Source organism: Melospiza melodia, unplaced genomic scaffold (assembly GCF_035770615.1).
Source record: "Melospiza melodia melodia isolate bMelMel2 unplaced genomic scaffold, bMelMel2.pri scaffold_227, whole genome shotgun sequence".
In the NCBI taxonomy this organism is placed as follows: Eukaryota; Metazoa; Chordata; class Aves; order Passeriformes; family Passerellidae; genus Melospiza; species Melospiza melodia.
The window spans coordinates 26,244-96,548 of record NW_026948556.1 but is presented as its reverse complement, the minus strand read 5'-3'; the positions used below and the strand labels follow the sequence as shown (position 1 = coordinate 96,548).

At 47.4% G+C, this 70,305-nt stretch overlaps 2 long non-coding RNA genes across 6 annotated transcripts; both read left to right on the top strand.

Moving 5' to 3' along the window:
• The first annotated feature begins 35,182 nt into the window (after positions 1-35,182).
• LOC134433608 (uncharacterized) lies at positions 35,183-39,434 on the top strand. 4 transcript variants are annotated; one of them, XR_010031668.1, is made up of 7 exons: positions 35,183-35,462; positions 35,992-36,056; positions 36,676-36,739; positions 37,429-37,504; positions 37,626-37,885; positions 38,276-38,393; positions 38,988-39,434. It is a non-coding gene; the product is annotated as an uncharacterized LOC134433608 (long non-coding RNA). The 4 variants fall into 4 exon arrangements; XR_010031667.1 differs by having other exon boundaries at positions 37,626-37,935; positions 39,166-39,434; XR_010031666.1 differs by having other exon boundaries at positions 37,626-37,935.
• Positions 39,435-53,480: 14,046 nt separating this feature from the next.
• LOC134433609 (uncharacterized) lies at positions 53,481-54,461 on the top strand. Of its 2 annotated transcripts, none has more exons than XR_010031670.1 (3): positions 53,481-53,568; positions 53,958-54,115; positions 54,237-54,461. It is a non-coding gene; the product is annotated as an uncharacterized LOC134433609 (long non-coding RNA). The 2 variants fall into 2 exon arrangements; XR_010031671.1 differs by lacking the exon at positions 53,481-53,568 and adding an exon at positions 53,600-53,685.
• Positions 54,462-70,305: the final 15,844 nt, after the last annotated feature.

Genomic DNA, 70,305 nt, shown 5'->3' with positions numbered 1-70,305 from the left:
AAGTCATTATATGTTACAATAAGTTACTCTAATTTTAATAGAGTATTGTGTATGTTTATAGATATATGAATAGAGAATATAAATGTAAATACAAGCCAAGCAAAAATACAAATATATAAGTGTATTGCAACTATATGCAGATATATAAAAAATTAATAATAAATTGTAAATGTAAAATAACATAAATTGATACAATATATAATACACGTAATACTGCATATATTTTATGAAAAATATTATAGGAAATGGATATAAAATAGATATAAATGCGGGTGTGATATATCTATCTACTTATATCTATCATTTGTTGTATATTATGATAAATATAAATATAAAAAAAATTTAGGTAGTTTAAAATAATGGATGGTTTTGTTTTTTCTTTGCCAAAGCAGGGGTTTTAGTGTAAAAATTACAAATACAAATAATATAAAGGTAGAAATATAAGTATAGAAATATATCATAAACACATTAAAGATTTATATAAAAATTAGAAATATAAGGAAAAATAAGTTGTAGCAGTAGATATGGTAAATAATTTAAAAAATAATTCCCGTATATTTTTTGAATAAGGTGCATATTATATGGAGTTATTAATATAATGCATCAACATAAACTATAAATATATATAAAATATCAACTATCTATAAGAAGGAATAAAAGCTCTGTGTCACATGCAGCAGTAGAAAATTTCAGGCTCCCAGGGAATAAATCGTTTTCTTTAAAGCATTTTCGTTTTGGAGTTTTATTTTTACTCCCGGGTAGCCTGAAAGTTTCTACTGCTGCTTTTTTATTCTGAAGGTGGAAAAGTAAACCAAGATCAGAAATAGAAGAAAGGCAAAGGGAAGGGAAGGAAAGGAAAGGAAATGAAAGGAAGCAGGAGAGCAAGGGGGAAGGGAAGTGGTGAAAAAAAAAACAGAGTGAAAAAAGTAAAAAGAGTTGGAGGAAAAAAGAGAGGGCATCCGGGAGGAGCGGTGCTGCCTCAGGTCCTTCCCCGCCCTGGGGCGAAGGACCCGTTTGATGCCCAGGAGGGACTGCAGCTCCCGGTGGCGGGGGACGGAGCCGTGGCTGTCAGCCCGAGACTACAACTCCCGGCAGGCCCTGTTGCCGGCGCGGCGTGTGACGCAGCGGCTGACGCGGCACGTGAGTGGCTGTCAGCCCGAGACTCCAACTCCCGGCAGGCCCTGCTGCCGGCGCGGCGTGTGACGCAACGGCCGACGCGGCCCGGCATTTTTCTCTAAATCGGCAGTAAATACAGCTGAGTAAAATTAGCTTGGTTTTCTTCCTTCTTTTGTAACTGAACTGTTTTTATTAAAAATTCTATTTGAATATGTAGAAAAAGTGGGGATGTCCTGTAATATATCGTAGCTTTTCTTGTTTACAGGGTGCTCAGAAAGCATGCGTCCCTTAGAGTCCCACAGAAAGGTTCTCAGTGGGCTCTCTATCAAGGTATGTATTTACAAATAAGTGATCCCTTTAGATATTTGCCTGTGTACCTTTTCCTGTAATTCAGAGCTTGCGTTCTGTGGGTTGTATGATAAAGCTGTAAAACATGTAAGAATGGTTTTGCAAGTCTGAATCGTTGAAGGCAGCAATAAGTGGATTTAGAGCCTGTTCTTGAGCAGACAAAGGGAAAAAGTGTGACTCTGATGCTGAACTTGTCATTTTTCATTTGACTTGTCTTGAATGATTTAGGAATAGAGAGAACTAGAAAAAGAGAGAAATAGAATCGATTATTGAGCAGTCCTCAAATGCTCACCATAATTCAGTGTAGAGCCAAAGGGAAGGGTGATGGAACAGAGCTCTGTGCTTTGGAAGGAAATAAATTTAAACCTGATCTCCGCACAGAGTCTCACTAACTTCTGTGGTTTTAAAATACAAAATACGTTTAGGAAGTGTTGGAAGTTAGTATTTTGGGAAAGAAACGGCAGTTCCACAGAACATTCCATTTCACAGAGGCTCTAGGAAGGATTCATGTTGTAACTGCTGTCACTGCAATCAGTTGGTGGTTCAGCCTTGAAACGTGCACTTGGCCTTCTATAAAGCGCTGTTTTGTTTGCCTTTCATTGCTATGAGTCTTGATAAATTGGAGAAGAGCCCAAGAGAAATTTTTCATCCCTTGATATAAAAGGTAGGAAGTGACTTTTTTTGGTTTGGTTCTTTTTCTTTATTATTTCCTGGAAATAAAAGTAATTAAGTATAGGTACTACTGGTTTGTTTCTTCCAGTAGCAGATGATAACAATAGCAGTAGTAATAGTAAAAATAATAATAGCAATGTAATACTACCTAAACTGTCTTTATCCATTGGACTGGCCATTTCAAATCAAAACTTCTAAACACAAATCAAACCATCATCCTTGTAGAATCTTTCACAGCAGCGGGCTAAAGATCCTGGTTTTGTTGACAGGATTTATTGGTTCTGGAAGAGCAAGAGGGAAGTACAAGCCTAACTACTTCTAGCTCACAGACCCGTCCAGTGAACCCAGCTTTGTGTTTTGGTGGGCTTTTGATGACTTTGAAATCAATTGCTCATTCCAGTAAAAAAAATTCATGTTTTTTTGAACGTGACAGCAGAAATAACTTTAAGCACCAACTTAATAATAATAGATCACCAGTTTAAGTTAAAAATTCATGCTATACTAACAAAGTTCAAAGGTAAATTATTACCTATTAGGAGATGGTATAAAGTGTATGTTCTAATGTGTAATGCAAAGATACATACATACCAGATAGTCCTTAGAGGAAACAAATTTTTTTGACTGCTGTTTGATTGTTTACCATACGATATTTGGTTTTATTTCCCAGGGATCGGTGAATTTTAACTTTGGAGTCCTCTATGCTAAGGATGCTCAGCTTACAGATGATGAAATGTTCAGTAATGGTGAGTTTTTCACGTTCTCTTTAATTGCTGTGCTGATCTGAATAAGAAAAAAACAAAAGCAAGAGGGAAAAAAAAGGATGGTTTATTATTTTTTACGCTGTTATGTTTGTTTCCTCAGTATTTGCTGCAGCTCTGCTTACCCAAGCTTTGTGTTCCTTCTGTCCCACTGGGAGTTGCCCAGTTTGGTTGCATCTGGTGAAATTCACCCTGAGACCTTACACAACTAGCTCAAACTACGTGAGAGCCATTTGCAGTTCTCTCCAGACACCTGGAGAATGGGTGACGTTTCTGAGGGTCTGGCAAGTGTACTTCTATCAAAACTCAGTCTGTGAAGTTTCTGGGGAAAACCCTTCTGTGTCCTGAAGGGTTCAAACTCCTGTGAGGATCCATTTATCAGGTGCTCACCTGGATGGTTCCAGCTCTTAAAGTGAACACTTGTACTCTTACCCTGTAGTTTACATCTATTGTATTTTTGTTATTTTGCAAGATTTTTTGTCTTTGCAAAATATTGTGCATTTCACTCTTTGGAACCTCTCAGATGGTTCTTTGGTGCAGCACCACCCCATGGGACACTTGGCTGCTGTCCTGAAGGGGATGGTCGCTAGAATTGTAAATTCTGGAGAGTTTATAAGTCTTCTGTCCCCAGGGAGGTACCATGCTTTGTTTACTTTTGTTCTGTTTGTTAGGCGCTGCTTCTCGTTGCAAGTATGAATTTCAAACTGCCCTGTTCTTATTTTAACTGTTTTCCTGGTTCTCTCCGTCCGACAGGGAAAGACTCTCATATCCTCGTCGTCGGGCTCGGTGCTGTCCAAGAAGATACAGAGACTAAAAAAATCATAAGCAGCAAAATATGACTGCAGGGAAAAGAAGCTGGAGAGAACAGAAGGTGATATTGTTATCCTTACCCTGTATTAGAAACATCCGCTGTGCTTTGATGCTGGCAGCTGCCAGGGGCTTGTTAGCTCTTTGTAGGCAGGTGTAGGTGTTCACTTGTAGGTTTTTTCTCTGGACAAGTCAATTCAAACTTTGCTAAGCTTATATATGCAAATTACTCTCTAGCACAGTCCAGCATGACATTTTTGAATGTTGTAAAAATACCATGTTACTTGGAAATTGCTAATGATGAGAAGCTTTAGGGGAAAATAAGATGTCAGTGTTGGGAGATGTGAGAAGAATTTTGAGGGGATGTTAGACTGAAATAAAGCACACTTGAAGCTGGACTGGCATGCTGGCAGATCCCCTATTAAACAGTAGTGCTGAGATTAGCCTGGGGGTTGCCCATTGTTTCTGTAGAAATAAATGTTTTCTGGTCTTCAGAAGTAAGCTGCTTTGAAAAGCTGGAAGGCGCAGCATAGTGACAATCCGTGTGCTTCGCATTAAAAATAGATTTCAGAAGGGTCCTAGGCTTTTGTCTTTTCCTAGAAGTCGATGTAATCCTGTCGAGGAGTTTTTAATTCTGTGCTGCCATGTCATCAATCAGGGCCCTGTCGTACTAATCATCATCCAGATGCAAAACAAAAAATCAGACCCCATCCCAAGCACTTAGAGCCCAGAATACGATTTCCTCAGGCTGCCATTTGTGTGCCATCGGTACTCACCATGGAAGCGAGCTGGGGATTGTTGCACCCGTTGGGAACAAACCGCTTCTTGTCACACAGAAATGGAATTGGGACGACGCCTCGGCCAGCCCCTCTCTGCCATCGTCTCCTGAATCTGCAGCAGAGCAGTTCCAGTCCATCCGGGCACGTGCAATCCAGTTCCTGATGATCTGAGCACACGGAGCAGCGCTCAGCTGCTGTGGGGGGCTCAGGGAAGGCAGTGTGTGCATTGTCATCTTCCTGAACCTACAGACAAATCAAAGTGAGAAGCCACAGGGTGGAAATCAGTTGCATATATGCTAAACAAAACTTGCAGGTTGTTTTTAAGAATTGTTTTTGCTTGTTCTTTGTTGTGCTTCTGTGCTTAGAAAACCTCCCTTTAAAATCAGTTCAGTTCATCAGTTGAACCTTTGTTTGCAGACCCTCAGTGAGCAGAATTTGTTGCAGACTCAGTGCACGCTGTCCCGGCCTCCCGGGAGTGTGAGGAGCTCATGTGTGCTACTTTTTGCTTTAGGACGCTCTGAGGTATTTATTCCTTTTGGGATACGTGATGAGAATTCCCAAGAGAGGTAGTTATAAGGTATGACATTGGGAAAAAGCCTGTGTGGTTGGAATGTTGTTGCTGTCAAAAGTTAATTTTTCCTTCATTCTTAGCCAGTAGTTAGCTTTTTGCTTTATTTTTGTGGTATCAGTATTTTATTGTTTAAAAAATTCCTTCAAAATAACTTCAGTGGTCGCCCACCAGTACCTTGTTCAGATTTGCCTATTTGCTTGTAGCTGAAATGTTCACATCTTGATTATCATTCTATTTAAGAAACTGCTGCCCAGCCAACTAATAACTGAATATCCATCTGTCTAGGACACGGGGAGAGGATTTAGGTAATGTCTTTGTTTCCAGAAAAAAGTTCCAGTGTACTTTCTAAACAGAGGAGAAGGGGGTGAAGACTCTGGGCTCTGATGCCGTTGGGGCACCCCAAGGTCCCCAGGAGAGGGAGCCCCACTGCGGTGCAGGAGCAGGTGTGTTCTCATCTAATATTGAACAAATTATAAATATGAAAATTATAAACATGAAAATATTTTTAAAATACTTAAATAAAGCAGGTTTTCTTTATTGGTCAATAGGCAGGGTTTTGATTGTAAAAATTATAAATACAAATAATATAAAGGTAGAAATCTAAGTTTAGAAATATATAATAAATACATACAGATAAATATAAAAATTAAAAATATAAGAAAAAATTAGTTGTAGCAGTAGATATTATACATAATTTAAATACTAATTTAAATCTATTTTAAAATTGTATATATATATCATAATTAATGTAATACATCCAAAGAAACGATAAATTAAAATATGAATGTATAATTATACAAAGTATAAATAAAAAATATTTCAATATCCTTTAAAAGAAGGGGTTTTTTTATATATTTGGTTAGAGACGGGGTTTTTATTTGGAATAATGGAAGTATTATAGAAGTATAAAACTAAATATAGAATTATACAGTCAATATAGAAAGATATTTATAAAAACACGAGCGAACAACGCCTCCTTCGGCCGAATGGAACGAGCTCAGCCGAACCAAGGCGAGACCGGCCGAACCTGACGGCCTCGAGCGAACCGAGGCCAGGCTTGCGAGGCTGCCTGAACCGAGCCGAGCTCAGCCGAACCGAGCCCGCTGCTCTCGTGAGCGCTAATTAGCGCGAGTGCGGTCACAGCCCAATGAGCTCCTGTGCCACGCCGCGCTCCCGATCGTGTCCGTGCGATGGCCGGGCCGCCCGCGGGACGCGGCAGCAGGAGAGCCCCGAGCCGGGCGAGTTTAACGCGAGGCGCCGCCGCTTGCCCGCCCTCAGGGAGCCGAGCTCAGCCGAACGCGCAGAGAGCGGCTCCGAGTTGGGCCGAAGCGAGCCGGGCCGCGCCGAGCGCAGAGAGCGGCTCCGAGTTCGGCCGAAGCGAGCCGAGCCGCGCCGAGCGCAGAGAGCGGCTCCGAGTTCGGCCGAAGCGAGCCGAGCCGCACCGAGCGCACGGAGAGGCTCCGAGTTCGGCCGAAGCGAGCCGAGCTGCGCCGAGCGCGGAGAGCGGCTCCGAGTTCGGCCGAAGCGAGCCGAGCCGCACCGAGCGCACGGAGAGGCTCCGAGTTCGGCCGAAGCGAGGCGAGCCGAGGCGCGCCGAGCGCAGAGAGCGGCTCCGAGTTGGGCCGAAGCGAGCCGGGCCGCGCCGAGCGCACAGAGCGGTACCGAGTTCGGCCGAAGCGAGCCGAGGTGGCCCGAGCGCAGAGAGCGGCTCCGAGTTCGGCCGAAGCGAGCCGAGCCGCGCCGAGCGCACTGAGCGGCTCCGAGTTCGGCCGAAGCGAGCCGAGCTGTGCCGAAGGGTCGAGTCTGGCCGAATGCAGATGACAGTGGCCGAGTTTAGCCGATTACAGCCGAGTTTAGCCGAGCAGCTGTGAGCCTTGAGGTGAGCGTGCATCATTGCCGGCTTGGGATTGAGTGAAATGCACTAAGGAAACCAGCTTTGGGGAGGGAGGCAGGGAAATCCTCTCCTAACGTTTACCAATTCTTCCGTCAAACTCATCACGGCAGCACAGCGTGAAGACTGAAAGTGTAAGAAGATGTGGAGAGAAACAGAGAATCTGACAGGAGCATCGAACGCACAAGTGCACGAATTTTGCTTTTTGCTTGGATGGAAACTCAGAAGTTGTAAGGAATTTGGGAAGCTTTTGTTCTAGCTAATAAAAGAAGTTAGTTTAAATTAAAAAAAAAAAAAGTGGTTTCTTTTTTCTTCACTATTATATTCTTTGCTGGTATATGGTGTGTTGTTTTATTTCTTGGTGTTATTAGCTCTGTGTAAATTGTTTTTTGAGTGAAGCTAACTTTGCATCGGTTGTTTTGTATTTGAGGTAGGATCAATTTCAATAGATTTCTTTCACAGACTTCTGATAGGTATTACTGGGATTTTGGTTTTGTTTACTGTATGCATAAACATAGAGATTTGGTAGGGCCAGCTGGGCTGCTGGAGTTTTGGGTGTGAATTTATTAGATGGCTTTTGTTAAACACAGAATAATTATGTAAGGTAACAGCAAATTACTCAATTACCCAATTTATCCAGCTATGTAACCTTACCACAAAGTTTTATATCTTGCCAGTTTTCTGTTCTTCTGCTCCAGGTAGTTGTTGCAAAAAAGAAAGTACTGCTATTCTTCTGAAGAACTTTCTTCTATAACAAGCCCTTTACTGCCCTTGAATGTGAGTCAGAGGAGCCAAACAGCTGCAGCTGCTCTGAGGGCTTGGTGGGATTGCCCCCTCCCTTTTCCTGGGTGCCATGGGAACGAGAGGCGGGGCACAATCAGGGGTTATTAACCCCAGCCGTGGCTGAGGGGCTTCATACCCTCTCTGGGATGTGCTGGGGCAAGAGCTCTCCTCATTTTAGGGAAGAGGCTCTTTCAGCTCATCTCAGCTTGTTTTCAGCAAGTGTTTCTGGGCATCTGAAGCACAGAGGCTTGGAAGATTCTGTGAAGAAAACAGCATAGAACACAGGGAATGTTTAGGTTTGTGATTTTGGGTTTTGTGTTTAGGGGTGGTAAAGTGCCTTTGTAATTTTTGGTTTTGCTCTGTTTTTTTTTTTTTTTTTTTTTTGTTGTTGGATTTTTTTTTGGTGGAAATTTTGGTTTCTTAGGTTTTCTTTTTGGGGTTTTTGGTTGGTTTTCGTTGCTTTCTTTGATTTTTTGGTGGTTTCTGTATTTTTTTTTTTATTTTTTGTGGGGATTTAGGTGTTTTGGGTTTTTTATTTTTGTTTTCTGGTTTAGTTTTTTTTTTTTTTTTTTTTTTTTTTTTTTTTTTTTTTTTTTTTTTTTTTTTTTGTTAAATTGAGGAGTGAGACTCCCTGAAATTCCAAGCTGTGTCAAGCACAACAAATTCTCAGCAGATTCATCATGTCTTCAGAGGGATCTGCCCAGTGTCCAAGATGATGTTTGAGACTCAGGCTTCTGATGAGTTGAGGATTGTGACTGGGAGAGGGAGGGTGATCAGGTATCCAGTTAGGAGTTATTGTGGAAGGGGGGAGGTTTGCAGGCAGCAGGGTGAGAAAGGGTGTTTATTTGTTTATTTGAGGGCCCTCCCACACAAGGCTGTTCAGAAGCCTAGCAGAGGCATTCCCATACAGCACACAAGATCAGCCACTGCACTCACAGCAATGCCATTTAACTTTGCCTTTCTCTTACCCAGCTGCCACCCCTAATGAAGGCCACAGCCTTGGAATCAGGATGAAGCTGGAGCCTGAGGCAGCCAGGCATACTCAGGAAAAAGCAAGTAGCTGCCTTGGTGGGATTTGGCCCACATAACTCTGGACTCACACTTTGGTTTTGGTTTTCTTTATTGTAGCTGACACCTGAGAGACACCAGCCCAGTGCCAGCAGGACCTTCCCAGGTGACGAGGTGGCCTTTCTATGCACCTGACACAGACTGACATCCCCTGATGTCTGAGAGATAAGTAGAGGGCTGTGACCCACAGAGGGGATGAAGGCATGGTGCTGGTTTGGGAACTACTGGGAGGGGTTTTTGAGTCCAATTTGGAGGTAGGGGGTGTTCATGAAGTGGCCCCTTAGGCCCCATACAAGCCACGTCTCACTTTTGATCACAGTGCTGAGGTGTGCAGGGCAGAGCAGTCCCGGTGTGTCTCGTGTCCTTTGTCTGTTGTGCATTATGTGTTGTTTGTGTATCCCATGTCTTTTACCTTAGGGGGGCCTGTCAGAAACCTTGGCATCATTGTTAGCATCTGTGATCTCTGCATTCCTTGGCCTGGCACCCAGGCCATAGAACTTTTGACTGGGGAGCTCAGACAGGCATCAGACTCTCTTCTCTCTTTGGAAGCATCCAGTCAGGTGTCTTGTCAGGTCTTGTTCTGAGCTGTCTGGACAGCTATGCCCCACCTGGATCCATTATGGTGGATTAGGACTTGTAAGAATGTGAGGGCAGGCAGAGGATTCTGACCATAGGATTCCTAGGCATCGATCTTTGCTGTTCTTGGAATAAATCATTCAGTTAGCATCTTCTTCCTCCAGGGTTCTCTGAGCCTCATCAGCTGACCGTCAGTTTGAACTCAGTCATCTCTCTTAGCATTCTCTCAGTCCTTGCAGCCATTTTCCTTGCCAAGAGATTTCTGTTCCTGTTGTGTCCCCGTTGTCTGTCCTGTCCTGTCCTGTCTGTCCTGTGTCACGGGTGTCAGCACACGTATGTGCCGGAGCTGCTCTGCCCTGCCGCACAGCCTGGTGCGATAGGAGAAGTCCCAGGGACTTGCAATGTGTAATGTGGGGTGTAGTTGGACTCTAGGTGGGATTTGTAGATGGACACAGGATATCTGGAGCTCCTCAGTTATCCTGCAACTGTTTGACTCTTGTCCTAATTTTTTCCTCAGGTTGAGATGGATTAAATCTGTGCCAGAGGGCCCCATCCCGGGTGAGGGGATTGCCCCGAGCAGGTGAGGCCCCGTGTGTCTCTGCAGCAGAAGTGTGTATGGTGACTGTGTTACAGCACTGTTCTTTGTCTTTCTTTTTAGGAAATCAATCTGGATACCAGCAGCCAAGGTGAGCAGCGGAGAGAAGTGGTTGTTATTGCTCAGCTCTCAAGCACAACAATTTTTCAGAAGATTCATCGTGTCGCAAGAGAGATCTGCCCAGTGTCAAGGATGATGTTTGAGATTGAGGCTTCAGGTGAGTTGGGGATTGTGACTGGGAGAGGGAGGGTGAGCAGGTATCCAGTTAGGAGTTCTTGGGAGGGGGTTTGCAGGCAGCAGGGTGAGAAAGGGTGTTTATTTGTTTATTTGAGGGCCCTCCCACACAAGGCTGTTCAGAAGCCTAGCAGAGGCATTCCCATGTCTTGCAGCACACAAGGTCATCCACTGCACTCACAGCAATGCCATTTAACTTTGCCTTTCTCTTACCCAGGTACCAACCCTAATGAAGGCCACAGCCTTGGAATCAGGATGAAGCTGGAGCCTGAGGGAGCCAGGCACGCTCAGGAAAGGGCAAGTAGCTGACTTGCAGGGATTTGGCCCACATAACTCTGGACTCACACTTTGGTTTTGGTTTTCTTTATTGTAGCTGACCAAGAGGCTCATAGGCGCTCACGAGGCCCTCCGAGGCAGACGCATTTCAGGTGCAAAGTGGTTCCACATCGCCGATCATCCAAAAGATAAGTTGAGGGCCCCGGCCTGGAGATGAGAGAATAGTGGGTTGGGAGTTCTTGGGGCAGATTTAGAAATTAGCAAAGGGAAAAGCATTCTTCTCCAAGTGCCTCTTAGGACAGCTAAAGGGAGAGGCTCTACTTTTGATGGCAGCTTTCAGGTGGGCAGTGCAGAACAGCTCCGGTGTGTGCCGTCTTCCCTAGTGTGTCTTTGGGGTGCCTTTTGCCCTCTTCCCTCGAGACCCTCACCACAAGCATGATGTGTCGTGTTTCATGTCCCCCTGTTTGTCACGTTCTGTGTCACGGGTGTCTGCAGGTATTTTTGCCGGAGCTGTTCTGCCCTGCTGCATGGCGTGCTTCAGTAGGACAAACCATGGGGAGTTGGAATTTGTGGCGTGGGCTGTACTTGGGCTCTAGCTGCTCTTCCTAGATTGACATAAGGTGTTCGCAGCTTTTGAGTTATCCTGGTGTTGTTTGACATATGTTCTAACTTTCTTTCAGGTGCAGATGCATTCCATGTGTGGCAGAGGGTCAGGGTTAGGAGGTGCCGGGCCTTCTTAGGAGCACTGTGAGTAGCAGAGTGGTGGGGTTTTGACCGATGCGGTGCCAAGGTCAGGCACTGATGTTTGGTTCTCTTTAATCCAGCTGTCTGAGAGACCCCAGCCCGGTGCCAGCAGGACCTTCCCAGATGACGAGGTGGCCTTTCTTTGCACCTGACACAGACTGGCATCCCCTGATGTCTGAGAGATAAGTAGAGGGCTGTGACCCACAGAGGAGATGAACGTGGGGTGCTGGGTCAGGACTCCCTGAGGTGGGGGTCTGAGTTGGCTCTGGCAATGAGGGTAGCCAAGATGTGGCCCTTAGGCCCCATAAAAGCAACATCTCCCTTTTGATCACAGTGCTGAGGTGCGCAGCAGGGCAGAGCAGTCCCGGTGTGTCTCGTGTCACTTGTCTTTTGTGTATTGTGTGTTGTCTGGATATCTCATGTCTCTTATCTTAGCCCTGTGAGGAGCCTCTCAGAAACCTTTCCTAGCATCCGTGATCTCAGTGTTCCTCGCCCTGGCACCCGTGCCATAGAACTTTTGACTGGGGAGCTCACACAGGCATCAGAAATGCATCTCTCTTTAGAAGCGTCCAGTCAGATGTCTTGTCATGTCTTGTTCTGAGCTGTACGGACAGCCATGCTGTGCAATGATCCATTATAGCAGACTAGGACTTGTAAGGATGTGAGGTTAGGGAGAGGATTCTGACTGTAGGATTCCCGAGCCACCATCTTTGCAGTTTTTGGAATAAATCATTCCGTTTGCATCTTCTTCCTCCAGGGTTCTCTGAGCCTCATCAGCTGACCGTCAGCTTCAACTCTTCTTCTTTTGCGTTCTCTCAGTCCTTGCAGCCATTTTCCTTGCTAAGAGATTTCTGTTCCTGTTGTGTCCCCAGTGTTTGTCCTGTCCTGTCCTGTCCTGTCTGTCCTGTGTCACGGGTGTCAGCACACGTATGTGCCGGAGCTGCTCTGCCCTGCCACACAGCCTGGTGCGATAGGAGAAGTCCCAGGGACTTGGAATGTGTAATGTGGGGTGTAGTTGGACTCTAGGTGGGATTTGTAGATGGACACAGGATATCTGGAGCTCCTCAGTTATCCTGCAACTGTTTGACTCTTGTCCTAATTTTTTCTTCAGATTGAGATGGATTAAATCTGTGCCAGAGGGCCCCGTCCCGGGTGAGGGGATTGCCCCGAGCAGGTGAGGCCCCATTTGTCTCTGCAGCAGAAGTGTGTATGGTGACTGTGTTACAGCACTGTTCTTTGTCTTTCTTTTTAGGACGTCAGTCAAGGTGAGCAGTGGAGAGAAGTGGTTGTTATTGCTCAGCTCTCAAGCACAACAATTTTTCAGTAGATTCATCGTGTTGCAAGAGAGATCTTCCCAGTGTCAAGGATGATGTTTGAGATTGAGGCTTCAGGTGAGTTGAGGATTGTGACTGGGAGAGGGAGGGTGATCAGGTATCCAGTTAGGAGTTCTTGGGAGGGGGTTTGCAGGCAGCAGGGTGAGAAAGGGTGTTTATTTGTTTATTTGAGCGCCCCCCCCCACAAGGCTGTTCAGAAGCCTAGCAGAGGCATTCCCATGTCTTGCAGCACACAAGGTCATCCACTGCACTCACAGCAATGCCATTTAACTTTGCCTTTCTCTTACCCAGGTGCCACCCCTAATGAAGGCCACAGCCTTGGAATCAGGATGAAGCTGGAGCCTGAGGGAGCCAGGCACGCTCAGGAAAGGGCAAGTAGCTGCCTTGGTGGGATTTGGCCCACGTAACTCTGGACTCACACTTTGGTTTTGGTTTTCTTTATTGCAGCTGACCGAGAGGCTCATAGGCCATCCCAGAGCCCTCCGAGGCAGACTCATTTCAGGTGCAGCGTGGATTCCCATCACCGATCATCCAAAAGATAAGTTGAGGGCCACGGCCTGGAGATGAGAGAATAGTGGGTTGGGAGTTCTTGGGGCAGATTTAGAAATTAGCAAAGGGAAAAGCATTCTTCTCCAAAGGCCTCTTAGGACAGCTAAAGGGAGAGGCTCTACTTTTGATGGCAGCTTTCAGGCAGGCAGTGCAGAACAGCTCCGGTGTTTGTCGTGTTGTCCGGTGTGCTGTGTTCCCTAGTGTGTCTTTGGGGTCCCTTTTGCCTTTTCCCCTCAAACCCCTCAGCACAAGCATGATGTGTCGTGTTTCATGTCCCCCTGTTTGTCACGTTCTGTTTCACGGGTGTGTGCACACATTTGTGCCGGAGCTGTTCTGCCCTGCCGCATGGCGTGCTTCAGTAGGACAAACCATGGGGAGTTGGAATTTGTAATGTGGTCTGTACTTGGGCTCTAGATGCTGTTCCTAGATTGACATAAGGTGTTTGCAGCTTGTGATTTACCCTGGTGGTGTTTGACATATGTTCTAACTTTCTTTCAGGTGCAGATGCATTCCAGGTGTGGCAGAGGGTCAGGGTTAGGAGGTGCCGGGCCTTCTTAGGAGCGTGGTGAGTAGCAGAGTGGTGGGGTTTTGGCCGATGCGGTGCCAAGGTCAGGCATTGATGTTTGGTTCTCTTTAATCTAGCTGTCTGAGAGACCCCAGCCCCGGTGCCAGTAGGACCTTCCCAGCTGACGAGGTGGCCTTTCTTTGCACCTGACAGGGACCAGCATCTCCAGATGTCTGAGAGATAAGAGGGCTGTGACCCACAGAGGGGATGAAGGCATGGTGCTGGTTTGGGAATTACTGGGAGGGGTTTTTGAGTCCAATTTGGAGTTGGGGGGTGTCCATGAAGTGGCCCCTTAGGCCCCATAAAAGCCACGTCTCACTTTTGATCCCAGTGCTGAGGTGTGCAGGGCAGAGCAGTCCCGGTGTGTCTCATGTCACTTGTCTATTGTGCATTGTGTGTTGTTTGTGTATCCTGTTTCTTTTACGTTAGCCTTTGGGGGGCCTGTCAGACACCCAGGCATCATTGTTGGCATCTGTGATCTCTGCATTCCTAGGCCTGGCACCCAGGCCATAGATGCGATTCTGACACCTGTCTGAGCTCTCCAGTCAGAAGTTCTCTCTTTGGAAGCATCCAGTCAGATGTCTTGTCAGGTCTTGTTCTGAGCTGTAGGGACAGCCATGCCCCACCTGGATCCATTTTGGTGGATTAGGACTTGAAAGAATGTGAGGGCAGGCAGAGGATTCTGACCATAGGATTCCTGGGCATCGATCTTTGCTGTTCTTGGAATAAATCCTTCAGTTAGCATCTTCTTCCTTCAGGGTTCTCTGAGCCTCATCATCTGACTGTCAGTTTGAACTCAGTCATCTCCTTTTGCATTCTCTCAGTCCTTGCAGCCATTTTCCTTGCCAAGAGATTTTTGTTCCTGTTGTGTCCCTGTTGTCTGTCCTGTCCTGTCCTGTCTGTCCTGTGTCACGGGTGTCAGCACACGTATGTGCCGGAGCTGCTCTGCCCTGCCGCATAGCCAGCTGCAATAGGAGAGGGCCCGGGGACCTGGAATGTGTAATGTGGTGTGTAGTTGGACTCTAGATGGGATTTGTAGATGGACACAGGATATATGGAGCCCCTCAGTTATCCTGCAACAGTTTGACTCTTGTCCTATTTTTTTTTTTCAGATTGAGATGGATTAAATCTGTGCCAGAGGGCCCCATCCCGTTGAGGGGGTTGCCCCGAGCAGGTGAGGCCCCATTTGTCTCTGCAGCAGAAGTGTGTATGGTGACTGTGTTACAGCACTGTTCTTTGTCTTTCTTTTAGGAAGTCAATCTGGATACCAGCAGCCAAGGTGAGCAGCGGAGAGAAGTGGTTGTTATTGCTCAGCTCTCAAGCACAACAATTTTTCAGCAGATTCATTGTGTCCCAAGAGGGATCTTCCCAGTGTCAAGGATGATGTTTGAGATTGAGGCTTCAGGTGAGTTGGGGATTGTGACTGGGAGAGGGAGGGTGAGCAGGTATCCAGTTAGGAGTTATTGGCGGGGGGTTTGCAGGCAGCAGGGTGAGTAAGGGTGTTTATTTGAGGGCCCTCCCACACAAGGCTGTTCAGAAGCCTAGCAGAGGCATTGCCATGTCTTAGAGCACACAAGGTCATCCAGTGCACTCACAGGAATGCCATTTAACTTTGCCTTACTCTAACCCAGGTGCCACCCCTAATGAAGGCCACAGCCTTGGAATCAGGATGAAGCTGGAGCCTGAGGGAGCCAGGCACGCTCAGGAAAGGGCAAGTAGCTGACTTGCAGGGATTTGGCCCACATAACTCTGGACTCATACTTTGGGTTTGGTTTTCTTTATTGCAGCTGACCGAGAGGCTCACAGGCCATCACGAGGCCCTCCAAGGCAGACTCATTTCAGGTGCAGCGTGGATTCTCATGACTGATCATCCAAAAGATAAGTCGGGGGCCACGGCCTGGAGATGGCGGAGTAGCAGGTTGGGAATCCCTGGGACAGATTTACAAATGAGCAGAGGGGAAAGCAATCTCTTCTGCAAGGGCCTCTTAGGACAGCTGAAGGGAGAGAGGCTCTGCTTTTGATGGCAGCTTTCAGGCGGGCAGTGCAGAACAGCTCCGGTGTGTGTCGTGTTCCCTGGTGTGTCTTTGGGATCCCTTTTGCCTTTTCCCCTCGAGGCCCTCACCACAAGCATGATGTGTCGTGTTTCATGTCCCCCTGTTTGTCACGTTCTGTGTCACGGGTGTCTGCAGGTATTTTTGCCGGAGCTGTTCTGCCCTGCCGCATGGCGTGCTTCAGTAGGACAAACCATGGGGAGTTGGAATTTGTGGCGTGGGCTGTACTTGGGCTCTAGATGCTGTTCCTAGATTGACATAGGGCGTTTGAAGCTTGTGAGTTATTGTGGAGGTGTTTGACATATGTTCTAACTTTCTTTCAGGTGTGCATGCAGAGGGTCAGGGTTAGGAGGTGCCGGGCCTTCTTAGGAGCACTGTGAGTAGCAGAGTGGTGGGGTTTTGACCGATGCGGTGCCAAGGTCAGGCACTGATGTTTGGTTCTCTTTAATCCAGCTGTCTGAGAGACCCCAGCCCGGTGCCAGCAGGACCTTCCCAGGTGACGAGGTGGCCTTCCTTCACACCTGACAGGGACCAGCATCCCCAGATGTCTGAGAGATAAGTAGAGGGCTGTGACCCACAGAGGAGATGAACGTGGGGTGCTTGGTCAGGACTCCCTGAGTTGGGGGTCTGAGTTGGCTCTGGCAATGAGGGTAGCCAAGATGTTGCCCCTTAGGCCCTATAAAAGCAAAGTCTCCCTTTTGATCACAGTGCTGAGGTGCGCAGCAGGGCAGAGCAGTCCCGGTGTGTCTCGTGTCACTTGTCTTTTGTGTATTGTGTGTTGTCTGGATATCTCATGTCTCTTATCTTAGCCCTGTGAGGGGCCTCTCAGAAACCTTTCCTAGTATCCGTGATCTCAGTGTTCCTCGCCCTGGCACCCGTGCCATAGAACTTTTGACTGGGGAGCTCACACAGGCATCAGAAATGCATCTCTCTTTAGAAGCATCCAGTCAGATGTCTTGTCAGGTCTTGTTCTGAGCTGTACGGACAGCCATGCTGTGCAATGATCCATTATAGCAGACTGGGACTTGTAAGGATGTGATGTTAGGGAGAGGGTTCTGACTGTAGGATTCTCGAGCATCCATCTTTGCAGTTTTTGGAATAAATCATTCCGTTTGCATCTTCTTCCTCCAGGGTTCTCTGAGCCTCATCAGCTCGCCGTCATCTTCAACTCTTCTTCTTTTGCGTTCTCTCAGTCCTTGCAGCCATTTTCCTTGCTAAGAGATTTCTGTTCCTGTTGTGTCCCCGGTGTTTGTCATGTCTTGTGTGTCCTGTGTCACGGGTGTCTGCACGCATTTGGGACGGGGCTGCTCTGCCCTGCCGCATAGCCAGCTGCAATAGGAGAGGGCCCGGGGACCTGGAATGTGTAATGTGGGGTGTAGTTGGACTCTAGATGGGTTTTGTAGATGGACTCATCATATCTGGAGCTCATCAGTTATCCTGCAACAGTTTGACTCTTGTCCTAACTTTCTTTTCAGATTGAGATGGATTAAATCTGTGCCAGAGGGCCCCATCCCAGGTGAGGGGATTGCCCCGAGCAGGTGAGGCCCCATTTGTCTCTGCAGCAGAAGTGTGTATGGTGACTGTGTTACAGCACTGTTCTTTGTCTTTCTTTTAGGAAGTCAATCTGGATACCAGCAGCCAAGGTGAGCAGCGGAGAGAAGTGGTTGTTATTGCTCAGCTCTCAAGCACAACAATTTTTCAGCAGATTCATTGTGTCCCAAGAGGGATCTTCCCAGTGTCAAGGATGATGTTTGAGATTGAGGCTTCAGGTGAGTTGGGGATTGTGACTGGGAGAGGGAGGGTGAGCAGGTATCCAGTTAGGAGTTATTGGCGGGGGGTTTGCAGGCAGCAGGGTGAGTAAGGGTGTTTATTTGAGGGCCCCCCCACACAAGGCTGTTCAGAAGCCTAGCAGAGGCATTGCCATGTCTTAGAGCACACAAGGTCATCCAGTGCACTCACAGGAATGCCATTTAACTTTGCCTTTCTCTAACCCAGGTGCCACCCCTAATGAAGGCCACAGGCTTGGAATCAGGATGAAGCTGGAGCCTGAGGGAGCCAGGCACGCTCAGGAAAGGGCAAGTAGCTGACTTGCAGGGATTTGGCCCACATAACTCTGGACTCATACTTTGGGTTTGGTTTTCTTTATTGCAGCTGACCGAGAGGCTCACAGGCCATCACGAGGCCCTCCAAGGCAGACTCATTTCAGGTGCAGCGTGGATTCTCATGACTGATCATCCAAAAGATAAGTCGGGGGCCACGGCCTGGAGATGGCGGAGTAGCAGGTTGGGAATCCCTGGGACAGATTTACAAATGAGCAGAGGGGAAAGCAATCTCTTCTGCAAGGGCCTCTTAGGACAGCTGAAGGGAGAGGCTCTGCTTTTGATGGCAGCTTTCAGGCGGGCAGTGCAGAACAGCTCCGGTGTGTGTCGTGTTCCCTGGTGTGTCTTTGGGATCCCTTTTGCCTTTTCCCCTCGAGGCCCTCACCACAAGCATGATGTGTCGTGTTTCATGTCCCCCTGTTTGTCACGTTCTGTGTCACGGGTGTCTGCAGGTATTTTTGCCGGAGCTGTTCTGCCCTGCCGCATGGCGTGCTTCAGTAGGACAAACCATGGGGAGTTGGAATTTGTGGCGTGGGCTGTACTTGGGCTCTAGATGCTGTTCCTAGATTGACATAGGGCGTTTGAAGCTTGTGAGTTATTGTGGAGGTGTTTGACATATGTTCTAACTTTCTTTCAGGTGTGCATGCAGAGGGTCAGGGTTAGGAGGTGCCGGGCCTTCTTAGGAGCACTGTGAGTAGCAGAGTGGTGGGGTTTTGACCGATGCGGTGCCAAGGTCAGGCACTGATGTTTGGTTCTCTTTAATCCAGCTGTCTGAGAGACCCCAGCCCGGTGCCAGCAGGACCTTCCCAGGTGACGAGGTGGCCTTCCTTCACACCTGACAGGGACCAGCATCCCCAGATGTCTGAGAGATAAGTAGAGGGCTGTGACCCACAGAGGAGATGAACGTGGGGTGCTTGGTCAGGACTCCCTGAGTTGGGGGTCTGAGTTGGCTCTGGCAATGAGGGTAGCCAAGATGTTGCCCCTTAGGCCCTATAAAAGCAAAGTCTCCCTTTTGATCACAGTGCTGAGGTGCGCAGCAGGGCAGAGCAGTCCCGGTGTGTCTCGTGTCACTTGTCTTTTGTGTATTGTGTGTTGTCTGGATATCTCATGTCTCTTATCTTAGCCCTGCGAGGGGCCTCTCAGAAACCTTTCCTAGTATCCGTGATCTCAGTGTTCCTCGCCCTGGCACCCGTGCCATAGAACTTTTGACTGGGGAGCTCACACAGGCATCAGAAATGCATCTCTCTTTAGAAGCATCCAGTCAGATGTCTTGTCAGGTCTTGTTCTGAGCTGTACGGACAGCCATGCTGTGCAATGATCCATTATAGCAGACTGGGACTTGTAAGGATGTGATGTTAGGGAGAGGATTCTGACTGTAGGATTCTCGAGCATCCATCTTTGCAGTTTTTGGAATAAATCATTCCGTTTGCATCTTCTTCCTCCAGGGTTCTCTGAGCCTCATCAGCTCGCCGTCATCTTCAACTCTTCTTCTTTTGCGTTCTCTCAGTCCTTGCAGCCATTTTCCTTGCTAAGAGATTTCTGTTCCTGTTGTGTCCCCGGTGTTTGTCATGTCTTGTGTGTCCTGTGTCACGGGTGTCTGCACGCATTTGGGACGGGGCTGCTCTGCACTGCCGCATAGCCAGCTGCAATAGGAGAGGGCCCGGGGACCTGGAATGTGTAATGTGGGGTGTAGTTGGACTCTAGATGGGTTTTGTAGATGGACTCATCATATCTGGAGCTCATCAGTTATCCTGCAACAGTTTGACTCTTGTCCTAACTTTCTTTTCAGATTGAGATGGATTAAATCTGTGCCAGAGGGCCCCATCCCAGGTGAGGGGATTGCCCCGAGCAGGTGAGGCCCCATTTGTCTCTGCAGCAGAAGTGTGTATGGTGACTGTGTTACAGCACTGTTCTTTGTCTTTCTTTTAGGAAGTCAATCTGGATACCAGCAGCCAAGGTGAGCAGCGGAGAGAAGTGGTTGTTATTGCTCAGCTCTCAAGCACAACAATTTTTCAGCAGATTCATTGTGTCCCAAGAGGGATCTTCCCAGTGTCAAGGATGATGTTTGAGATTGAGGCTTCAGGTGAGTTGGGGATTGTGACTGGGAGAGGGAGGGTGAGCAGGTATCCAGTTAGGAGTTATTGGCGGGGGGTTTGCAGGCAGCAGGGTGAGTAAGGGTGTTTATTTGAGGGCCCCCCCACACAAGGCTGTTCAGAAGCCTAGCAGAGGCATTGCCATGTCTTAGAGCACACAAGGTCATCCAGTGCACTCACAGGAATGCCATTTAACTTTGCCTTTCTCTAACCCAGGTGCCACCCCTAATGAAGGCCACAGCCTTGGAATCAGGATGAAGCTGGAGCCTGAGGGAGCCAGGCACGCTCAGGAAAGGGCAAGTAGCTGACTTGCAGGGATTTGGCCCACATAACTCTGGACTCATACTTTGGGTTTGGTTTTCTTTATTGCAGCTGACCGAGAGGCTCACAGGCCATCACGAGGCCCTCCAAGGCAGACTCATTTCAGGTGCAGCGTGGATTCTCATGACTGATCATCCAAAAGATAAGTCGGGGGCCACGGCCTGGAGATGGCGGAGTAGCAGGTTGGGAATCCCTGGGACAGATTTACAAATGAGCAGAGGGGAAAGCAATCTCTTCTGCAAGGGCCTCTTAGGACAGCTGAAGGGAGAGAGGCTCTGCTTTTGATGGCAGCTTTCAGGCGGGCAGTGCAGAACAGCTCCGGTGTGTGTCGTGTTCCCTGGTGTGTCTTTGGGATCCCTTTTGCCTTTTCCCCTCGAGGCCCTCACCACAAGCATGATGTGTCGTGTTTCATGTCCCCCTGTTTGTCACGTTCTGTGTCACGGGTGTCTGCAGGTATTTTTGCCGGAGCTGTTCTGCCCTGCCGCATGGCGTGCTTCAGTAGGACAAACCATGGGGAGTTGGAATTTGTGGCGTGGGCTGTACTTGGGCTCTAGATGCTGTTCCTAGATTGACATAGGGCGTTTGAAGCTTGTGAGTTATTGTGGAGGTGTTTGACATATGTTCTAACTTTCTTTCAGGTGTGCATGCAGAGGGTCAGGGTTAGGAGGTGCCGGGCCTTCTTAGGAGCACTGTGAGTAGCAGAGTGGTGGGGTTTTGACCGATGCGGTGCCAAGGTCAGGCACTGATGTTTGGTTCTCTTTAATCCAGCTGTCTGAGAGACCCCAGCCCGGTGCCAGCAGGACCTTCCCAGGTGACGAGGTGGCCTTCCTTCACACCTGACAGGGACCAGCATCCCCAGATGTCTGAGAGATAAGTAGAGGGCTGTGACCCACAGAGGAGATGAACGTGGGGTGCTTGGTCAGGACTCCCTGAGTTGGGGGTCTGAGTTGGCTCTGGCAATGAGGGTAGCCAAGATGTTGCCCCTTAGGCCCTATAAAAGCAAAGTCTCCCTTTTGATCACAGTGCTGAGGTGCGCAGCAGGGCAGAGCAGTCCCGGTGTGTCTCGTGTCACTTGTCTTTTGTGTATTGTGTGTTGTCTGGATATCTCATGTCTCTTATCTTAGCCCTGTGAGGGGCCTCTCAGAAACCTTTCCTAGTATCCGTGATCTCAGTGTTCCTCGCCCTGGCACCCGTGCCATAGAACTTTTGACTGGGGAGCTCACACAGGCATCAGAAATGCATCTCTCTTTAGAAGCATCCAGTCAGATGTCTTGTCAGGTCTTGTTCTGAGCTGTACGGACAGCCATGCTGTGCAATGATCCATTATAGCAGACTGGGACTTGTAAGGATGTGATGTTAGGGAGAGGGTTCTGACTGTAGGATTCTCGAGCATCCATCTTTGCAGTTTTTGGAATAAATCATTCCGTTTGCATCTTCTTCCTCCAGGGTTCTCTGAGCCTCATCAGCTCGCCGTCATCTTCAACTCTTCTTCTTTTGCGTTCTCTCAGTCCTTGCAGCCATTTTCCTTGCTAAGAGATTTCTATTCCTGTTGTGTCCCCGGTGTTTGTCATGTCTTGTGTGTCCTGTGTCACGGGTGTCTGCACGCATTTGGGACGGGGCTGCTCTGCCCTGCCGCATAGCCAGCTGCAATAGGAGAGGGCCCGGGGACCTGGAATGTGTAATGTGAGGTGTAGTTGGACTCTAGATGGGTTTTGTAGATGGACTCATCATATCTGGAGCTCATCAGTTATCCTGCAACAGTTTGACTCTTGTCCTAACTTTCTTTTCAGATTGAGATGGATTAAATCTGTGCCAGAGGGCCCCATCCCAGGTGAGGGGATTGCCCCGAGCAGGTGAGGCCCCATTTGTCTCTGCAGCAGAAGTGTGTATGGTGACTGTGTTACAGCACTGTTCTTTGTCTTTCTTTTAGGAAGTCAATCTGGATACCAGCAGCCAAGGTGAGCAGCGGAGAGAAGTGGTTGTTATTGCTCAGCTCTCAAGCACAACAATTTTTCAGCAGATTCATTGTGTCCCAAGAGGGATCTTCCCAGTGTCAAGGATGATGTTTGAGATTGAGGCTTCAGGTGAGTTGGGGATTGTGACTGGGAGAGGGAGGGTGAGCAGGTATCCAGTTAGGAGTTATTGGCGGGGGGTTTGCAGGCAGCAGGGTGAGTAAGGGTGTTTATTTGAGGGCCCCCCCACACAAGGCTGTTCAGAAGCCTAGCAGAGGCATTGCCATGTCTTAGAGCACACAAGGTCATCCAGTGCACTCACAGGAATGCCATTTAACTTTGCCTTTCTCTAACCCAGGTGCCACCCCTAATGAAGGCCACAGGCTTGGAATCAGGATGAAGCTGGAGCCTGAGGGAGCCAGGCACGCTCAGGAAAGGGCAAGTAGCTGACTTGCAGGGATTTGGCCCACATAACTCTGGACTCATACTTTGGGTTTGGTTTTCTTTATTGCAGCTGACCGAGAGGCTCACAGGCCATCACGAGGCCCTCCAAGGCAGACTCATTTCAGGTGCAGCGTGGATTCTCATGACTGATCATCCAAAAGATAAGTCGGGGGCCACGGCCTGGAGATGGCGGAGTAGCAGGTTGGGAATCCCTGGGACAGATTTACAAATGAGCAGAGGGGAAAGCAATCTCTTCTGCAAGGGCCTCTTAGGACAGCTGAAGGGAGAGAGGCTCTGCTTTTGATGGCAGCTTTCAGGCGGGCAGTGCAGAACAGCTCCGGTGTGTGTCGTGTTCCCTGGTGTGTCTTTGGGATCCCTTTTGCCTTTTCCCCTCGAGGCCCTCACCACAAGCATGATGTGTCGTGTTTCATGTCCCCCTGTTTGTCACGTTCTGTGTCACGGGTGTCTGCAGGTATTTTTGCCGGAGCTGTTCTGCCCTGCCGCATGGCGTGCTTCAGTAGGACAAACCATGGGGAGTTGGAATTTGTGGCGTGGGCTGTACTTGGGCTCTAGATGCTGTTCCTAGATTGACATAGGGCGTTTGAAGCTTGTGAGTTATTGTGGAGGTGTTTGACATATGTTCTAACTTTCTTTCAGGTGTGCATGCAGAGGGTCAGGGTTAGGAGGTGCCGGGCCTTCTTAGGAGCACTGTGAGTAGCAGAGTGGTGGGGTTTTGACCGATGCGGTGCCAAGGTCAGGCACTGATGTTTGGTTCTCTTTAATCCAGCTGTCTGAGAGACCCCAGCCCGGTGCCAGCAGGACCTTCCCAGGTGACGAGGTGGCCTTCCTTCACACCTGACAGGGACCAGCATCCCCAGATGTCTGAGAGATAAGTAGAGGGCTGTGACCCACAGAGGAGATGAACGTGGGGTGCTTGGTCAGGACTCCCTGAGTTGGGGGTCTGAGTTGGCTCTGGCAATGAGGGTAGCCAAGATGTTGCCCCTTAGGCCCTATAAAAGCAAAGTCTCCCTTTTGATCACAGTGCTGAGGTGCGCAGCAGGGCAGAGCAGTCCCGGTGTGTCTCGTGTCACTTGTCTTTTGTGTATTGTGTGTTGTCTGGATATCTCATGTCTCTTATCTTAGCCCTGCGAGGGGCCTCTCAGAAACCTTTCCTAGTATCCGTGATCTCAGTGTTCCTCGCCCTGGCACCCGTGCCATAGAACTTTTGACTGGGGAGCTCACACAGGCATCAGAAATGCATCTCTCTTTAGAAGCATCCAGTCAGATGTCTTGTCAGGTCTTGTTCTGAGCTGTACGGACAGCCATGCTGTGCAATGATCCATTATAGCAGACTGGGACTTGTAAGGATGTGATGTTAGGGAGAGGGTTCTGACTGTAGGATTCTCGAGCATCCATCTTTGCAGTTTTTGGAATAAATCATTCCGTTTGCATCTTCTTCCTCCAGGGTTCTCTGAGCCTCATCAGCTCGCCGTCATCTTCAACTCTTCTTCTTTTGCGTTCTCTCAGTCCTTGCAGCCATTTTCCTTGCTAAGAGATTTCTATTCCTGTTGTGTCCCCGGTGTTTGTCATGTCTTGTGTGTCCTGTGTCACGGGTGTCTGCACGCATTTGGGACGGGGCTGCTCTGCCCTGCCGCATAGCCAGCTGCAATAGGAGAGGGCCCGGGGACCTGGAATGTGTAATGTGGGGTGTAGTTGGACTCTAGATGGGTTTTGTAGATGGACTCATCATATCTGGAGCTCATCAGTTATCCTGCAACAGTTTGACTCTTGTCCTAACTTTCTTTTCAGATTGAGATGGATTAAATCTGTGCCAGAGGGCCCCATCCCAGGTGAGGGGATTGCCCCGAGCAGGTGAGGCCCCATTTGTCTCTGCAGCAGAAGTGTGTATGGTGACTGTGTTACAGCACTGTTCTTTGTCTTTCTTTTAGGAAGTCAATCTGGATACCAGCAGCCAAGGTGAGCAGCGGAGAGAAGTGGTTGTTATTGCTCAGCTCTCAAGCACAACAATTTTTCAGCAGATTCATTGTGTCCCAAGAGGGATCTTCCCAGTGTCAAGGATGATGTTTGAGATTGAGGCTTCAGGTGAGTTGGGGATTGTGACTGGGAGAGGGAGGGTGAGCAGGTATCCAGTTAGGAGTTATTGGCGGGGGGTTTGCAGGCAGCAGGGTGAGTAAGGGTGTTTATTTGAGGGCCCCCCCACACAAGGCTGTTCAGAAGCCTAGCAGAGGCATTGCCATGTCTTAGAGCACACAAGGTCATCCAGTGCACTCACAGGAATGCCATTTAACTTTGCCTTACTCTAACCCAGGTGCCACCCCTAATGAAGGCCACAGCCTTGGAATCAGGATGAAGCTGGAGCCTGAGGGAGCCAGGCACGCTCAGGAAAGGGCAAGTAGCTGACTTGCAGGGATTTGGCCCACATAACTCTGGACTCATACTTTGGGTTTGGTTTTCTTTATTGCAGCTGACCGAGAGGCTCACAGGCCATCACGAGGCCCTCCAAGGCAGACTCATTTCAGGTGCAGCGTGGATTCTCATGACTGATCATCCAAAAGATAAGTCGGGGGCCACGGCCTGGAGATGGCGGAGTAGCAGGTTGGGAATCCCTGGGACAGATTTACAAATGAGCAGAGGGGAAAGCAATCTCTTCTGCAAGGGCCTCTTAGGACAGCTGAAGGGAGAGAGGCTCTGCTTTTGATGGCAGCTTTCAGGCGGGCAGTGCAGAACAGCTCTGGTCTCTGTCGTGTTGTCCGGTGTGCCATGTTCCCTAGTGTGTCTTTGGGGTCCCTTTTGCCTTCCCACCTCAATCCCCTCAGCACAAGCATGATGTGTTGTGTTTTATGTCCCCCTGTTTGTCACGTTCTGTGTCACGGGTGTGTGCACACATTTGTGCTGGAGCTGTTCTGCCCTGCCGCATGGCCTGCTGCCGTAGTAAAAATTCCAGAAGTAGAAATCTTGACGCAGAAATATTTAATCAAATATAAAAAAATATGAATAAAAAGATATAAAAATTATGAAAAACTACTCGCATCAGATCTAATATAGAATATAAATTTAGTTTTAAATAGACATTGGTAAAGATAAATGTGTAAGTAAGCAATATACATTAAATATACATTATAAATACAAATATGAATATAAAAATTGAACATTAGGATAAAACCTATTTAAATTTTGTTTAAAATAAAGGGTTGGGGTCTTTTTTAGTCGTATTGTGTTAGAGGCAGGGTTTTTATTTTAAATAATATGAGTGTAGATATTATTGTCATATATTTCTAAATATTGAGATATACAAACAAGATATAAATATATATAAACACAAAATACAAAGAAACACAAATAACAGGAAGAGATGTAATGAAGAATACAAATAACAGTATACATAAGTATACATTTTAAATGTACATGTGAATATGGACCTGAAAAATAGAATTTTAAAAAATATTTAAATACACTTTAGAAAAAAGGGGTTCTTTTTGGCTTTAATTTGGATGGAGGTAAAGGTTTTATTTTAAATAATCCAAGTGTTACAGAAGTAAAAATCGTAACAGAAATATATACTTACTATGTAAAAATATGTATAAAAATACAAAAATACGTTTAAGTTTTAGGGATATATGCAATATGGAATAGAAATGTATTTATAAAAAGAAATGTATAAATGGACAGTGTACATCAATATACATTGTCAATAGAAATGTGAATGTTAATATGAAAAAATATTTAAAAAAAAACTTAAATATTTTTAAAATAAATTGATGTCTTTTTGTGGTTTTTTTTTTTTTTTTTTTTCTTGTGTAGTGTTTTTGTTTTGTCTTTTATCCTATTAGATTAGAGGCAGATGGTTTTTTTTCCCTCTTCCCGGTTGTTTTGGGGCATTTATTTCAGAGCAGTTTTCGGCAGGGGTCGCCCCTGTTCTTTATTGCCGCCTTCGCTTCTGCAGCCCCGAGGCGCGCTGCGCCCCCGGCTGGGGCGGGCGGCAGTGCTGCCGCCTTGTGGGCAGAGCGCGGTACTGCAGCCGTGCACCGAGAGGCCGCCAGCTTGGGAGTGGCGCGTGGCTGATGTCACGGAGTTTTGGTTGACCTTCTCAAGATGGCGGTGAAAAGGGCGGGGAAGTGGAGGACTGGGTGGGTGTAGCTGGACTGCCTGCACGGAATACCGACGTCATTGCGGCCCCGACGGATTTTTTTGTGGCGTTTCATGTGTACTCAAGACATGCTGTGGGCTCAGGGGCGCCGCGGGCAAGCGTATTTTGGCGGGTTTGTTACAGGCATCTGGGTAAATGCCTCGCTGTGCTGGGGTCCTCTCGCGTCCACTTTCCTGCCCTGAGGCAGCCGAGCCGGGCTGAATTGTTCCGAAGAGCCGAGTGTGGCCAGAAACAGCCTACTTGAACCGAAGAGCCGAGCGTGGCCGGAAACAGCCAACTTGAACCGAAGAGCCGAGCGTGGCCGGAAACAGCCAACTTGAACCGAAGAGCCGAGCGTGGCCGGAAACAGCCAACTTGAACCGAAGAGCCCAGTGCAGCCGAAAATAGCCGAGTTTACACGAAGAGCCGATGATAGACGACTGGAACCGATAGCAGACTGTAGCCGACTTGAGCCGCATTTAGACAACGTGCCGAATACGACCGAATTTAGCCGAAGAGCTGAACTGAAACGAGTTTAGACCAAGAGCCGAACCAAGCCGCATTCAGCCGAGTTTAAACAGAACTGAATGACGGCGAAGTGCTGTGCCTGCAGTGCGCCGGTGCAGACGGCAGGGGGCGCTGTATAAAGTATAAAATATCAACTATCGATAAGAAGGGATAAAAGCTCTCTGTCAAGTGCAGCAGTAGAAAATTTCAGGCTCCCAGGGAATGAATAGTTTTCTTTAAATCATTTTCGTTTAAGAGTTTTTTTTACTCCCAGGTAGCCTGAAAGTTACTACTGCTGCTTTTTTATTCTAAAGCTAGAAAGGAAAACCAAGATTAGAAATGCAGAGAGAGAAAGAGAGAGAGAAAGAAAGAAAGAAAGAAAGAAAGACAGACAAAAAAACCCAAAAACTAGAAGGGCAAGGAGAAACCTAGGAAAAAGAAAAACAAAAGAAAAAAAAACCAAAAAAAAAACCCACAGAAAAAAACCTCGGGATGGGCGAGGAAACCCCCCCCCCCCCCCCCGAAAAATCCAAGATGGGCAAGAAAAATCCCAGAAATACCACAGAAAAAAAAACAGGAAAAAAACAAAATAAAGACAAAACCAAAAATACCCATAAAACAACATCAAGGGCAAGAAAAAAACACAGAAGAAAACCTCAAGATGGGCATGAAAAAGCCCAGAAAAAAAAAAAAACAAAAAAAAACAGAAAAATATGTAAGAAAGGCAGAGGAAAAAAAAAAACACAGAAAAAAACCAAGAGGGGCAAGAAAAATCCCTGAAAACAGACCAGAGAAAAATCCCAAGATGGGTAAGAAAAAAAATCACAACAAAAAACCAAGATGGGGAAGAAAAAATCCAGAAAAGAAAAACCCAGGAAAAAAAAAAAACAAAAAAACTGAAAAAAAAAACTCAAGGGGGCAAGGAAAAACCAGAAAAAACACCAAGATCGGCAAGAAGAATCCCAGGAAAAAAATGCTGAATGGACCAGAAAAAACCCCGGGAAAACCAGGAAAAAAAAAAACAGGGAAAAAAACAAGAAAAAAAACCCCAAGATGGGCAAGAAAAAACCCAGAAAACACCCACAGAAAACCAAGGAAAAAACCCCAAGATGGGCGAGAAAACTCCCAGGAAAAAAAAACAAGATAGCCCAGAGAAAAACCTTAAAAAACCAAGAAAAAAAAAAAAAAAAACAGAAAAAAAAACTGGAAAAAAACCCAAGGATGGGCAAGAGCAATCCAGGAAAAAACTCAGAAAAAATCCCCCAAGATGGGCAAGAAGCAATCTGGAAATAACCCCCCAAGACTGGCAAGAAAAAAAAAACAGAAAAAACGCCAAGATGGGCAAGAAAAAACTGTCGTAAAAGGTGCCGTAAAGCGCGACTGTCGTAAAAGGTGCCGTAAAGCGCGACTGTCGTAAAGAGTGCCGTAAAGCGCGACTGTCGTAAAAGGTGCCGTAAAGCGCGACTGTCGTAAAGACTGCCGTAAAGCGCGACTGTCGTAAAGGGTGCCGTAAAGCAAAGCTGTTGCAAAGACTGCTGTGAAGCGCGACTGTCGCAAAAGGTGCCGTAAAGCGCGACTGTCGCAAAAGGTGCCGTAAAGCGCGACTGCCGTAAAGACTGCCGTAAAGCGCGACTGTCGTAAAAGGCGACGCCGCAGCGCTGTGCCTGCAGTGCGCCTGTGCAGACGGCAGGGAGCGCTGTGCCTGCAGTGCGCCCATGCACACGGCAGGGGGCGCTGTATAAAGTATAAAATATCAACTATCTATAAGAAGGAATAAAAGCTCTATATCAGGGTCAGCAGTAGAAAATTTCAGGCTCCCAGGGAATAACTCGTTTTCTTTAAATCATTTTCGTTTTGGAGTTTTTTTAATCCCAGGTAGCTTGAAAGTTACTACTGCTGCTCTTTTATTCTAAAGCTAGAAAGGAAAACCAAGATTAGAAATGCAGGGAAAGAAAGAAAGAAAAAGAATAAAAGAAAATAAGGAAAGGAAATGAAATGAAAGGAAGAAAGAAGGAAGGACAGGAAGGGAGGAAGGAAGACAGACAAAAAACCCAAAAACGAGGAGGGCAAGGAGAAACCTAGGGGAAAAAAAAACAAAACAAAAAAGAAAACGAAAAAGAAAAAAAAAAAAAAAAACAACAAAAAACAAACCCACATAAAAAAAAAACTCGAGATGGGTGAGAAACCTCCCCTCCCCGAAAAATCCAAGATGGGCAAGAAAAATCCCAGAAATACCACAGAAAAAAAAAAAAACAGGAAAAAAACAAAATAAAGAAAACAAAAAAAAAAAAAAAAACAAAAAAAAACCAAAAACAAGAACAAGATGGGCAAGAAAAAAACGCAGAAGAAAACCCCAAGATGGGCATGAAAAAGTCCAGAATAAACCCCCAAGATGGGGGAGAAAAATCCCAGGAAAAAAAAAAATAAAAAGAAACAGAAAAAACCGTAAGAAAGGCAGAGAAAAAAAAAAAAAAACCCACAAAAGAACCCAAGATGGGCAAGAAAAATCCCTGAAAACAGACCAGAGAAAAACCCCAAAGTGGGCAAGAAATAAAATCAGAACAAAAAACCAAGATGGGGAAGAAAAAATCCAGAAAAGAAAAAAAAAAAGGCCAAGAAAAACCCAGGGAAAAAAAAAAAAACAACAAAAAACAAAAAACACCTGAAAAAAAAAACCCAAAGGGGGGCAAGGAAAAACCAAAAAAAACCCCAACAAGATGGGCAAGAAGAAATGAAGAAAAAACCCCAAGAAATGCCAGAAAAAAATCAAGGAAAAAGGGAGTAAAAGCCCCAAGAAACAAGGCAAGAAAGAGTGGCAATAAAGGCCACAAAAACTCAAGACAAAAAAAACCAAAAACAAGATATGCCAGAAAAAGGTACGAAAATGGTTCTGCCAGGTGCGATCAAGGTGAGCGGGTTCAGTTTCAGGTCCAGGAGATGAGCAAGTGTCAGATTAGTTTGGGGCACTGCTGTGCAATGCAGCCGTGACAGGATTTATGTTTAAATATAGTTTAAATAAATTGGGGATTGTTTGGCTTTTGTTGGGGTATGGGCTGGAGATTTCATAAAAAATATAAAACTAGAAATCCAAATATACCATATATATATGTCGATATCAATAAATATTTAATACATATAAATATAAGTAAAAGAAATCTATTGTGTCAAAAGAAAATATCTATTATTATATAAAAAGGTATTCTCTCCAATATATATAATATCTATAAATATAACAAATGAAAATTACAAATATAGATGTGAATAGAATTATGACAAACAAAATTATTTTTAAACTTTTAAATGTGTTTTAAATAAAGGGGTGTCTTTGCTTTTTATTTCATTAGAGGCAGGGTTTTATTTTAAATAATATAAGTACTATAGAAATGTAAATTGACACACAGAAATATATAATAAATATATAGAGATACAAAAATATAATACCAAACTATGAATAGAAATAGAAATCTATGTAACTAACATGAAGAGATGCAATATATAATATAATTTTTATTATACAGTAATATAAATTCTAAATATACATGCGACTATAAATATGAAAAATATATGATGGGGCCTCAGATCAGCACCAGGTGTGTGTGAGGATGATGGGGGCTCGGAGCAGCCCAGGTGTGAGCTGTTAGGATGATGGGGGCTCGGAGCAGCCCAGGTGTGAGTGTGAGGATGATGGGGGCTCAGATCAGCACCAGGTGTGAGTGTGAGGATGATGAGGGGCCAGGACGAGGCTGTTTTAGGGGGAGGCTTTGCCTCAGCTCCCTTTTGCATGGAACTGCTGAGTGGAGGGGTTTATGGGCCGCTCCCGGCGCTGTCTCATGGAAGGACTGCGAGAGCTTCCCACAGGGTCGGGGGGACACCTGGATCCGCGCTTGGGTACGTGGAGCATCGCTTAAAGGAGGTGCCGAGGGACAAATCTTTGTGCCGGGGAGCAGCAGCCGAACAGGTGAGCCCGTGTGGGTTTGGAGCGGGGAATTTTCTCCTTCCCCTTTGCAATTTCATCTTGCTAGTCCCTCCCCGGTTCCCCAGGAACAAAAATGGAGCTTATGAAGACAAAAGGAATTAAGGAGAAGGAAGCAGCTCCTCTTCTTTTATTGTCTGCGTTTGACCTGAGGGGATCCCTCTTGACTTGTGGTTTTAAGGGTGTTGATTGCAGGAAAAGCTGCCTTTTCCAGGCTGTTAGGGGTATCCCGGGGGTGACAGGGAATCCTTGCGTTCTATTCTAAGGGGAATGGGAAAAGTATTCTTGTGGCATTATGGGTTTGATTTGAAGGCAGCCCACCCCATTTTCATCACCCTCGGGTTTAAATGGAGGGGGCAGCCCTTGTGTCCCTCCTTTTGAAGGGTTTGAATGGAGGTTGAAATCGCCCTTTCCCATCAGTCGAAGGCTTTCATTTGGGGAGCGCCCCTTCTTTTCTGCTCTCCTAGGGGGTGAAATTTTAGGGGAGAACGCATTTCTTTGCCCTTGTTGAAGTGAGGTGCGCCCCGTCTGCGGTTTCGGGGTTGGCTTGCGGGAAGCCGCAGCTCCGGCAGCGTTTGCAGGGCTGCAATGGGGCTGTGCCGCTGCATTGGAGGGCGCTTCTCGTGCCCGCGGCCCGGCCCGGAACGTTCCCGCTCGGGAGCGCTGCTGGCACGGCCCGGGCAGCTGCCGGGGCGCACGGGGGATTCGGCGCGGCCGGGCCGGCCAAGGGCGGCAGTGGCGGAGCCGCGCCGGTGCGAGCCGCGCGGAGCCGAGGGGAGCCGGGCCGGGCCGGCCAAGGGCGGCAGAGGCGGCGCGGGCGCTGCTGCGCCGGCCCGGGCGGTGCCGGCCGCTCCGTCCGCTCCGGGCGCGGGGCTCGGGCGCCGCCGGTAGCCCCGGGCCCGGTGCCGGCCCCGCCGGGCAGGGGCAGCGGGCGGGGCTCCCCGGGGCGGCGCCGGCCCCGCGTGCCGGAGCAGCCGCCGCAGGAGCCGCTTTCCTGCCGGGAGCCGCGCTCCGTCCGGGGCCGGCAGCGAGCGCGGGGTTCGGCCGCACCAGGTTCGGCGGTGCCGTGGCTCGGAGGCGCTTTGGAGGCTGGGTGGCATCGCTGGGTTTGGTTTGCAGCGGGTGTCCGCTAAGGGATACGGTGTTCTTCCTGAGGGGCACGGTTCTCGGTGCCGGTAGGGATGATAATGGTTTGTTTTGGATTGGGTTTTGTAGTCGGATTTTTTTTTTTTTTTTCCCGGGTATTATGTTTAGAAGGGAGCGCAGTGGTTTTTACGGGTCGTAGCGTGAAGCAGCGGTTCGCATTTTAATTCTGTTGCGGTGGCTTTTATTAGCGTGAGTGTGTAGTGTTTGTTTTGGGGGGCTTGAGGTAGCGTCCTGTCGTTCATAGCAGCGGGTTTTTAATCTTTATAATTGCATGTGTGTTTATCGTCTTCCAGGGCTTTTATTTGTTTGGTTTATTTGATTGTAGTGTATGTTTTATGGCTACGGGTAATTTGGGGGACATTGTTTATGGTTACGTTTGTCTTTAGTCTTTGTGTTTGTTTCTAGGTGGTATTTTTATTTTGATAGCTTGAGGCACTATGGGTTTATTCAGTTGGGAATAATTTTTTGGTTGCAGATTTAAGTTGATCTGGTTTTTGGTATTATTCCTGTTGTTGGTTTCTTTATTTTCTTGTTGTTGTTGTTGTTGTCTTTTAATGTATTTGAGTATTGTTTATCAGGGTTTTCTTTGGGAACATGGGTATTTAAATGGTGGGTTTTTAAAGTATTTATTTATTTGGGTAGTTAATTTCTTAGTTTTTAGTGGTTGAGATGTTTTTCCATTTTGTTAATTAGTTCAGGTTTTAAAGTTATTTTTACAGAGGATTGTTTATTCCTTGAGTTAGTGTAGAGGTAGAATTTTGTTGGGTTTTTTTTTTTAGTAACGTCATTCAGGGTGAGTGGCACTGGCTTGAGTTTAGTAGATTGGTTTGACTTTTTTTTAGTACTTTTTGTAATTTGCTGTGTGTGTTTCTATAGGATTTTCTTTTATTTTGGTTCCATTTTTCTGTCGTGATGAGAATTGTTATTGAAAAGAGTGTTCTTTGTTTTTTTGCTGACACTTGTTTGGCTGTTGGAGGTATCTTGATGTTTTTGGAAGACATTGGTGGGAATTTGACGCTGTTTGTTTTGTCGTTTCATTTAGGAATTGGATTTTAAATATGCAATTATGACTCTAACTATATTGAAACAAAAGAAATAGATGTGTAGCAATGGGAATGAGCCAATTTTATTTTTATATATTCGGTCAATTTTTAAAATTTAACATGTAACATAAGTCATTATATGTTACAATAAGTTATTCTAATTTTAATAGAGTATTGTGTATGTTTATAGATATATGAATAGAGAATATAAATGTAAATACAACCCAAACAAAAATACAAATATATAAATGTATTGCAACTATATGCAGATATATAAAAAATTAATATTAAATTGTAAATGTAAAATAACATAAATTGATACAATATATAATACAAGTAATACTGCATATTATATTTTATGAAAATATATTTTATTTTATGAAAAATATTATCGGAAATGGATATAAAATAGATATAAATACGGATGTGATATATCTATCTATCTATATCTATCATTTGTTGTATATTATGATAAATATTAATATAAAGAAATATTTAGGTAGTTTAAAATAATGGATGGTTTTGTTTTTTCTTTGCCAAAGCAGGGGTTTTCGTGTAAAAATTACAAATACAAATAATATAAAGGTAGAAATATAAGTATAGAAATATATCATAAACACATTAAAGATTTATATAAAAATTAGAAATATAAGGAAAAATAAGTTGTAGCAGTAGATATGGTAAATAATTTAAAAAATATTTCCCGTATATTTTTTGAATAAGGTGCATATTATATATAGTTATTAATATAATGCATCAATATAAACGATAAATATATATAAAATATCAACTATCTGTAAGAAGGAATAAAAGCTCTATGTCACGTGCAGCAGTAGAAAATTTCAGGCTCCCAGGGAATAAATAGTTTTCTTTAAATCATTTTCGTTTTGGATTTTTTTTTTTTTTACTCTCGGGTAGCCTGAAAGTTTCTACTGCTGCTTTTTTATTCTAAAGGTGGAAAGGTAAACCAAGATTAGAAATACAAGAAAGGGGAAGGGAAAGGGAAGGGAAAGGGAAGGGAAAGGGAAGGGAAAGGAAAGGAAAGGAAAGGAAAGGAAAGGAAAGGAAAGGAAAGGAAAGGAAAGGAAAGGAAAGGAAAGGAAAGGAAAGGAAAGGAAAGGAAAGGAAAGGAAAGGAAAGGAAAGGAAAGGAAAGGAAAGGGGAAGGAAAGGAAAGGGGAAGGGAAGGGGAAGGGAAGTGGTGAAAAACAGAGTGAAAAAAGTAAAAAGAGTTGGAGGGAAAAAGAGAGGGCATTGGAGAGGAGCGGTGCTGCCTCAGGTCCTTCCCAGCCCTGGGGCGAAGGACCTGTTTGATGCCCAGGAGGGACTGCAGCTCCCGGTGGCGGGGGACGGAGCGGTGGCTGTCAGCCCGAGACTACAACTCCCGGCAGGCCATGCTGCTGGCGCGGCGTGTGACGCAACGGCTGACGCGGCACATGAGTGGCTGGCGTGCCAGGCGGCCGCGCGGGGCTGTGCGCGCGCAGCTGCCGGCGCCTCTCCCGCGCGGGACAGCGACGCTGGAGGGGCGCAGCCTCCGTCTGGCCGCCCGCCCGGAGCTGAGCAGCGCGGAAGGAGCGTCCGCCCGGTTCCTCGGCCGCACTCAGCGGTGCCGGGGGCGGGGGCGCTGCCGCCCGCCGATGGCGGAGGGCGAGGCGGTGCTTTGCTGCCGCGGGCCGGGAGCTGCAGGAGCCGCCCCGGGCGAGCGGCGCCGGGCGCTGCCGCGGTCCCGGTGGGGCGGCCGCCCTCGGGCTGGCGGAGGCGCCGGAGGAGCCCCCGAGCTGCAGCCGTCTCCCTCGGGCTGCTGCCGGTGCTGCGGGCGGAGGCGGCTCCGCCGCGTGTTGGGCGCTGCGAGCAGGGAGCGCTGCGGTATCGCCGGCATGACGGGGTTGCTGCCTGCGTTAGTGCTCGTGGCTCTTTGTGCCGTGACAGCGGATGGAGCGGCGCTGAGCGGTAAAGCCAGAGATGGCCGGGAGAATGCCCAGCGCAGGGAGCGGGCGGGCTGTATGCTTCGGATGGCACAGGTGCGAGCTGCAAAGTCACCCCCCCTTCCGCCCCTGCCCTCCCGAGCCCCAGGGAAAATGCTTTCCAGCATTGTCGAGCTTCTGAAAGACAAAACTTGTGATCTGACACTTGCATCCAGAAAAGGTTTCTGTCTAGATTAGCAAATGCCTCAATTGTTCTTGGTTACATCCCATGACCGGTTTTAGGCAGCGACTTTATAATGCTTTTAGGATTTTCTTGTACAATGGTGAGAAAATAGGCAGGTCTGATAGTGGTTTCACTTTTTGTTCTACTTCACGTTCCGTAAGATTCTTTTATGCAAGCACTTGTTTTAAAATTCTACTGTAAGCGTTTATGGTTCACTTTTTTTTTCTTTGCAGCACCCGTGACTTTTTTTTCCCTCTAAATCAGGAGTAAATATAGCTGAGTAAAATTACCTTGATTTTCTTCCTTCTTTTTTAACTGAATTGTTTTTATTAAAAATCCTATTTGAATATGTAGAAAAAGTGGGGATGTCTTGTAATATATCGTAGCTTTTCTTGTTTACAGGATACTCAGAAAATATGTCTCCCTTAGAGTCCCACAGAAACGTTCTCAGTGCGATCTCTATCAAGGTATGTATTTACAAGTAAGTGGTCTCTTTAGATATTGGCCTGTGAATTACCTTTTCCTGTAATACAGAGCTTGCGTTCTGTGGGTTATGATAAAGCTGTAAAACATGTCAAAATGGTTTTGCAAGTCTGAATCGTTGAAGGCAGCAAGAAGTGGATTTAGAGCCTGTTCTTGAGCAGACAAAGGGAAAAAGTGTGGCTTTGATGCTGAACTTGTCATTTTTCATTTGACTTGTCTTGCATTATTTAAGAGTAGAGAGAACTAGAAAAAGAGAGAAATCGAATTGGTTCTTGAGCACTCCTCAAATGCTCACCATGATCCAGTGTAGAGCCGAAGGGAAGGGTGATGGAACAGAGCTCTGTGCTTTAGAAGGAAATAAATTTAAAGCTGACCTCCGCACAGAGTCTCACTAACTTCTGTGGTTTTAAAATACAAGATAAGTTTAGGAAGTGTTGGAAGTTAGTGTTTTGGGAAAGAAATGGCAGTTCCACAGAACATTCCATTGAACAGAGGCTCTGGGAACGATTCATGTTGTAAGTGCTGTCACTGCAATCAGTTGGTGGTTCAGCCTTGAAACGTGCACCTGGCCTTCTATAAAGCACTGTTTTGTTTGCCTTTCAGTGCTATGAGTCTTGATCAATTGGAGAAGAGCCCAAGAGAAATTTTTCATCCCTTGATATAAAAGGTAGGAAGTGACTTTTTTGGTTTGGTTCTTTTTCTTTATTATTTTCTGGAAATAAAAGTAATTAAGTATAGGTACTACTGGTTTGTTTCTTCCAGTAGCAGGTGATAATAATAGTAGTAGTACTAGTAAAAATCATAATAGAAATAATAACAATAGTAATGTAATACTACTTAAACTGTCTTTATCCATTGGACTGGCCATTTCAAATCAAAACTTCTAAACACAAATCAAACCATCATCCTTGTAGAATCTTTCACAGCAGCGGGCTAAAGATCCTGGTTTTGTTGACAGCATTTATTGGTTCTGGAAGAACAAGAGGGAAGTACAAGCCTAACTACTTCTAGCTCACAGACCCGTCCAGTGAACCCAGCTTTGTGTTTTGGTGGGCTTGTGATGACTTTGAAATCAATTGCTCATTCCAGTAAAAAAAATTCATGTTTTTTTGAACGTGACAGCAGAAATAACTTTAGGCACCAACTGAATAATAATAGATCACCAGTTTAAGTTAAAAATTCATGCTATACTATCAAAATTTAAAGGTAAATTATTATGTATTAGGTGATGGTATAAAGTGTATGTTCTAATGTGTAATGCAAAGATACATACGTACCTGAAAGTCCTTAGAGGAAACAAATTTTTATGTCTGCTGTTTGATTATTTACCATACGATATTTGGTTTCATTTCCCAGGAATCAGTGAATTTTAACTTTGGAGTCCCCTATGCTAAGGATGCTCAGCTTACAGGTGATGAAATGTTCAGTAATGGTGAGTTTTTCACCTTCTCTTTAATTGCTATGCTGATCTGAATAAGAAAAAAAAAAAACAAAAGCAAGGGAAAAAAAAGGATGGTTTATTATCTTTTACGCTGTTATGTTTGTTTCCTCAGTATTTGCTGCAGCTCTGCTTACCCAAGCTTTGGGTTCCTTCTGTCCCACTGGGAGTTGCCCAATTTGGTTGCATCTGGTGAAATTCACCCTGAGACCTTACAGAACCAGCTCCAACTACATGAGAGCCATTTGCAGTTCTCTCCAGACGCCTGGAGAATGGGCGACGTTTCTGAGGATCCGGCGAGCGTGCTTCTGTCAAAACTCAGTCTGTGAAATTCCTGGGGAAAACCCTTCTGTGTCCTGAAGGGTTCAAACTCTGGTGAGGATCCAGTTATCAGGTGCTCACCTGGATGGTTCCAGCTGCCAAAGGTAACACTTGTACTCTTGCCCTGTAGTTTACATCTATTGTATTTTTGTTATTTTGCAAGATTTTTTGTCTTTGCAAAATACTGTGCATTTCACTCTTTGGAACCTCTCAGATGGTTCTTTGGTGCAGCACCACCCCAGGGGACACTTGGCTGCTGTCCTGAAGGGGTTGGTGGCTAGAATTGTAAATCCTGGAGAGTTTGTGAGTCTTCTGTCCCCAGGGAGGTGTCATGCTTTGTTTACTTTTGTTCTGTTGGTTAGGCGCTGCTTCTCGTTGCAAGTATGAATTTCAAACTGCCCTGTTCTTATTTTAACTGTTTTCCTGGTTCTCTCCGCCCGGCAGGGAAAGACTCTCGTGTCCTTGTCGTCGGGCTCGGTGCTGTCCAAGAAGATACGGGGACTAAAAAAATCATAAGAAGCAAAATACGACTGCAGGGAAAAGAAGCTGGAGAGAACAGAAGGTGATATTGTTATCCTTACCCTGTATTAGAGACATCCGCTGCGCTTTGATGCTGGCAGCTGCCAGGGGCTTGTTAGCTCTTTGTAGGCAGGTGTAGGTGTTCACTTGTAGTTTTTTTCTCTGGACAAGTCAATTCAAACTTTGCTAAGCTTATATTTGCAGATTACTCTCTAGCACAGTCCAGCATGACATTTTTGAATGTTGTAAAAATACCATGTTACTTGGAAATTGCTAATGAAGAGAAGCTTTAGGGGAAGATAAGATTTCAGGGTTGGAAGTTGTGAGAAGAATTTTGTGGGGATGTTAGACTGAAGTAAAGCACACTTGAAGCTGGACTGGCATGCTGGCAGGTCCCCTATTAAACAGTAGTGCTGAGATTAGCCTGGGGGTTGCCCGTTGTTTCTGTAGAAATCAATGTTTCCTGGTCTTCAGAGGGAAGCTGCTTTGAAAAGCTGGAAGGTGCAGCATGCTGACAATCCCCGTGCTTTGGATTAAAAGTAGATTTCAGAAGGGTCCTAAGCTTTTGTCTTTTCCTAGAAGTCGATGTAATCCTATCGAGGAGTTTTTAATTCTGTGTTGCCATGTCATCCATCAGAGCCCTGTTGTACTAATCTTCATACAAGTACAAAACAACAAATCAGACCCTGTCCCAACCACTTAGAGCCCAGAACACGATTTCCTCGGGCTGCCATTTGTGTGCCATTGGTACTCACCGTGGAAGGGAGCTGGGGATTGTTGCAGCTGTTGGGAACGAACTGCTTCTCGTCACACAGAAATGGAATTGGGACGACGCCTCGGCCAGCCCCTCTGTGCCATCGTCTCCTGAATCTGCAGCAGAGCAGTTCCAGTCCATCCGGGCACGTGTAATCCAGTTCCTGATGATCTGAGCACACAGAGCAGCGCTCAGCTGCTGTGGGGGGCTCAGGGAGGGCAGAGTGTGCATTGTCATCTTCCTGAACCTACAGACAAATCAAAGTGAGAAGCCACAGCGTGGAAATCAGTCACATATATGCTAAATAAAACTTGCAGATTTTTTTAAGAATTGTTGTTGCTTGTTCTTTGTTGTGCTTCAGTGCTTAGAAAACCTCCCTTTAAAATCAGTTAAATTCATCAGTTGAACCTTTGTTTGCAGACCTTCACTGAGCAGAATTCATTGCTGACTCAGTGCACGCTGTGCCGGCCTCCCGGGAGTGTGAGGAGCTCATGTGTGCTACTTTTTGCTTTAGGACGCTCTAAGGTATTTATTCCTTTTGGGATACATGATGAGAATTCCCAAGAGAGGTAGTTATAAAGTATGACATCGGGAAAAAACCTGTGTGGTTGGAATGTTGTTGCTGTCAAAAGTTAATTTTTTTTTAGCCAGTAGTTAGCTTTTTGCTTTATTTTTGTGGTATCAGTATTTTATTGTTTAAAAAATTGCTTCAAAATAACTTCTGTGGCTGGCCATCAGTACCTTGTTCAGATTTGCCTATTTGCTTGTAGCTAAAATGTTCACGTCTTGTTTATCATTCTATTTAAGAAACTGCTGCCCAGCCAACTAATAACTGAATATCTATCTGTCTGGGACATGGGGAGAGGATTTAGGTAATATCTTTGTTTCCAGAAAAGAGTTGTAGTGTAGTTTCTAAATAGAGGAGAAGAGGGTGAAGACTCTGGGCTCTGATGCCGTTGGGGCACCCCAAGGTCCCCAGGAGAGGGAGCCCCACTGGGGTGCAGGAGCAGATGTGTTCTCATGTAATATAGAATAAATTATAAATATAAATATGAAAATTATAAATATGAAAATATTTTTTAAAATCGTTACATAAAGCAGGCTTTTTTTATTTGTCAATAGGCAGGGTTTTGATTATAAAAATTATAAATACAAATAATATGAAGGTAGAAATGTAAGTATAGGAATATATCATAAATAAATACAGATATATATATATATATAAAAAGTTTAAAAACAAGAAAAAATTAGTTGTAGCAGTAGATATGATACATAAATAATAATTTAAATCCATTTCTAGAATTTTATGTATATTATATGTAATTAATAATACACTGCATCAAAAGAAACTAACTATAAATGTGCGTATAATTATACTAAGTATAAAAATATTTCAATATCGTTTGAAAGAAGGTGGTTTTTTGTATTTATTTGGCTAGAGATGGGGGTTTTATTTTGAATAAAAGAAATATTATAGAAATATAAATCTAAATATAGAAATATACAGTCAATATAGAAAGATATTTATAAAAACACGAACGAACGACGCCGCCTTCGGCCGAATGCAACGAGCTCAGCCGAACCAAGGCGAGACCGGCCGAACCTGACGGCCTCGAGCGAACCGAGGCCAGGCTTGCGAGGCTGCCTGAACCGAGCCGAGCTCAGCCGAACCGAGCCCGCTGCTCTCGTGCGCGCTAATTAGCGCGAGCGCGGTCACAGCCTAATGAGCTCCTGCGGCACGCCGCGCTCCCGATCGTGTCCGTGCGATGGCCGGGCCGCCCGCGGGACGCGGCAGCAGGAGAGCCCCGAGCCGGGCGAGTTTAACGTGAGGCGCCGCCGCTTGCCCGCTCTCAGGGAGCCGAGCGGAGTCGCGTCGAGCGCACTGAGCGGCTCCGAGTTCGGCCGAAGCGAGGCGAGCCGAGCCGCGCCGAACGTACAGAGCGGCTCCGAGTTCCGCCGAAGCGAGGCGAGCCGAGCCGCGCCGAGTGCGCTGAGCGGCTCCGAGTTCTGCCGAAGCGAGTCGAGCCGCGCCGAGCGCAGAGAGCGGCTCCGAGTTCGGCCGAAGCGCAGAGAGCAGAGCCGCGCTGAAGAGGCGAGTACAGCCGAATGCAGCCGACAATAGCCGAGTTTAGCCGAGCAGCTGTGAGCCTTGAGGTGAGCGTGCATCATTGCCGGTTTGGGATTGAGTGAAATGCACTAAGGAAACCAGCTTTGGGGAGGGAGGCAGGGAAATCCTCTCTTAACGTTTACCAATTCTTCCGTCAAACTCATCACGGCAGCACAGCGTGAAGACTGAAAGTGTAAGAAGATGTGGAGGGAAACAGAGAATCTGACAGGAGCATGGAATGCACAAGTGCACGAATTTTGCTTTTTGCTTGGATGTAAATTCAGAAGTTTTAAGGAATTTGGGAAGAAGAAGGGACATTTCAGAAGAAGAAGTTGTTGTTGTTACAGTCCTGGCAAAATCTTTTGTTCTAGCTAATAAAAGAAGTTAGTTTAAAAAACAAAACAAAAAAAAAAGTGGTTTTTTTTTCTTCACTGTTATATTCATTGGTGGTATATGGTGTGTTGTTTTATTTCTTGGTGTTATTAACTCTGTGTAAATTGTTTTTTGCGTGAAGCTAACTTTGGATGGGTTGTTTTGTATTTGAGGTAGGATTAATTTCAATAGGTTTCTTTCATAGACTTCTGATAGGTATTACTGGGATTTTGGTTTTGTTTACTGTATGCATAAACATAGAGATTTGGTAGGGCCAGCTGGGCTGCTGGAGTTTTGGGTGTGAATTTATTAGATGGCTTTTGTTAAACACAGAATAATTATAGAAGGTAACAGCAAATTACTCAATTACCCAATTTATCCAGCTAAGTAACCTTACCACAAAGTTTTATATCTTGCCAGTTTTCTGTTCTTCTGCTCCAAGTAGTTGTTGCAAAAAAGAAAGTACTGCTATTTTTCTGAAGAACTTTCTTCTCTAACAAGCCCTTTACTCCCCTTGAATCTGAGTCAGAGCTAAACAGCTGCAGCTGCTCTGAGGGCTTGGTGGGATTAGCTCCCTCCCTTTTCCTGGGTGGCATGGGAACGAGAGGCGGGCACCACCAGGGGTTATTAACCCCAGCCGTGGCTGAGGGGCTTCATACCCTGTCTGGGATGTGTTGGGGTAAGAGCTCTCCTCCCATTTCAGCGAAGAGGCTCTTTCATCTCGTCTCAGCTTGTTTTCAGCAGGTGTTGCTGGCCATCTAAAGCACAGAGGCTTGGAAGATTCTGTGAAGAAAACAGCATAGAACACAGGGAATGTTTAGGTTTGTGATTTTGGGTTTTGTGTTTAGGGGTGGTAAGGTGCCTTTGTAATTTTTGGTTTTGCTCTGTTTTTTTTTTTTTTTTTTTTTTTTTTTTTTTTTTTTTTTTTTTTTTAATTGAGGAGTGAGACTCCCTGAAATACCAAGCTGTGTCAAGCACAACAAATTTTCAGCAGATTCATGATGTCTTAAGAGGGATCTGCCCAGTGTCCAAGATGATGTTTGAGACTGAGGCTTCTGATGAGTTGAGGATTGTGATGGGGAGAGGGAGGGTGAGCACGTGTCCAGTTAGGAGTTATTGTGGATGGAGGGAGGTTTGCAGGCAGCAGGGTGAGAAAGGGTGTTTATTTGTTTATTTGAGGGCCCCCCCACACAAGGCTGTTCAGAAGCCTAGCAGAGGCATTCCCGTGTGTTACAGCACACAAGGTCATCCACTGCACTCACAGCAATGCCATTTAACTTTGCCTTTCTCTTACCCAGGTGCCACCCCTAATGAAGGCCACAGCCTTGGAATCAGGATGAAGCTGGAGCCTGAGGGAGCCAGGCACACTCAGGAAAGGGCAAGTAGCTGACTTGCAGGGATTTGGCCCGCGTAACTCTGGATCACACTTTGGTTTCGGTTTACTTTATTGTAGCTGACCAAGAGGCTCCTCGGCACTCATGAGGCCCTCGGAGGCAGACTCATTTCAGGTGCAACGTGGATCCACGTCACCGATCATCCAAAAGATAAGTCGGGGGCCATGGCCTGGAGATGAGTGAATAGTGGGTTGGGAGTTCTTGGGGCAGATTTAAAAATGAGCAGAGGGAAAGGCAATCTTGTCCAAGGGCCTCTTAGGACAGCTAAAGGGAGAGGCTCTACTTTTGATGGCAGCTTTCAGGCGGGCAGTGCAGAACAGCTCCGGTGTGCGTCGTGTTGTCCGGTGTGCCGTGTTCCCTAGTGTGTCTTTGGGGTCCCTTTTGCCCTCTTCCCTCGAGGCCCCCACCACAAGCATGATGTGTCGTGTTTCACGTCCCCCTGTTTGTCACGTTCTGTGTCACGGGTGTCTGCAGGTATTTGTGCCGGAGCTGTTCTGCCCTGCTGCATGGCGTGCTTCAGTAGGACAAACCATGGGGAGTTGGAATTTGTGACGTGGGCTGTACTTGGGCTCTAGCTGCTCTTCCTAGATTGACATAAGGTGTTTGCAGCTTGTGAGTTACCCTGGTGGTGTTTGACATATGTTCTAGCTTTCTTTCAGGTGTAGCTGCATTCCAGGTGTGGCAGAGGGTCAGGGTTAGGAGGTGCCGGGCCTTCTTAGGAGCGCGGTGAGTAGCAGAGTGGTGGGGTTTTGGCCGATGCGGTGCCAAGGTCAGGCACTGATGTTTGGTTCTCTTTAATCTAGCTGTTTGAGAGACACCAGCCCGGTGCCAGCAGGACCTTCCCAGCTGACGAGGTGGCCTTTCTATGCACCTGAGACAGACTGGCATCCCCAGATGTCTGAGAGATAAGTAGAGGGCTGTGACCCACAGAGGGGATGAAGGCATGGTGCTGGTTTGGGAATTACTGGCAGGGGTTTTTGGGTCCGATTTGGAGGTGGGGGGTGTTCATGAAGTGGCCCCTTAGGCCCCATACAAGCCACGTCTCACTTTTGATCCCAGTGCTGAGGAGCGCAGGGCAGAGCAGTCCCGGTGTGTCTCGTGTCATGTGTCTGTTGTGCATTATGTGTTGTTTGTGTATGCAATGTCTTTTACCTTAGGGGGGCCTGTCATAAACCTTGGCATCCTTGTTAGCATCTGTGATCACTGCATTCCCTGGCCTGGCATCCAGGCCACAGAACTTTTGACTGGGGAGCTCAGACAGGCATCAGACTCTCTTCTCTCTTTGGAAGCATCCAGTCAGGTGTCTTGTCAGGTCTTGTTCTGAGCTGTACGGACAGCTGTGCCCCACCTGGATCCATTGTGGTGGAGTAGGACTTGTAAGAATGTGAGGGCAGGCAGAGGATTCTGAGCATAGGATTCCTAGGCATCGATCTTTGCTGTTCTTGGAATAAATCCTTCAGTTAGCATCTTCTTCCTCCAGGGTTCTCTGAGCCTCATCAGCTGACCGTCAGTTTGAACTCAGTCATCTCCTTTTGCATTCTTTCAGTCCTTGCAGCCATTTTCCTTGCCAAGAGATTTCTGTTCCTGTTGTGTCCCTGTTGTCTGTCCTGTCCTGCCTGTCCTGATTCACGGGTGTCAGCACACGTATGTGCCGGAGCTGCTCTGCCCTGCCGCACAGCCTGGTGCGATAGGAGAGGGCCCGGGGACTTGGAATGTGTAATGTGGGGTGTAGTTGGACTCTAGGTGGGATTTGTAGATGGACACAGGATATCTGGAGCTCCTCAGTTATCCTGCAACAGTTTGACTCTTGTCCTACCTTTTTTTTCAGATTGAGATGGATTGAATCGGTGCCAGAGGGCCCCATCCCGTTGAGGGGATTGCCCCGAGCAGGTGAGGCCCCATTTGTCTCTGCAGCAGAAGTGTGTATGGTGACTGTGTTACAGCACTGTTCTTTGTCTTTCTTTTTAGGAAGTCAATCTGGATACCAGCAGCCAAGGTGAGCAGTGGAGAGAAATGGTTCTTATTGCTCAGCTCTCAAGAACAACAATTTTTCAGCAGATGGATCATGTCGCAAGAGAGGTCTGCCCAGTGTCAAGGATGATGTTTGAGATTGAAGCTTCAGGTGAGTTGAGGGTTGTGCATGGGAGAGAGAGGGTGATCAGGTATCCATTTAGGAGTTCTTGGGAGGGGGTTTGCAGGCAGCAGGGTGAGAAAGGGTGTTTATTTGTTTATTTGAGGGCCCCCCCACACAAGGCTGTTCAGAAGCCTAGCAGAGGCATTCCCGTGTGTTACAGCACACAAGGTCATCCACTGCACTCACAGCAATGCCATTTAACTTTGCCTTTCTCTTACCCAGGTGCCACCCCTAATGAAGGCCACAGCCTTGGAATCAGGATGAAGCTGGAGCCTGAGGGAGCCAGGCACACTCAGGAAAGGGCAAGTAGCTGACTTGCAGGGATTTGGCCCGCGTAACTCTGGATCACACTTTGGTTTCGGTTTACTTTATTGTAGCTGACCAAGAGGCTCCTCGGCACTCATGAGGCCCTCGGAGGCAGACTCATTTCAGGTGCAACGTGGATCCACGTCACCGATCATCCAAAAGATAAGTCGGGGGCCATGGCCTGGAGATGAGTGAATAGTGGGTTGGGAGTTCTTGGGGCAGATTTAAAAATGAGCAGAGGGAAAGGCAATCTTGTCCAAGGGCCTCTTAGGACAGCTAAAGGGAGAGGCTCTACTTTTGATGGCAGCTTTCAGGCGGGCAGTGCAGAACAGCTCCGGTGTGCGTCGTGTTGTCCGGTGTGCCGTGTTCCCTAGTGTGTCTTTGGGGTCCCTTTTGCCCTCTTCCCTCGAGGCCCCCACCACAAGCATGATGTGTCGTGTTTCACGTCCCCCTGTTTGTCACGTTCTGTGTCACGGGTGTCTGCAGGTATTTGTGCCGGAGCTGTTCTGCCCTGCTGCATGGCGTGCTTCAGTAGGACAAACCATGGGGAGTTGGAATTTGTGACGTGGGCTGTACTTGGGCTCTAGCTGCTCTTCCTAGATTGACATAAGGTGTTTGCAGCTTGTGAGTTACCCTGGTGGTGTTTGACATATGTTCTAGCTTTCTTTCAGGTGTAGCTGCATTCCAGGTGTGGCAGAGGGTCAGGGTTAGGAGGTGCCGGGCCTTCTTAGGAGCGCGGTGAGTAGCAGAGTGGTGGGGTTTTGGCCGATGCGGTGCCAAGGTCAGGCACTGATGTTTGGTTCTCTTTAATCTAGCTGTTTGAGAGACACCAGCCCGGTGCCAGCAGGACCTTCCCAGCTGACGAGGTGGCCTTTCTATGCACCTGAGACAGACTGGCATCCCCAGATGTCTGAGAGATAAGTAGAGGGCTGTGACCCACAGAGGGGATGAAGGCATGGTGCTGGTTTGGGAATTACTGGCAGGGGTTTTTGGGTCCGATTTGGAGGTGGGGGGTGTTCATGAAGTGGCCCCTTAGGCCCCATACAAGCCACGTCTCACTTTTGATCCCAGTGCTGAGGAGCGCAGGGCAGAGCAGTCCCGGTGTGTCTCGTGTCATGTGTCTGTTGTGCATTATGTGTTGTTTGTGTATGCAATGTCTTTTACCTTAGGGGGGCCTGTCATAAACCTTGGCATCCTTGTTAGCATCTGTGATCACTGCATTCCCTGGCCTGGCATCCAGGCCACAGAACTTTTGACTGGGGAGCTCAGACAGGCATCAGACTCTCTTCTCTCTTTGGAAGCATCCAGTCAGGTGTCTTGTCAGGTCTTGTTCTGAGCTGTACGGACAGCTGTGCCCCACCTGGATCCATTGTGGTGGAGTAGGACTTGTAAGAATGTGAGGGCAGGCAGAGGATTCTGAGCATAGGATTCCTAGGCATCGATCTTTGCTGTTCTTGGAATAAATCCTTCAGTTAGCATCTTCTTCCTCCAGGGTTCTCTGAGCCTCATCAGCTGACCGTCAGTTTGAACTCAGTCATCTCCTTTTGCATTCTTTCAGTCCTTGCAGCCATTTTCCTTGCCAAGAGATTTCTGTTCCTGTTGTGTCCCTGTTGTCTGTCCTGTCCTGCCTGTCCTGATTCACGGGTGTCAGCACACGTATGTGCCGGAGCTGCTCTGCCCTGCCGCACAGCCTGGTGCGATAGGAGAGGGCCCGGGGACTTGGAATGTGTAATGTGGGGTGTAGTTGGACTCTAGGTGGGATTTGTAGATGGACACAGGATATCTGGAGCTCCTCAGTTATCCTGCAACAGTTTGACTCTTGTCCTACCTTTTTTTTCAGATTGAGATGGATTGAATCGGTGCCAGAGGGCCCCATCCCGTTGAGGGGATTGCCCCGAGCAGGTGAGGCCCCATTTGTCTCTGCAGCAGAAGTGTGTATGGTGACTGTGTTACAGCACTGTTCTTTGTCTTTCTTTTTAGGAAGTCAATCTGGATACCAGCAGCCAAGGTGAGCAGTGGAGAGAAATGGTTCTTATTGCTCAGCTCTCAAGAACAACAATTTTTCAGCAGATGGATCATGTCGCAAGAGAGGTCTGCCCAGTGTCAAGGATGATGTTTGAGATTGAAGCTTCAGGTGAGTTGAGGGTTGTGCATGGGAGAGAGAGGGTGATCAGGTATCCATTTAGGAGTTCTTGGGAGGGGGTTTGCAGGCAGCAGGGTGAGAAAGGGTGTTTATTTGTTTATTTGAGGGCCCCCCCACACAAGGCTGTTCAGAAGCCTAGCAGAGGCATTCCCGTGTGTTACAGCACACAAGGTCATCCACTGCACTCACAGCAATGCCATTTAACTTTGCCTTTCTCTTACCCAGGTGCCACCCCTAATGAAGGCCACAGCCTTGGAATCAGGATGAAGCTGGAGCCTGAGGGAGCCAGGCACACTCAGGAAAGGGCAAGTAGCTGACTTGCAGGGATTTGGCCCGCGTAACTCTGGATCACACTTTGGTTTCGGTTTACTTTATTGTAGCTGACCAAGAGGCTCCTCGGCACTCATGAGGCCCTCGGAGGCAGACTCATTTCAGGTGCAACGTGGATCCACGTCACCGATCATCCAAAAGATAAGTCGGGGGCCATGGCCTGGAGATGAGTGAATAGTGGGTTGGGAGTTCTTGGGGCAGATTTAAAAATGAGCAGAGGGAAAGGCAATCTTGTCCAAGGGCCTCTTAGGACAGCTAAAGGGAGAGGCTCTACTTTTGATGGCAGCTTTCAGGCGGGCAGTGCAGAACAGCTCCGGTGTGCGTCGTGTTGTCCGGTGTGCCGTGTTCCCTAGTGTGTCTTTGGGGTCCCTTTTGCCCTCTTCCCTCGAGGCCCCCACCACAAGCATGATGTGTCGTGTTTCACGTCCCCCTGTTTGTCACGTTCTGTGTCACGGGTGTCTGCAGGTATTTGTGCCGGAGCTGTTCTGCCCTGCTGCATGGCGTGCTTCAGTAGGACAAACCATGGGGAGTTGGAATTTGTGACGTGGGCTGTACTTGGGCTCTAGCTGCTCTTCCTAGATTGACATAAGGTGTTTGCAGCTTGTGAGTTACCCTGGTGGTGTTTGACATATGTTCTAGCTTTCTTTCAGGTGTAGCTGCATTCCAGGTGTGGCAGAGGGTCAGGGTTAGGAGGTGCCGGGCCTTCTTAGGAGCGCGGTGAGTAGCAGAGTGGTGGGGTTTTGGCCGATGCGGTGCCAAGGTCAGGCACTGATGTTTGGTTCTCTTTAATCTAGCTGTCTGAGAGACACCAGCCCGGTGCCAGCAGGACCTTCCCAGCTGACGAGGTGGCCTTTCTATGCACCTGAGACAGACTGGCATCCCCAGATGTCTGAGAGATAAGTAGAGGGCTGTGACCCACAGAGGGGATGAAGGCATGGTGCTGGTTTGGGAATTACTGGCAGGGGTTTTTGGGTCCGATTTGGAGGTGGGGGGTGTTCATGAAGTGGCCCCTTAGGCCCCATACAAGCCACGTCTCACTTTTGATCCCAGTGCTGAGGAGCGCAGGGCAGAGCAGTCCCGGTGTGTCTCGTGTCATGTGTCTGTTGTGCATTATGTGTTGTTTGTGTATGCAATGTCTTTTACCTTAGGGGGGCCTGTCATAAACCTTGGCATCCTTGTTAGCATCTGTGATCACTGCATTCCCTGGCCTGGCATCCAGGCCACAGAACTTTTGACTGGGGAGCTCAGACAGGCATCAGACTCTCTTCTCTCTTTGGAAGCATCCAGTCAGGTGTCTTGTCAGGTCTTGTTCTGAGCTGTACGGACAGCTGTGCCCCACCTGGATCCATTGTGGTGGAGTAGGACTTGTAAGAATGTGAGGGCAGGCAGAGGATTCTGAGCATAGGATTCCTAGGCATCGATCTTTGCTGTTCTTGGAATAAATCCTTCAGTTAGCATCTTCTTCCTCCAGGGTTCTCTGAGCCTCATCAGCTGACCGTCAGTTTGAACTCAGTCATCTCCTTTTGCATTCTTTCAGTCCTTGCAGCCATTTTCCTTGCCAAGAGATTTCTGTTCCTGTTGTGTCCCTGTTGTCTGTCCTGTCCTGCCTGTCCTGATTCACAGGTGTCAGCACACGTATGTGCCGGAGCTGCTCTGCCCTGCCGCACAGCCTGGTGCGATAGGAGAGGGCCCGGGGACTTGGAATGTGTAATGTGGGGTGTAGTTGGACTCTAGGTGGGATTTGTAGATGGACACAGGATATCTGGAGCTCCTCAGTTATCCTGCAACAGTTTGACTCTTGTCCTACCTTTTTTTTCAGATTGAGATGGATTGAATCGGTGCCAGAGGGCCCCATCCCGTTGAGGGGATTGCCCCGAGCAGGTGAGGCCCCATTTGTCTCTGCAGCAGAAGTGTGTATGGTGACTGTGTTACAGCACTGTTCTTTGTCTTTCTTTTTAGGAAGTCAATCTGGATACCAGCAGCCAAGGTGAGCAGTGGAGAGAAATGGTTCTTATTGCTCAGCTCTCAAGAACAACAATTTTTCAGCAGATGGATCATGTCGCAAGAGAGGTCTGCCCAGTGTCAAGGATGATGTTTGAGATTGAAGCTTCAGGTGAGTTGAGGGTTGTGCATGGGAGAGAGAGGGTGATCAGGTATCCATTTAGGAGTTCTTGGGAGGGGGTTTGCAGGCAGCAGGGTGAGAAAGGGTGTTTATTTGTTTATTTGAGGGCCCCCCCACACAAGGCTGTTCAGAAGCCTAGCAGAGGCATTCCCGTGTGTTACAGCACACAAGGTCATCCACTGCACTCACAGCAATGCCATTTAACTTTGCCTTTCTCTTACCCAGGTGCCACCCCTAATGAAGGCCACAGCCTTGGAATCAGGATGAAGCTGGAGCCTGAGGGAGCCAGGCACACTCAGGAAAGGGCAAGTAGCTGACTTGCAGGGATTTGGCCCGCGTAACTCTGGATCACACTTTGGTTTCGGTTTACTTTATTGTAGCTGACCAAGAGGCTCCTCGGCACTCATGAGGCCCTCGGAGGCAGACTCATTTCAGGTGCAACGTGGATCCACGTCACCGATCATCCAAAAGATAAGTCGGGGGCCATGGCCTGGAGATGAGTGAATAGTGGGTTGGGAGTTCTTGGGGCAGATTTAAAAATGAGCAGAGGGAAAGGCAATCTTGTCCAAGGGCCTCTTAGGACAGCTAAAGGGAGAGGCTCTACTTTTGATGGCAGCTTTCAGGCGGGCAGTGCAGAACAGCTCCGGTGTGCGTCGTGTTGTCCGGTGTGCCGTGTTCCCTAGTGTGTCTTTGGGGTCCCTTTTGCCCTCTTCCCTCGAGGCCCCCACCACAAGCATGATGTGTCGTGTTTCACGTCCCCCTGTTTGTCACGTTCTGTGTCACGGGTGTCTGCAGGTGTTTGTGCCGGAGCTGTTCTGCCCTGCTGCATGGCGTGCTTCAGTAGGACAAACCATGGGGAGTTGGAATTTGTAATGTGGGGTGTACTTGGGCTCTAGATGGGATTTGTCGATGGACAAATGATTTCTGGAGCTCTTAAGTTATCCTTCAACTGTCTGCCTCCTTTCCTAACTTTTTTTTCAGATGCACCTCCTGAGATGACTACAGTAGTGCTGGAGGTTCCATCTTCTCAAAGGGTATAGGGTTCAAGAATTCATCTTGCAGAGAGTTATATCAAGTCCTGGCTTGTATTGTATGTACCTATCTTGACTTGTACACGTGTGTACTTACACAGCATGTAAGTGTGTCGCCTTATATGGTGTATGCTTACACCCTGTGTACACTTGCACTGTTTTCCTCAGCTTATATATTGTGTGTACTTACATTGTGCCATTTATGATCGGAGCTGCCCTGCCCTGGCACGTAGTCACAGTTAGGTAGAACATTTATCAAAATTTTACTGGTCATCTGTGTTCTATGGGATTTTGGGTACAAAATTTATCGGTCCCGAGCGGGGACAAGTCCTGGCTGTCAGATAGCCACTCATTGACCCTTCCTGTCATCTCACAGGTCCCCGAGCCTGCTGATTTCCCCAGAATCTACCATTTGACGTCAGGGAGCAGCAGCCAGAAGATGTGTTACAGCACTTTCTTCTGCGTCTCGAGTAAGGGATGCAGTGAGCGTGTAAATGGAAAGAGTGTGTGAGCGTGTGTGAGAGCATGTGACTGTGTCTGTGTCTGCTCGTCTCTGCATGTGTGAGCACATGCTGACTGGATTTAAGCTTGTGTGTGTGACTTGTGCTTTCCAGGTTTTGCAACTCATTGTTAAATTTAGAATAAAAAATCCCCAGCTGGGTTACATTGTATGTTCTGACATGGTATGTACCTATGTTGGCTTAAAACCCAGAAAAACAGACGAAGATAGGCAAGAAAAAACCCAGGAAAAAACCCCAAGATGGGTGAGAAAAAACCCAGAAAAATACCCCGATGCTGGGCAAGAAGAAACCTAGAGAAAAACCTGAAAATGGGCAAGAAAAAAAACCAGAAAAAAACAGGAAAAAACCCTGAAGGTGGGCAAGAAAAAACCCAGAAAAAAACCCAGAAGAAAATTCCAACAAGGGCAAGAAAAGACCCAGAAAACACCCAGAAAAAATCGCAACCAAAGTATAAATATAGAAATGTGTTTCAAATATATGCAGATAAATAATTTAACAATTCTTTATATAAAATATAAAATAACATAAATCAACACAATCCGTAATACTGCATATATCTTATTATAGTGTATTATAGGATATTGATATAAAATAGATTATTTATGTGTATCGTATCTTATTTATATAGTTTGTTATATATTACACCATATTGATATACTGTATGTTTTTTTAAGTAGTTTAAAATAAAGGGGGATTTTGTTTTTTATTTGGCAAAAGCAAGTGTTTTAGTATAAAAATTATGAATACAAATAATATAAAGCTAGAAATCTAAGTATAGAAATAGACAATAAATAGCTAAAAGTTAATATAAAAATTAAAAATATGTACCATATCTACTGCTACAACTTACAGATTAATTCTTTTTTAACTTATTTTTTCTTATATTATGTGAATAGGATACATATTATATATTATTATATTCACATTTATGTTTATATTTAAGCATTATATTAGTCATGCAAGCTATAAATATAAAAACAGTTCAATATAGTTTAAAAGAATAGAGCTTTTTATTTCTTTAGTTAGGATGGGATTTTTATTTTAAACAATAAAAGCATGATAGAAATGTAATTTCAAACATAGAAATATACAATCGATATAGAAAGATATTTATCAAACCAGAAAATATAAGTAAATATAAATAATAGGAACAGACAGAATATGTTATATAAATTACATGCTACATCAATGTCCACTGTAAAGATGCATGTGAAATTTTATATTTCTATTTTTCTTATTTATATTATGTAAACATGGCTTTAAATCAAGGGGGCTTGTTTGGTTCTGGTCGGGTAAGAGGCAGGTTTTTGGCATTTATTTCAGAGCAGTTTTTGTTGGGGGTCGCCCCTGTTATTTTTTGCCGCCTTCTCTGCCCGCAGCCCTGAGGCGCGCTGCGCCCCTGGCTGGGGCGGGCGGCAGTGCTGCCGCTTTGTGGGCAGAGCGCGGTACTGCAGCTCTCAGCCGCCAGGCAGCCGAGAGCCCGCCATGTTGGGAGTGGCGAGTTGCGGATGTCACGGAGTTTTTCTTGACCTTCTCAAGATGGCGGCGACAAGGGCTGGGAAGTCGAGGACCCGGCTCGGTCTAATCGGCTGCCTGCATGGAACACCGACGCCAGGGCGGCCCCGACGGCTTTTCATGTGGCATTTTTAGTGTCTAAGACACGGACTATGTGGTCAGCAGCGCTGCGGGCGTCCGTATTTAGGCGGGTTGCTGACAGGCATCTGCCTAATCGCCTATCTCTTCCGAGGGTCCTCTTTCACTCGCCAGCTTGGGAAGGGCACGTCGTGAATGTTGCGGACTTTCTTTGACCTTCTCAGGATGGCGGCGAAATGGGCGGGGAAATCGCACACCCCTGTAAATCTGCCCCCCTGTGGCCACAGAGCGGGATCGCATCCCCCGAGCCAGCGCCCTGCCCCTCGCCGCTGAGTGCCGGGGGCGGGGCAAGGACGCCGCTGCCGAGCGAGGGAAGGGCGAGGGGCGGGAGCTTGCGGTGGTCGGGCCAGGGTCTGTAAATGGCGGGGACGGGGGAAGGACATTCGGGAGTGCAAAGGGACGCGATGGCCGAGAAGAATGGCCGCGGCGGGGGGGGCCCGGCGGGACCGGTTTCGGCGGGCGGCGGAGGTGCGGTCGTAGCGCTCCGGGGCAGCGGACGGGGGCAGGCGAGCGGCATCGGAACAGGGCGGCAGCCCCCGAGCCCGCGCCCGCCCCGCTCCAGGCTCTGGGAGCGACCGCGGGCCGGACAATCCCGGCGGGGCGGCCCCGGGCAGGCGGCGGAGCGGGGCCGTGGCGCTCCCCGCCCTCGCTGCCGACAGCTTTGGAAGGTCGGGCCGGGCGCCCGTCCCGTCCCGTCCCGCCGCGTCCCGGTCTCTGTAAACTCCCCTCTGCCTTTGCAGGTCTGTGCTGGACAGTGGGAGAAAGGTCCGTGCTGGTTGCTGTGTCCTCGGTGAGCAGAGAGCTCTGACCTTGGCCGCATGGGCTGCTGAGTGCTGGAACAATGGGGATGCGCTTTTATTTATTTAGTGACCTTTACAGATTTATTCCCCTGTTTCAGGTGAGCGTGCATCATTGCCGGTTTGGGATTGAGTGAAATGCGCTGAGGAACCCAGTTCTGGGGAGGGAGGGAAATCCTCTCTTAACATTTACCAAAATCTTTTGTCAACTCATCACGGCAGGACAGCGTGAAGACTGAAAATGTAAGAAGATGTGGAGGGAAACAGAGAATCTGACAGTAGCATCGAACGTACAAGTGCACGAATTTTGCTTTTTTGCTTGGATTTAAACTCCGAAGTTGTAAGGAATTTGGGAATGAGAAGGGACCTTTCAGAAGAAGAAGGAGTTGTTGTTACAGTCCTGGCAAAAGCCTTTGTTCTAGCTAATAAAAGAAGTTAGTGAAGAAAAAAAAACACTTTTTTTTCTTTTTGTTTTTTAAACTATTATATTAATTGGTCGTATATGGTGTGTTGTTCTATTTCTTGCTGTTATTAACTCTGTGTAGATTGTTTTTTGAGTGAAGCTGACTTTGGATGGGTTGGTTTGTATTTGAGGTAGGAGTAATTTCAATAGGTTTCTTTCATAGACTTCTGATAGGTATTACTGCGATTTTGGTTTTGTTTACTGTATGTATAAACCTAGAGCTTTGGTAGGGCCAGCTGGGCTGCTGGAGTTTTGGGTGTGAATTTATTAGAGGGCTTTTGTTAAATGCAGTTTTTAATTTTTGAAATGTTTTTCAATGTAGTGGTTTTAAGGTGGTTTTTAAGAACTCGTTGTATTGTTTTATGTTGTTTGTAGTTGGTGTATGATAAGGGATGTGGTGTGACTTTTTGGACGCTATGGTTTTGGTGTTCCTAAGTTCTGATTTCTTTCTGGTTTGATAGTTTTTTTTATTTATATTTTTTGGGACAGGGGCATTTATATGGTGGGGTGTTATAGGCAATATTTTTTTAATTTAGTTCGTGGTATTTTTTAGTATTTTAATAATTTAGATTTTTTATTTTCATGGTTTTAATATTTTTTTAATTTTGTCAAATAGCTTTTATAGATTATATGTTATTATTTGTGCATAAAGGTAGAGGTTTTTTTTTAGTAATGTTTAGGGTCAGTTGTACAGTTTTGAGTGTAGTGAGTTGCTTTGCTTGAATTTTTACTGGGCGTTTTTATTAGCAGCTGTGTCATTTTCAAGGTGTATTTGGGTGTTTGAGATATTGGTGTAGGAGGCAGTTTATGATGAGAATGTGCGGAGGTTTAGGGCTACTTTCAAATCCCACTATCAGTTATTTACAGTTTGGTTTATTTCAGTTTTTATTGGGGTTCAATGTTGTGGGATGTTTGTTCTGTTAGTAATAGAAATAGGTTTTATTTTGCTGTGCTGCGATGGGATGAGCTTGTGCTGCGTACTGCTGCTGACCAAGGTACAGTATTTTTATGGCTCTGATGTGACAGGTTAATGAATTTATATGGTCTAATATATAGATGAAAATAGAAATAAATATAAATTTAAAAATAAATATAACATTACAGTGGTAAAGAAATCTAGCAATCAAATAGATAAATACGTAAAACTAATTGATATATACTATGTTACAATTATATACCATATATTATATAATCTATTATATATATAAACAAAGATATATATATATAGAATGTAAATATAAAAATGTTAAAATAAATTGGAGATTTTTTGGGGTTTTTTTAGGTTATAGGCTGTTTTTTTTTTATAAATAATATAAATAGAAATAATATAAAAGTAGAAATCCAGATATCGGTATATAAATTACATATTTATATATCTATAAACATTTAATATGAATAAATATAAGTAAAAGAAATACATATTATAAAAATAATAGATCTATTATTTTTTTATTAAAAGGTATTCTCTCTAATCTATCACATCTATAAGTATAATAAATTAAATTTGTAGATGTGAATAGAATTTTAACTATTGTTTAAATAAAGGGGTGTCCTTGGTTTTTATTTGGTTATAGGCAGGAGTTTCATTTTAAATAATATAAGTATTATAAAAATGTGAATCTTTATATTCATAGTTCAGCAATTTGAAATATATAATAATTATATAAAGAGAATCTTAACTAAAATATAAATATAAGTAAGTAAAATGCAGATTTGTAATATAGAATATAAATAACATTATATGGCAATATAAATTATAAATGGGAATAAAAATATAAAAATATGTAAATATATTTTAAAGGAAAGGGAATTTTTTGGCTTTCATTTCAGTAGAGGCAGGGGTTTTATTTTAAATAACATAAGTGTTACAGAAGTACAAATCTTGACACAGGAATACATAATCAATATATCAAAATATGTATAAAATATATAAATAAGTGCTTGGAGTAGATGTAATATAGAATATAAATTTATTTATAAATTGACATTGATAAAGATAAATGTATAAGTAAGCAATATACATTAGTATACATTGTAAATACAAATGTGAATATAAATATGAAAACATAAGGATATAGATTTAAATATCTTTTAAAAGAAAGGGTTGGGGTTTTTTTTGGTTCTTACTGGGTTAGAGGCAGGGTTTTTATTATAAATAATATGAATATGGATATTACTGTTATAAATATACATAGAAATATCAAATATATCAATATTGAGAAATATATATCTTGATTATTTAAGTAAATATAAATATCAGGAAGAGATGTAATGGAGAATACAAATAAGAGTATACATTAGTATACATTTTAAATGTACAAGTGAATATGAGCCTGAAAAAAAGATTATTAAAAAAAAATCCTGTCTCAAATTAAAGCCAAAAAGAACCCCTTTTTTTAAACTGAATTTCAATATTTTTCAAAATTCAAAGTGTTACAGAAGTAAAAATCCTAACACAAATAAATAATAAATATATGAAGATATTAATAAAAATATATAAATAAATATAAGGAATACTAACAGATGTAAAATAGAAAATAAATTTATAAAGTAATCGGACATTAAAAATGAAAAGTTAAACATTATACACACCAATATACATTGTGAATATAAATTTGGATATAAATATAATAAACATAATTTTTAAAAAAATTAAATACACATAAATTTAAGGGGTTCTTTTTGGCTTTTATATGGGTAGAGGCAGAGTAATTTTTTTAAAGAAAGTAAGTATATATTTTTGTTAGCATTTTTACTTTTGTAACACTTACAACGTAAAAATATGTATAAAAATAAATCAATACATTTAGGTATTAGGGATAGATGTAATATAGAATATAAATTTATTTATAAATAAAATGTATAAATAGACAGTATACATCAATATACATTGTAAATAAAAAGGTGAGTATTATTATGAAAAATATTCGTAAAAATATTTAAATATTTCTTAAAAGAACTTACTCGGTTTTGGTTTTTGTTTTCTTTTTTATCCTATGAGGTTAGAGGCAGGAGGGTTTTTTTTCTTCTTCCTGGTTGTTTTGCGGCATTTATTTCAGAGGAGTTTTTGGCGTGGGTCGGCCCTGTTTTTTTGCCGCGTTCCCTGCCTTCACCTTGTTTGAGAGTCCCAAGCACCTCCAGCAATATGCCACCAGGAACTTGGGCTGCTGACTTTTGCTTACCTGGGGAAAGGGTCAGCAGTTGTGTTCAGGAGCCTGGGGAAAGGTGTGGCCAGCTGTCTGCTGAAATTTCACCTTGCACAGGATGCCTCCCAAACCTAAGCTGCCGCCACCGCAAAGTCCGGCTGGTTTGAGGGTCCCAAATGGCTCCAGCAATCTTCCATCAGGAATCTGGGCTGCTGAGTTTTCTTCTACTGGGGAAGGGCTGGCAGTGGTGCTAAGGAGGCCATGAAGCGGCTGGCTGCCTGCTCAAATTCTGTATTGCGAAATGTGCCTCCCACACCCCAGCTGGCACAAGCGGCAACTCCAGGTGCTTTTGCCTCGGCACCTCTCTCCAGGCATCTGCCATCAGGAATCTGACAAGCTGAGTTACGCTTTGCTGTGTAATGGGCAGCATTGGTGTCCAGGGCCCATACTGACCTGCTTTGTGCTGAATTTCTGCATTGCACAGGACGCCTCCGAGACCCAAACTGCCACCTCAGCTGAGTCGAGCTTCTTTGAGAGTCCCAAGCGCCACCAGCAATGTGCAACAAGGAACCCGGGGGGCTGAGTTTTGCTTACCTGTGGAAAGTGTCAGCATTAGTGTTCAGAAGCCTGGGGACTGGAGGGGCCGGCTTTCTGCTGGAATTTAACATTGCGCAGGATGCCTCCCAGACCCAAGCTGCCACCTCACCTGACTCAAGCTCATTTGAGAGTTCCAAGCGCCTTGAGCAATCTGCCACCAGGAACTTGGGCTGCTGACTTTTGCTTACGTGGGGAAAGGGTACGCCCTAATGATCAGGGGCCTGTGGTCTGGAGTGGACGGCCGTCTGCATGCTGAAGTCCACCATTGCGCAGGATGCCTCTCAGACCCAAGCTGCCACCACCTCAAAGTCAGGCTGGTTTGAGGATCCGAAATGGCTTCACCAATCGGCCATCAGGAACCTGAGCTGGTGAGTTACACTTCCCTGTCTCAAGGGCGGCATTTGTGTACAGGGCCCAGGGGCCCTTAGTGGCCGACTGCCTTCTGAAATTCCGCATTGCGCAAGATGCCTCCCAGACCCAAGTTGCCACCTCAGCCGAGTCGAGCTCGTTTGAGAGTCCCAAGCGCCACCACCAATCTGCAATAAGGAACCTGGGGGGCTGTGTTTTGGTTACCTGGGCAAAGGGTCAGCATGTGTCTTCAGGAGCCTGGGGACAGGAGTGGCCGGCTGCCTGCTAAAATTTCACATTGCGCAGGATGCCTCCGAGACCCAAGCTGCCACCTCAGCCGAGTTGAGCTCGTTTGAGAGTCCCAAGCGCCTGCACCAATCTGCAACAAGGAACCTGGGGGGCTGAGTTTTGCTTACCTGTGGAAAGGGTCAGCATTAGTGTTCAGGAGCCTGGGGACAGGAGTGGCCGGCTGTCTGCTGAAATCTAACATTGCACTGGATGCCTGCTGGACCCAAGCTGCCACCACCGCAGAGCCAGGCTGGTTTGAAGGTTTCAACTGGCCCCAGAAATCTGCCATCAAGAACCTGAGCAGGTAAGTTACACTTCCCTGTGTCCAGGGCAGCACTGTTTTTCAGGGCCCAGGGGCCCTTAGTGGCCGACTGCCTTCTGAAATTCCGCATTGCGCAGGATGCCTCCCAGACCCAAGTTGCCACCTCAGCCGAGTCGAGCTCGTTTGAGAGTCCCAAGCGCCACCACCAATCTGCAATAAGGAACCTGGGGGGCTGTGTTTTGCTTACCTGGGCAAAGGGTCAGCATGTGTCTTCAGGAGCCTGGGGAGAGGAGTGGCCGGCTGCCTGCTAAAATTTCACATTGCGCAGGATGCCTCCCAGACCCAAGCTGCCACCTAAGCGGAGTCGAGCTCATTTGAGAGTTCCAAGCGCCTTGAGCAATCTGCCACCAGGAACCTGGGGGCTGAGTTTTGGTTACCTGGGCAAAGGGTCAGCATGTGTCTTCAGGAGCCTGGGGACAGGTGTGGCCGGCTGTCTGTTGAAATTTCACATTGCGCAGGATGCCTCCCAGACCCAAGGTGCCACCACCGAAAAGGAAGGCTGGTTTGAGGGTCCCAAATGGCTCCAGCAATCTGACATCAGGAACTGGAGCTGGTGAGTTACACTTCCCTGTGTAAAGGGCAGTATTGGTATACAGGGCCCGGGGGCCCTTAGTGGCCGGCTGCCTTCTGAAATTCCGCATTGCGCAGGATGCCTCCCAGACCCAGGCTGCCACCTCACCTGAGTCGAACTATTTTGAGAGTCGCAAGCTCCTCCAGCAATATGCCACCAGGAACTTGGGATGCTGGCTTTTGCTTTCCTGGGGAAAGGGTCAGCAGTAGTGTTCTGGAGCCTGGGGACCGGAGCAGCTGGCTGTCTGCTGAAATTCTGCATTGTGCAGGATGCCTCCCAGACCCAAGCTGTCACCACCGCAGAGTCAGGCTGCTTTGAGGGTCCCAAATGGCTCCAGCAATCTTCCATCAGGAACCTGGGCGTCTGAGTTTTCTTCTTCTTGGAAAGGGTTGGCATTGGTGTTAAGGAGTCCTCAGCTGAAGCAGCTGGCTGTCTGCGCAAATTCTGCATTGCCAAATGTGCCTCCCAGACTCAAGCTGGCCCCAGTGGTAACTGCAGGTGCTTTTGCCTCGGCACCTATCTCCTGCCATCTGCCATCAGGAACCTGGAAGATGAGTTACACTTCCTTGTGCAATGGGCGGCATTTGTGTCCAGTGCCCAGGGGCCCGTAGCGGCCTACTGTCTGCTGAATTTCCGCATTGCGCAGGATGCCTCCCAGACCGAAGCTGCCACCTCAGCCGAGTCGAGTTTGTTTGAGAGTCCCAAACGCCTCCACCAATCTGCAACAAGGAACCTGGGGGCCTGAGTTTTGCTTAGCTGGGGCAAGGGTCATCATTACTTTTAAAGAGCCTGTGGGCTGGCGTGGCTGTCTGTGTGCCTTCTGAAATACCGCATTGCACCGGATGCCTCCCAGACATAAGCTGCCACCTCAGCCAAGTCGAGCTCATTTGAGAGTCCCTAGCACCACCAGCAATCTGCAACAAGGAACCTGGGCGTCTGAGTTTTGCTTACCTGGGGGAAAGGGTCAGCATTAGTTTTCAGGAGCCTGGGGATGGGAGTGGGCGGCTGCCTGCTGAAATTTAACATGGTGCAGGATGCCTCCCAGACCCAAGCTGCCACCACCGCAAAGTCAGGCTGGTTTAAGGATCCCCAATGGCCCCAGCAATCTGCCATCAGGAACGTGAGCTGGTGAGTTACACTTCCCTGTGTAAAGTGCGGCATTGGTTTTTAGGGCCCAGGGGCCCTTAGTGACCGGCTCTGCTGAAATTCTGTATTGTCCAGGAAGCCTCCCAGTCCCAAGCTGCCACCTCACCTGAGTCGAGCTTGTTTGAGAGTCCCAAGCTCCATCACCAATCTGCAACAAGGACCCTGGGGGGTGAGTTGTGCTGACCTGGGGAAAGGGTCAGCAGTAGTGTTTAGGAGCCTGTGGACCGGTGTGGCCAGCTGTCTGCTGAAATTTAACATTGCGCAGGATGCCTCCCAGACCCAAGCTGCCACCTAAGCGGAGTCGAACTCGTTTGAGAGTCCCAAGCGCCTCCACCAATCTGAAATAAGGAACCTGGGGGGCTGTGTTTTGCTTACCTGGGCAAAGGGTCAGCATGTGTCTTCGGGAGGCTGGGGACAGGAGTGGCTGGCTGTCTGCTGAAATTTCACATTGCGCAGGATGCCTTCTCAACCCAAGCTGCCACCACCACAAAGTCCGGCTGGTTTGAGGGTCCCAAATGGATCCAGCAGTCTTCCATCAGGAACCTGGGCGTCTGAGTTTTCTTTTTCTTGGAAAGGGCTGGCATTGGTGTTAAGGAGTCCTCAGCTGAAGCGGCTGGCTGTCTGCTCAAATTCTGCATTGCCAAATGTGCCTCCCAGACTCAAGCTGGCCCCAGTGGTAACTGCAGGTGCTTTTGCCTCGGCACCTGTCTCCTGCCATCTGCCATCAGGAACCTGGAAGATGAGTTACACTTCCTTGTGCAATGGGCGGCATTTGTGTCCAGTGCCCAGGGGCCCGTAGCGGCCGGCTGTCTGCTGAAATTCCGCATTGCGCAGGATGCCTCCCAGACCGAAGCTGCCACCTCAGCCGAGTCGAGTTTGTTTGAGAGTCCCAAACGCCTCCACCAATCTGCAACAAGGAACCTGGGGGCCTGAGTTTTGCTTAGCTGGGGCAAGGGTCATCATTACTTTTAAAGAGCCTGTGGGCTGAAGTGGCTGTCTGTGTGCCTTCTAAAATACCGCATTGCACAGGATGCCTCCCAGACGTAAGCTGCCACCTCAGCCAAGTCGAGCTCATTTGAGAGTCCCTAGCACCACCAGCAATCTGCAACAAGGAACCTGGGCGTCTGAGTTTTGCTTACCTGGGGGAAAGGGTCAGCATTAGTGTTCAGGAGCCTGGGGACGGGAGTGGGCGGTTGCCTGGGGAAATTTAACATGGTGCAGGAAGCCTCCCAGACCCAAGCTGCCACCACCGCAAAGTCAGGCTGGTTTAAGGATCCCCAATGGCCCCAGCAATCTGCCATCAGGAACCTGAGCTGGTGAGTTACACTTCCCTGTGTAAAGGGCGGCATTGGTTTTTAGGGCCCAGGGGCCCTTAGTGACGGGCTGTCTGCTGAAATTCTGCATTGTCCAGGAAGCCTCCCAGTCCCAAGCTGCCACCTCACCTGAGTCGAGCTTGTTTGAGAGTCCCAAGCTCCTTCACCAATCTGCAACAAGGAACCTGGGGGGTGAGTTGTGCTGACCTGGGGAAAGGGTCAGCAGTAGTGTTAAGGAGCCTGTGGACCGGTGTGGCCAGCTGTCTGCTGAAATTTCACATTGTGCAGGATTCCTCCCAGGCCCAAGCTGCCGTCACCGCAAGGTCAGGCTGGTTTGAGGGTCCCAAATGGCTCCAGCAATCTGACATCAGGAACCTGAGCTGGAGAGTTACACTTCCCTGTCTAAAGAGCGGCTTTGGTTTTCAGGGCCCAGGGGCCTTAGTGGCTGACTGCCTTGTGAAATTGCACCTTGCGCAGGATGCCTCCAAGACCCAAGCTGCTACCTCAGCCGAGTCGAACTCGTTTGAGAGTCAAAAGCGGCTCCAGCAATCTGGAACCAGGAACCTGGGGGGTGAGTTTTGCTGACCTGGGTAAAGGGTCAGCAGTAGTGTTAAGGAGCCTGTGGACCGGTGTGGCCAGCTGTCTGCTGAAATTTCACATTGCGCAGGATGCCTCCCAGACCCAAGCTGCCACCACCGCAAAGTCAGGCTGGTTTGAGGGTCTCAAATGGCTCCACCAATCTGACATCAGGAACCTGAGCTGGTGAGTTACACTTCCCTGTCTTAAGGGCGGCTTTGGTTTTCAGGGCCCAGGGGTCCTTAGTGGCCGACTGCTTTCTGAAATTCCGCATTGCGCAGGATGCCTCCCAGACCCAAGCTGCCACCTCAGCCGAGTCGAGCTGGTTTGAGAGTCCCAAGCGCCTCCACCAATCTGCCACCAGGAACTTGGGGGTTGAGTTTTGCTCACCTGGGTAAAGGGTCAGCAGTAGTGTTAAGGAGCCTGTGGACCGGTGTGGCCAGCTGTCTGCTGAAATTTCACATTGTGCAGGATTCCTCCCGGGCCCAAGCTGCCATCACCGCAAGGTCAGGCTGGTTTGAGGGTCCCAAATGGCTCCAGCAATCTGACATCAGGAACCTGAGCTGGAGAGTTACACTTCCCTGTCTAAAGAGCGGCTTTGGTTTTCAGGGCCCAGGGGCCTTAGTGGCTGACTGCCTTGTGAAATTGCACCTTGCGCAGGATGCCTCCAAGACCCAAGCTGCTACCTCAGCCGAGTCGAACTCGTTTGAGAGTCAAAAGCGGCTCCAGCAATCTGGAACCAGGAACCTGGGGGGTGAGTTTTGCTGACCTGGGTAAAGGGTCAGCAGTAGTGTTAAGGAGCCTGTGGACCGGTGTGGCCAGCTGTCTGCTGAAATTTCACATTGCGCAGGATGCCTCCCAGACCCAAGCTGCCACCACCGCAAAGTCAGGCTGGTTTGAGGGTCTCAAATGGCTCCACCAATCTGACATCAGGAACCTGAGCTGGTGAGTTACACTTCCCTATCTAAAGGGCGGCTTTGGTTTTCAGGGCCCAGGGGTCCTTAGTGGCCGACTGCTTTCTGAAATTCCGCATTGCGCAGGATGCCTCCCAGACCCAAGCTGCCACCTCAGCCGAGTCGAGCTCGTTTGAGAGTCCCAAGCGCCTCCACCAATCTGCCACCAGGAACTTGGGGGTTGAGTTTTGCTCACCTGGGTAAAGGGTCAGCATGTGTCTTCAGGAGGCTGGGGACAGGAGTGGCCGGATGTCTGCTGAAATTTCACATTGCACAGGATGCCTCCCAGACCCAAGCTGCCACCACCGCAAAGTCAGGCTGGTTTGAGGGTCCCAAATGGCTCCACCAATCTGACATCTGGAACCGGAGCTGGTGAGTTCCACTTCCCTGTGTAAAGGGCATTATTGGTATACAGGGCCCAGGGGCCTTTAGTGGCCGGTTGCATTCTGAAATTCTGCAATGCGCAGGATCCCTCCCAGACCCAGGCTGCCACCTCACCTGAGTCGAACTTGTTTGAGACTCCCAAGCTCCTATAGCAATATGCCATCAGGAACCTGGGCTGCTGAGTTTTCTTCTTCTGGGAAAGGGCTGGCAGTGGTGTTCCGGAGGTCTTGCCTGGAGTGGCTGTCTGCCTGCTGAAATTCCGCATTGCGCAGGATGCCTGCCGGACCAAGGTGCCTCCACCGCAGAGTCAGGCTGGTTTGAGGGTCCCAAATGGCCCCAGAAATCTGCCATCAAGAACCTGAGCTGGTGAGTTACACTTCCCTGTGTAAAGGGCAGCATCTTTTTTCAGGGCCCAGGGGCCATTAGTGACCTGCTGTGTGCTGAATTTCTGCATTACGCAGGATGCCACCCTGACCCAAGCTGCCACCGCTGCAGAGTGAGGAGGCTTTGAGGCTCCCAAATGGCTTCAGCAATCTCCCATCAGCAACTTGGGGTGCTGAGTTTTCTTCTTCTGGGACAGGGCTGGCATTTGTGTTCAGGAGGCCCTGACTAGATTGGCTGGCTGCCTGCTGATATTTCTGCTTTGCCAAACGTGCCTCCCAGACCGAAGCCGGCACCAGTTCCAGCTCCAGCTGCTTTGTCCTCGGCACGTGTCTCCTGCCATCTGCCATCAGGAACCCGGGTGGTTGGGTTACATTTCCCTGCGTAATGGGCGGCATTTTTGTCCAGTGCCCAGGGGCCCTTAGCGGCCGGCCGCCTGGTGAAATTCCGCATTGGGCAGGATGCCTCCCGCACCCCAGCTGCCACCACCGCAAAGTCAAGCTGGTTTGGGAGTCTCAAGTGGCTCCAGCAATCTTCCTTCAGGAACCTGAGCTGCTGAGTTACACTTCCCTGTGTAATGGGCAGCATTGGTGTCCCGGGCCCTTAGTGGCCTGCTGTGTCCTGAAATTCTGCATTGGTCTGGATGCGTCCCAGCCCCAAGCTGCCACCTGTGCCTAGTTGATCTTTTTGAGAGTCCCAAGCGCCTCGAACAATATGCCACCAGGAACTTGGGTGGCTGAGTTTTCCTTATCTGGGAAAAGGGACAGGACTAATTTTAAGGATCCCGTGGCCCGGAGCGGCCGGCTGTCTGCCTGCTGAAGTTCTGCATTGCTCAGGATGCCTCCCCGACCAAAGCTGCCACCTCACTCGCGTCGAGCTCATTTGAGAGTCCCAAGTGCCTCCACTAATCTGCAACAAGGAACCTGGGGGGCTGAGTTTTGCTTACCTGGGAAAAGGGACAGCACTAGTGTTTAGGAGCCTCTGGTCCAGAGGGGCTGGCTGTCTGCCATCTGAAATTCTGCATCGCACAGTATGCCTCCCAGACCCTAGCTGCCTGCACCGCAAAGTCAGGCTGGTTTGAAGGTTCAGAATGTCCCCAGCAATCTTCCATGAAGAACCCGAGCTGGTGAGTTACACTTACCTGGGGTAACGGGTGGCATTTGTGTCCAGGGCGCAGGGGCCCTTTGTGGACGGCTGTCTGGTGAAATTCTGTATTGCACAGGATCCCTCCCGGACCCAAGCTGCCACCGCCGCCTAGTCAGGCTGGTTTGAGGGTCCCAAATAGCTCCAGCAATATTCCATCAGGAACCTGGGCTGCTGAGTTTTCTTCTTCTGGGACAGGGCTGGCGTTGTTCAGGAGGCCTTGCCTCGAGCGGCTGACTGCCTGCTGAAATTCTGCATTGCCAAATGTGCCTCCCAGACCCAAGCCGGCACCAGTTCCAAGTCCAGCTCCTTTTCCCTCGGCACGTGTCTCCTGCCATCTGCCATCCGGAACCCGGGTGGCTGAGTAACGCTTCCCTGAGAAATGGGCTGGCGTTCCTGTTCAGGGGCCGGGGGCCCTTAGTGGACGGCTAGCTCCCGAAATTCCGCATTGCGCAGGATGCCTCCCAGATACAAGTTGCCATAGGTGCCGAGTCGAGACGGTTTGAGACTCCCAAGCGCCTCCAGCAATTTGAAATCAGGAACCCGGGTTGCTCGGTTTTCTTTACCTGGGAAAAGGGTATGTATTAGTGTTCAGGGGCGTTTGGCCCGGAGTGGCCGGCTGTTTGCCTTCTGAACTTCTGCATTTCCCAATCTGCCTCCCAGACCCAGTTGGCCCCCGTCCCAATACTAGCTGCTTTGGCCTCGGCACGTGTCTCCTATCTCCCATCAGGAACCTGGCAGCTGAGTCACGCTTACCTGAGAAAAGGGCTGGTGTTCACATTCAGGGCCCAGGGGCCCTTCGTGACCATCAGCCGGCTAAAATTCTGCATTGCGCAGGATGGCTCCCAGACCCAAGCTGCCACCACCGTACAGTCAGTCTCGTTTGAGGGTCCCAAATGGCTCCAGCAATATTCCATCAGGAACCTGGGATGCTGAGTTGTCTTCTTCTGGGAAAGGGCCAGCATTGGTGTTCAGGAGGCCTTGCCCGGAGTTGCTGGCTGCCTGCTGAAATTTCTGTATTGCCAAATATGCCTCTTCGAGCCAAGGTGGCACGAGTTCCAACTCCAGCTGCTTTTTCTTCAGCACGCGTCTCCTGCCATCTGCCATCAGGAACCTCGGCCGGTGAGTTACACTTCCCTGTGTAAAGGGCTGCCTATTGTGTTCAGGTCCTAGGGGCCGTCCGCCTACTCACCTTTTGCCTTGCGCAGGTGCCCCCTAGACCTCAGGTGGAATCAGTTCCAACTCTAGCTGGTTTCACAGCGCTAAGTGGCTTCTGTAATCTGCCATCTGGAACGTGATCCGGTGAGTGTGGATTGATAGGGGAAAAGGCCGGTCTCCGTGTTGAGGGGCCTGTTGTCCGGAGAGGCCCATCGCCTGCTGAACTTCTGCATTGCAGAGGTTGCCTCCCGGACTCTAGCTGCCACCACTGCAAAGTCAGGCTACTTTGACAGCGCCCAGCGTCTCCCGGAGTCTGCCATCAGGACCCTGCGCCGTTGAGCGTTGTTTCCCAGGGCAACGGGTCAGCATTTTTTTTCAGGCGCCTCAGGCCCAGCGTGTTCCGCTGCCTGTTGAAATTCCCTATTGCACAGGATGCTTCCAGGTCGTAAGCTGGCACAACTTGCAGGTCAGGCTGGTTTGAGCGTCTTAAGGCGCTCCTGCAATCTGCCATCAGGAACGTAGTCTGTTGCATTTTCTTTCCAGGGAAAAGACCTTGCTTTGGTGTTTGGGTGCCCGCGGCCTGGAGCGGCTGTTTGGCTCCTAAAATTCTGCATTGCACCAGATGCCTTGCAGACCCAAGCCGGCAGTAGTGAACACTCAGGCTGCATTAACAATAACTGGTGCCTCCTGCAAAGGGACACCAGGAACCCGGAACGGTTAGTTTTGTTTACCTAGGAAACGGGGTGGCATTTTTGGTAAGGACTCAGCCGCCACGAGTGCCCAGCCGGCTCCTCATATTTCGCATGGCACAGGATGCCTCTCAAGCCCACCCCAGCACCTCTGCAAAATCAGGCCGCGTAGTCAGTCCCAAGCGCCTCCTCTGAACCAACCCGGGCAGGTGAGTTTCGTTTGCCAGGGGAAAGGGCCAGTGTTTGCGTTCACGGGCCTGTAGCCCGGAGCGGTGCGGTGTCTGCTGAAATTCTATTTTGTGAAGCATGCCTTCCAGATTCCAGCTGGCACCAGGGACACCTCAAGGTACTTTGGTAGTGCCAAGTGCCTCATGCAAATTGCCATCTCGAACCTGAGTTAGTTAGCTGTCATTGCTAGGGAAAAGGGCCAGCACCCGTGTTCAGAGGTCTACGGACCAGAGGGGCCGGCCGCTTGCTGAAAAACGTGCCTCGCGCCAGACGTCTCACAGACACAAGCCGTCACCACCCCAAAGTCAGGTGGCTTTGTGAGTCTTAAATGCCTCCTGCAAACCTTCCCCAGCTGTCCCTCATTGTTAAGGGTTTTGATTGACAGAAAAAAATCTGTTTTTTCATTGCTTGAGGGATTTAAATTGAGGAGAACCCTTCGTTTCACAATATTTTTGGAGAACGAATTATAGGGTAGAATCAGTTTATTTGTCATGTTATCAGTTTCAGTGGACCTAACTGCCCCGCTGTCTAATTTTTATGGGTTCACTTGAAGAAAGCTGTGTCTTTTTCAGCATTTTTAGGATTTAAGTATTCATTTCTGGCCACTTTTTTTCCGTGCCTTTGGAGCAGGTATCTTAGAGAAGAGCAAGCCCGGCGTGTACTTAACACATAAGCCACCCAGGAGGTTTTTTTTCCTCATTTTTATTTCTAATGCAGTTAGGCCTAATTAGGAGTCCCAATGAGACTTAGACTATTTACGTCATTATCATTCTTCTCCACCCTACTTTGTCCTACATGATGTTCTACTTAGCAATTACCAAAGACTAATTATGTAAGGCAGCAGCATATCACCCAATGTATCTATCTATGTAACCTTAAGAAAAAGTTTAATGTCTTACCAGTTTTCTGTTCTTCTGCTGCCAGTAGTCACTGTGAAAATGGAAAGCACTATTTTTTCTATGAAGAGCTTTCTTCTTTAACAAGCCTTTTGCTCCTCTTGAATCTGAGTCAGAGGAGCTAAACTGCTGCAGCTCTTCTGAGGGCTTTTATACCCGGTGGGATTAGTCCCCTCCCTTTTCCAGGGCATCATGGGAACGAGAGGCGGGCACTATCAGGGGTATATTAACCCCAGCCTTGGTTGGGGGCCTTCATTCCCTCCCTGGGAACTGCTGGGGTAAGAGCTCTCCTCTCATTTCAGTGAAGAGTCTCTTTTAGCTTATCTCAGCTCATTTTCAGCAGGTGTTTCTGGGCATCTAAAGTAACAGAGGCTTGGGAAATACAGTGAAGAAAATGCCATGGAATACAGGGAGTATTTAGGTTTGTGGTTTTGAGTTTCGTGTTTTGGGGGGGTAAAGTACGTTTGTAGTTTCTGGTTTTGTTCTTGTGTTTGGTTTTTTTTTTTTTTTTCTTCCATTGTTTTTAGTAGGAGGGTAGCTTTCACAGATTCCAGGGTGTGTCAACTCCAGTACATTTTTCAGCAGATTAATCATGTCATAAGAGGGATCGTCCCTGTGTCCAAGAAGATGCGTGCGATTGGGGCTTCAGGGGATTTGAGAATTGAGAGTAGGTGAAGTGAGGGTGAGTAGGTATCCAGTTGGGAGTTCTTGGGGGGGGGTGTTTGTAGGCAGCAGGGTGTGAAAGGGTGTTTATTTCAGGGCTCCCCCACCCAAGGTTTTCAGAAGCATAGCAGCGGCATTTTCCTGTCTTTCTCACACAAGGTCATCCACTGCAGTCACAGGAATGCCATTCAACATTCCCTTTGTTTAACCCAGTTGCCATTCTCAATAAAGGCCGCAGCCTTGGAGTCAGGATGAAGCTGGAGCCTGAGGGAGCCAGGCCCACTCAGGAGAGGGCAAGTAGCTGCCTTGCTGGGATTTGGCCCACATAACTCTGGACTCGCACTTTGCTTTTGGTTTTCTTTATTGTAGCTGACCGAGAGGCACGCAGGCCCTTACGAGGCCCTCGGAGGCAGACTTATTTCAGGTGCAACATGGATTCCCATCACCCATGATTGAAAAGATAAGTCGGGGGCCACTGCCTGGAGATGGGAGAGTAGCAGATTTGGAGTTCTTGGGCCAAATTTAAAAATGAGCAGAGGGGAATGCAATCTTGTCCAAGGGCCTCTTAGGACAGCTAAAGGGAGAGGCTCTACTTTTGATGGCAGCTTTCAGGCGGGCAGCGCAGAACAGCTCCGGTCTGTGTCATGTTGTCCACTGTGCCGTGTTTACTAGTGTGTCTTTGGCATGCCTTTTGCCTTCTCCCCTTAGAGGCCCTCAAAACAAGCATGATGTCTCGTGGTTCTCGTTCCCCTGTTTGTCACGTTCCGTGTCACGGGTGTCTGCACATATTTGTGCCGGAGCTGTTCTGCCCTGCCGCCAGGCCTGCTGCAATAGGACAAGCCCTGGGGAGTTGGAATTAGTAATGTGGGATGTACTTGAGCTCTAGATGCTCTTCCTAGACTGACATAAGGTGTTTGCAGCTTTTGAGTTATCCTGGTGGTGTTTGACATATGTTCTAACTTTCTTTCAGGTGCAGATGCATTCCAGGTGTGGCAGAGGGTCAGGGTTAGGAGGTGCCGGGCCTTC